This window comes from Brachyhypopomus gauderio, chromosome 1 (assembly GCF_052324685.1).
Source record: "Brachyhypopomus gauderio isolate BG-103 chromosome 1, BGAUD_0.2, whole genome shotgun sequence".
In the NCBI taxonomy this organism is placed as follows: Eukaryota; Metazoa; Chordata; class Actinopteri; order Gymnotiformes; family Hypopomidae; genus Brachyhypopomus; species Brachyhypopomus gauderio.
Window position 1 is genome coordinate 18,471,390 of NC_135211.1, and position 72,089 is coordinate 18,543,478.

Below are 72,089 nucleotides of genomic sequence, written 5' to 3' on the forward strand. Positions count from 1 at the left end.
ATTTGGGACTCAAAATCTTAAATCTGTTCATTTGTGAGATTCCTATTTGACTTTATAAAAGACAGACCTTTATGAAAAATGAACCAATGAGCAAAATGAACTCATCTATAATGGAGTGGTCTCTGAATTATAGTATATAATTATATTCATGGAAACTCCTTTTTATTCCATATACCGTCATCTTTGATTGACAGCTTTAATATACTTCCTATATACATGAATCAAAAACCTGGTCTATTTTAGATTTTTGGAAGAAAATTGAAAAGTCTCAGATTGTGTGTGACTTTCTGTGACTGTTTGTGTGTGTGTGTGTGTGTGTGTGTGTGTGTGTGTGTGTGTGTGTGTGTGTGTGTGTGTGTGTGTGTGTGTGCGTGTGTGTGTGTGCATGTGTGTGTGTTGTGGCCCTGGCAGTGCCAGACTGAAAAGGAAATGAAAAAGGAGTTACAGAGAAAAATGTAACATAGTAATTCACAGATATTTATTGTGTCATACACACATACACATATTTAGTGTAACATACACACATACACATATTTAGTGTGTCATACACACATACACATATTTAGTGTAACATACACACATACACATATTTAGTGTAACATACACACATATTTAGTGTAACATACACACATATTTAGTGTGTCATACACACATACACATATTTAGTGTAACATACACACATATTTAGTGTAACATACACACATATATAGTGTGACATACACACTTATTTATTGTAACATACACACCTATTTAGTGTAACATACACACTTATTTAGTGTGTCATATACACATACACATATTTAGTGTAACATACACACATATTTAGTGTAACATACACACATATATAGTGTGACATACACACTTATTTATTGTAACATACACACCTATTTAGTGTAACATACACACTTATTTAGTGACATACACAGATTTAGTGTCACATATTAGTGATATTTACACATACAGACATATTTAGTGTTCTTCTGGTTGTCTTATTGCAACAAGGAAAACTGTCACGGAACAGCTCCGGACCCCTCCTTTTGGGCGTGTGTCTATGTCGTCTACGTCTAGTCATGTCTGTATATGTATTTCCGTGGGTGTGAGTTGTAAGCGAGTGTGTTCACCTGTGGTTCGTCTCGTCATCACTCTGGGTTTATGTGGTTCGTCTATTTAATGTGTGTTCGCGCAGTGTCCCGTGCTCGTCTTTGTCTGAAGTTCGTGCCCTTTGTGTTAAATGTTAAGAGTGCTGTGCGCTATCCGTGCTGCACTCCACTGCGTGCAATAAAAGTGTGTGTTCACTACTATGTGCCTTCGTCGTGCATGCCTCCCTCTACCGTAACAAAAACAATAAATATTATTTACAACAAATTTTATTTTGCATGTGTTTATACATTTTAGCATGTCACAACAGTCTCAACCTTTTTAGGGTAAGAAACATTGCTAAATGGAATCAGTTCATTTAGCAAGTATCACTGTGTGGCAGGGGCCACTACTGTAGAGTAGGACATTACTGCTCTGGACAGAACACAGCCCAACGCAGACCAAACGTTTACTCATACAGTGAAAACTGTGAAATGAACACAGTCAGGAGAGGTCCCAAATCAGAGATGACGACGTTTCCATGGTATCAGCCTTGGACTCCCCACTGAGAAACCACTGAGCCTAATCACTTTAACCTCCCTCATCAGGTTCCTGGTAAATACATTTCTAATTCATCATTTTCTATATTCCATGGTTCACTCGGCTCGAATATGGGGAAATCATTTGAAATTCTACACATGATGAGCTTCTACTCTGGAGTAATTACTTCAGCACAATGAATGAGACCAGTGCTGTGTTCAGCACAGCCCAGCGCACAGGGAGGAGAGGAGGAGGAGAAGAGAGAAGAAGAGAGGAGAGTGGAGGAGAGGAGAGGAGAGGGGATGGGAGGAGTGGGGAGGAGAGGAGAGGGGTTGATAGGGGAGGAGAGAGGAGGAGGAAGAGGAGAGGAGAGGGGTTGATAGGGGAGGAGAGGGGAGGAGGAAGAGGAGAGGGAATAATATGAGGAAGGACCTGGGTGAAGAAGAGGAGGATGAAGAGTAATCTCTCCTCCCTTCCGTCCTTTGCCTCTGTGAGCCCCCGTGGTCAGATCTGCTCCTTACTGCCTGTGCTGTCCTCCCTCAGTAATGTGGAGAATGGTAAATAAATAAATAAACACAGGCCAGGCAGTGTTTATGTGGGGAACATGCGAGCTATACTTGGATAATTGGCAGTTGTTCTGCTCCCGTGATCCAGAGGCTGATAATTTCTGGAGACTTGTCCTCCAGAGAGCTGATGGGAGTGGGTGGGGGCGAGGTGAGGGGTTGGAGAGGGTGGGGATGTGTCGGAGACTTACGGGGATGATTAAAGACAACAGTGACACGGAAGGCACAGCGGGTGAAAGTTAATCGTGTCAACATCACAGACGAGGACACGTTTATCCAATGTCGTCTGGAAGAAAGACTGGAACAGGGAGAGAGCATGTGTGGGCGTAGAGAGATACACTCAGCATAATTACCACTAACATTCACCACAGTGACAGAGACCAGGTGTTTTAAGGTGAGCAAGGAGAGGTCATTGTGTAGAATGAAGAGCCCTTTCTACTGTGAAGGACAGATGAGTAGGAATCGCTATTACACAACTCTCAGTCCTCAGACCAGTGTAATTAACCTGACACAACTCAGGATGTCGTATAGAAAATAAATGATGTAACATAAAACGTGATACTTTCAATCCAAAAACATTCCTAGCAAGTAAAAAATTATCTTTGCTTTCTACTAATTAGGTGTGATTTGTGGGAGTTTTATTTTTGAAGGTTGCTCAGTAAAATGGTTCACCTCGGTCTCCCTGTTGTTCAGGTGCAGTAAACATCGCACTTATCAAGAGGGTTAAGACACATGAGGAGCTACTTACACGCTGCTCACCGAACTGAGGCATGCTTTGCTCTGACACACAACCAACGTCTTTCAGCTTTCCTGTTCCCAAAACTTCCAACTTACTTTTCATAGTACTTTAGTTCCCAGGGAAGTTCCATTCTCCCTGTTGGAATATCAAACTAGGTCCAGTGTTCCAGCTTGAGTTTTTGCTCCAAACTGCCATGACGCTATGGTCCGGAAGTCTGTTTATTGGGTGCCTCATCGTAAAAGCTGATTTGTGATTTACAGCACCATTACCACTCAGTCCCAAGACACTGGCCCATGGCAGGGGAGGTGTCTCGTAATGTGCCTGTATCAGGCTGCAGTCTGATAGTGGTGGATGGGGTTACAGTTGTCTTTTCCAGCCGAGGAATTAGAGCTAATCACCCACGTCATGCAGTGCCACTCACTTTTTGACAGGTAGGTGACCTAAGTAACCAAAAGCCAAATGCCAGTCTTGCAGTTTAGGTCCGTCCCTATACAGCAGTAACAGATAAACAGTGCACTCATCAATCATGTGTGTTTGGTGCTCAGGGAGTGGCTGCCAGGTTGCTATGGCAGGGCTGGGGGACAGATCTCTAAAGTGCACCATTCTTTTTTAAAGCATCCGTCTCTGCTTCTAAAACTTTCACCTTGCCAAGGCTAGAATGGTTCTCTCTGCATGACTGATCTGTAGTCTCTGTGAATGCCACTTAACTGAAGCTCTAGGGTCCCAGGAGACCCACGCCTGGGCTCTTTGTGGTCTTAGAGGGGCAGAGAGCACGGGGCCACTCGGTGGAGACTGTGTGGGAAGCCCCAGTCAGCGAAACCAAGAGACAAAAGAGCTCCGTCTTCAAACACGCCCGCCGTCAGCTCCTATTTGACCGACGTATTTATTCCTCTCTGCTGGTTTTATTTATTTATTGCAAAATATGTGTCAGGGGGTTGACTCACGAGAAGACACGCCGAGACACACATAAACCCATCAGCGTCAGGATGGTTAACAGTTCAGTAGACAGCACTCTCTCCGCAAAGATGGAGCAATCCAGTGAAGCAGCTCTCTGTCAGAGTCAGCGTGGCGTAGCAGGGCAGGTGTGTGGGAGCGTCCAAGGTAAACCACGGAGGCAGTACAGGTGAGTGAGAGAACATCAAAGATCATCACCACGCCACCCAACAAGGCGTCAGCAAACAACTATTGTTTACTGTTTTAATTACATTTACATTACTGTTTTGATGAAGAAAAAAAAAGAAAGCTTCTCTTTGTCAATAGGAAAGAAGAGGTGTGTTTTGCACAGGTTTTGCAATGTGTAGATATTATAATGTTCCTTCAAACCAAGTGCCTTGACGTCCAACTGGTATAAGGTATGCAAAGAGCGAAGTGGGTAAAAAACAAACAAAAAAAAACAATAAAACAAACAAATAAAACAAAAAAAAACGTATGCCTAAATCCAGAATGCATGCTTTTCTTTTGCAGTCCTGACTAGCGTGGTGGATTCTGGGCATCTGCCCCAGCTGGGGACAGGTAGGCTTTCTGGAACCAGTTTAGGGTAAATTTAGCACCAACCCTGGGGAATGAGGATTCAATTCTCTCTCTGTAATGCAACAGTGATCAGTATAACATTTACAACATAAAATACCCACAGGTACGTGGTGGGGAGTCTCCATTCGTTAAATATGTCAAATTAAATAGATTGAGAATTGATTTTCTTTTTTGGAAACCTAAATTAATTTTGAATGAAAGTGAATTTTTTGAATAAAAGGGAAATAAAAGAGAGAGAGGACTCCCGCATGGGATCCTGACAGAGATTATTACAAACAGAATAATCCTTAGTGTGAGTCAGAGGGACACCTAATCCTGAATGAAAATCTCAGATTAATGTGATGGATGATGACACACAGTGGTCACTCCAGCCTGCTGGTTGTGATCAGTAGATCCATGGGCCAATATTCATTTTGGGTCTGGGATGATTTGACACCCTATATGATAAAGGTTAATCATCTTTTAATCATGATAAAAATCATGAGTTAATCATCTCAGTTCAGCTTTAGACAGAACTGAGACCAAGAGTGTGGCTGCTACCCCACTCCACAGACCTGGGGCAAAACAGTTGTTCCTTCCAATGGAGACCAGGAAATAAGGTGTGCAGGAAATACAAATCTTACAGGATAGCAAATGGATTCTTAATGGACTACCTGCAATATTTGCTGTGTAATAACAACATCCTTTACAGCCTCTACCATATGATTTAAATCATAGCTGTCAAATGATTAAAGTTTAAAATCATGATTAGTTGCAATATTTCTGTAATTAATCATGCATATCAATGATTAATTGCATATCTAATAATGTTAACATTCCATGAAAAATACACACAGTTAGTGACTCCACCTCCACCTTGTTCACTGAGAGTAAGTGATAAAAGTCCTCTATTAAATACTGATATCACAGATACCGTATTAGGCACACATATTCTGTCTTTAATGCTCACATATTTCGCTGTCATTTTTAAACACACACTGGTGTAACACTAGCAGGTCTCATTTGAAGACTCGCCCTGAAAAACGTAACAGAGCACCAGACATGACCATTTATGTGTGCCAGAGTGTGTGTGGGAAGATAATGGAGGTGCTTATTAGTAAAGAACTTAAGAAGCACACACAGTAATGTTAATAGTGTTGACATTAATTAACTCACATTTCAACGCTTCAGGAGTATCACTCGAAGGACTGCCTCACATGTGAAATCTCAAAAAATACTGTAGTTCTGTGATATTTGAATTCAAGATCAGAAAGACTGATCACAAAGACTACATGGTTGTCCTTGGATATGCTTTTGAACCAATCACAAGCACCGCACGGTTTGCTTTTGAACCAATCACAAGCACTGCACGCTTTGCTTTTTAAACCAATCACAAGCACTGCACGGTTTGCTTTTGAACCAATCACAAGCAGTGCACGGTTTGCTTTTGAACCAATCACAAGCACTGCACGGTTTGCTTTTCTTATTCATCATTTACCTTCTGCGGATCACACGTGTGAGATACTGGGTGAGATACACGTGTGAGATACTAGCCTCTCTGGAGTCTTTACAATGGCAACAGTAATGTTGCATGCAGTAGATGCCCAGAATAACATAATTCATGCAAGAAAAAATTTAAGATTTAATAATAATAATAATAATATTAATAATAGTAAATACAAAAATAAAAATAAAAATAAAAAGAGTTTTGCTTTTTACCTCAGTACAGTACATGTTAATTTGAAAAATACATTCTAGTTTTGCAATTAATTGCATGCCCTAATGCGTTAGCTTTGACAGCCCTGATTTAAATGAGTTGAAATGGATGGTGCTGGTGTTGAGATTTAGATCGTGTGTTTGAAGGACGAGCAGTCGCAGCTCCTCCTTTCACACTTCGCTAAAGGCTAAAAGGATCTAAACAGCAGCTGTGGCATCTCTGCAGCCCTGCTCTGCACTGCCGTGACGACCGCAGGGGCTCATCTCATTGGACTGTCACGGAGAGCTGCAGGAGACGCAGGGAACCCTGGGAAATGGAAGGAGGGGTGGGGCTTCTGTGTCGGAGCACACTGTGGCGGTGCAGCTCCTCCAGACCTCCAGCATCATGACTTCCTTCCACCGTCGACCTTCACTGTGTGCGGGCAATGTCAAAGAGCAACGCACGCGGAGTACGGCAGGCTGCCCGCCCCACTCCTGCCCCGCAGAGGGGGGAGAGAGTAGCAGAGTACGGCAGGTCTCGCCCACAGCCCGTTAAACGCGGACGTATGGGACCGTTGTCCGCGTGGACACACACTCCACTGTGTGGGGGCAGGGCTGTGTGGCCCCGGAGCCCCGTAAGAGGTGAAGGAAGTCCCAGGAAGCCGGAGGCATGCTCCGCTCACCCTTTCAAATGGAGTCCTAATGATTTATAGATGTTTGCTTTAAAAAGCCATTGGCATTAATCCCATGGCTCATTAACTGTTTAATTAAAATGAAATTTGGTGGTAGGAGTTAAGCAGATTGCGAGGTTTGCTCTGTGTAGCGGCTGCTGACTGGCCTGCTTTCTCGGAAGCGTTCCTCGGAGGGAGAAGGACGTGTAATAGTGCATGTTTGGGGACTAAACTGACATGTGGAAATAATAGGCCACAGGGAAAGAGCTCTGGAGAGAGGCGGCCATCGCAGTGTGGGCAAATGCTGCAAGGGATTTGTTAGCGACGCAACAACAACAACGATAGCAACAACAACAAACCGTTCAACGAAACAAGCGACAGTGATGCAACAAAATCATGTGTCATGGAATTTTATTTACTGTGTATTGGCGCATTTTACTCAGATTTCATCATGTAAAATGTTTCCTTCACAAGCGTTTGAATTTGCACTCACATGTGCCACAGCTGAAAGCTCAACTCAGGACTGTGTAGGTCTACAGGAAGGCCTGTCAGTGCCGCTGATGTGACAGGTGAGGCAGCCGGGGCCCCTCCCCTCTCTGACATTACAGGTGAGGCAGACATGGCTCCTCCCCTCTCTGACATTACAGGTGAGGCAGACATGGCTCCTCCCCTCTCTGACATTACATGTGAGGCAGACAGGGCTCCTCCCCTCTCTGACATTACATGTGAGGCAGACAGGGCTCCTCCCCTCTCTGACATTACATGTGAGGCAGACAGGGCCCCTCCCCTCTCTGATGTGACTGGTGAGGCAGACAGGGCCCCTCCCCTCTCTGATGTGACTGGTGAGGCAGACAGGGCCCCTCCCCTCTCTGACATTACATGTGAGGCAGACAGGGCCCCTCCCCTCTCTGACATTACAGGTGAGGCAGCCAGGGCTCCTCCCCACTCTGACATTACATGTGAGGCAGACAGGGCCCCTCCCCTCTCTGACATTACATGTGAGGCAGACAGGGCCCCTCCCCTCTCTGACATTACATGTGAGGCAGACAGGGCTCCTCCCCTCTCTGACATTACATGTGAGGCAGACAGGGCCCCTCCCCTCTCTGATGTGACTGGTGAGGCAGACAGGGCCCCTCCCCTCTCTGATGTGACTGGTGAGGCAGACAGGGCCCCTCCCATCTGCTGGAAACATTAGTCTCTCTGAAGGAGATCTTTAAAAGCCCCGAATGCGAGCTAGAGGGCATGAGCAGGGAAACAAAGAACGATGTTTTGGAGCCGTGTCCTGTAACAGTGATCCGGCATAATTAAGAGGCTACACTTCTTCACCAGGAGCAGTGGTTGCGGAGTACCTTAAATTGCTTTCTAAATGGGTCTGTGTTACCCAATATGTGGTTTTTATGTATGTTTCAACAACCTGAGGGAGAGATGGAGAGAGGAGAGAAAATGGCCCTTGATTGATCGTGGAGCTGATAGTGGAAACCTTAGAAGTGCCTTCACCACCAAACGGGTTTTAATAACATTTAAAATAGAAACCCGGTAATGGCAAACATGGACACTTTGCAGGCCAATCTGTGGTCAAACGTACTGGGAAATGACAGAAGGTCAAATGTATGAGTGTTGTGAACCACTCCACCCTGTTATCACTCCGCCCTGTTATCACTCCACCCTGTTATCACTCTGCTTTGTTGTCACTCTGCCTGGCTCTCCCACAGTCTCCCATCTCAGTGTGGCAGCACTACAACGACATGCTTAGTCCAGGAAATACCAGCTGCTCCATCTTGCTGCTGTTGAGATCCTCACTCTCAGCTGACACCAGCTCCTTGTGTTTGGCTGGGTCACTTCTCCCATGCTGACCCTGGCCTGTGGGATAATGAACTCTATTAAACTGTAGTAGGTAGAGAGAGTGAGGATCAGATGGATAAGAGGGAAGGAAACAGAGAGGGGGGCAGGAAACAGAGAGGGGGCAGCAGCCAGAGGGGGGGCAGGAACCAGAGGGGGGGCAGGAACCAGAGGGGGGCAGGAAATAGAGGTTGCATAGAAATGCGTAACTCGTGTGATCTTGCACTGAAGGACAGTGCGTGAGTTGAGAATTGAGAGTTATGTTCAGTGAGAATGTGTTTGTTGGGAATGTGTCCACTGGGAATATGTTGTTTCAGGGCTTATTGTGAAGTTTTGATTTTCAGGTGCTTTATTTTTCCAATTTGAAACACAATTTCAAAGTATGGTCAAGTTAGTTTATAGAGTAGTATGTTTGTATGTATGTATGTATGTATGTATGTATATATTTATGTATGTATATACATATACATATATGGGTATCAGCAGATCACATCAGCCATGCATGTTAAGAATGACAATATGTGCAGACAACAGCAGTGGAAAAGCCACAGTAGCACATTTTTAATGCTCACATTTAAAGGCGAAATTAATCGCTTAAATATTTTAAGTGATGGTGGGTTGGTTCAGTAGGCTTGTTCATCCTCGTTCTGAGCTTCACCCAGATTCAATGTGCAGTAGCACCACAGCTCTCCTGCTTCAGAAGACGTCCAGACACATCAAATGCAAAAAGGTGTTAAGGAAATGCAGACAACAGAGGCGAGCGCAGAGCCGTGGCCCTGCCTGCTGGTGCATGCCTGCATGAGGAACAATCCCAGCGTGACTGGCTGCGTGGTACTGAGGGGCAGACGTCACTCTCTGTTCACAGCCCAGGGTCCCAGCGGCAGACGGAGTCACAACGTGTGAGTGTGAACGTGACACTCTCGTTGGAGGTGTGTGAACAATGCCTCAGTATCTTCGTAGAAGTCACTCTTCAGGGTTCTCCTGCTACTGTGTGTGTAGTGTATTCAGGGTTCTCCTGCTCCTGTGTGTACTGTATTCAGGGTTCTCCTGCTCCTGTGTGTGTAGTGTATTCATGAGTCTGGAGTGGAGTGTATAGTAGCCCCCCTCCCCCTCCCCTCTGTGTATCTGAACCTCCATTTCCATCACCTTTTCTCTCTGATCAGCCTCTCTATCAGAGAAAATTCAGATAAGAAGCAGGTAACATTTTCTAATGTTGCAATTTTCATTGTCATTCACATAATATCATTGCAATGTCTGTGCCATTGTAATATGTAACTAATTGGCTACTACAGCATTAATAATCTGTGCGTTATCTTAAATTCACCTGAAGCTATAAAGCACCTGAGGCACTAGCTATAGTTCTATAGATTTCCAACACTAATTCACTTTGATGTAATCAGTCTCTGCTGTGCCTGTGCACTAGGTGAGATGTAACATTAAGGGAGCCCAGAAACTCTTTAACAGGCTGCTTATGGATATTCTCAGACCTTATTCTCAGACCTTATGCCAGGCTGTGCAATAAATCTTGTTCTTCCCAGCATTACTTGTTATCATGATTTGAAGTCAGATAGATCATTGAGTTTTACACCAATTAAACCTGCATGTATCCCTACAGCCCTGAGTGTGGGTAACAGGGTTAGGAGTCTCTAGCAGCAGAGCCTGTACAGTGGTCAGGAGCTGAGCTGTGTATTAGGAGGATTAATACTGTGTGATTTATTACTGTACGCAAGCATTGTTGTTCACCTGTGGCACTGCCTGGAGCTCTTAGCAGAAGTGGCCTGCAGAATCTTATCAGTGCTCAGAGATGATGATATTCCCCTCCAGCCCAGGACAATGACAGGTGAGGGTAGTTCTTCAGAGAAAGACTTAAAGCTAATTAACCCATCAGCAGCTTTCATTAGCGTGGCAATTAGCAACTATTAGCACTACTGTGTGTCAATGGAGTCACGAATGCCCAGTGCTAACATCAAAGCTAACAAATGCTGTGTCCCTGAGCAACAATGCGGAGTGATGTTGCGGGAGAAGGTGTCACAGTGCTGAATTCAGGACTCACACTAGCCCTGTTTATCGTCTCTGAGTGTTACTGTCCTGCCCTGCCCTCACACGTCCTGTCCACGGTCCAGGACACGCTAACGTCATCACGGTGCAACTCTGTGTGTTGAGGAACAGCGTTCTTGCATAGCACAGTGCAGTTCACGGCTACACTTTGTGACTTACCTGGAGTCATTTGAAGTGTCTGATTTACAGGCAGCATCCCGCACATTCAGATATCAGATCCTCAGCTCTGTCAGCATTTCGCCACAGCCATGAATCTTTGGCGTCTGAGCAGGAAGATCATCACAAATTCTACCTGAGTCTGGGCGTCACAGTGGCTTGGTGGGGAAGATATCTGCGTCCCACTGCTGAAGTCTGGGTTCTTTTCTCTAGCCACCTGTGTCTACATGCATTTTCCCTGCAGTCTTTGGCTTCTTCCCACAGTCCAAAAGCATGGACGTTAGGGCAAACTGACTCTTCTAAATTGCCCTGGTGTGTGTCTGCATGCCCAGTGACAGCTGCCCTAATAAAGCTGTCCTAGTGTGTGTGTGTGTGTGTGTGTGTGTGTGTGTGTGTGAAGGATTGTCCAGTGGTGGGTGGTGCTCTGTCCTGGGTGGTGTCCTCCCTCCCCTCCCTGTGTGTGTATATCCAGTGGTGGGTGGTGCTCTGTCCTGGGTGCTGTCCTCTCTCCCCTCCCTGTGTGTGTATATCCAGTGGTGGGTGGTGCTCTGTCCTGGGTGCTGTCCTCCCTCCCCTCCCTGTGTGTGTATGTCCAGTGGTGGGTGGTGCTCTGTCCTGGGTCCTGTCCCCTCTCTGACTCTGGTTCATTCTCCCAGGGGGCGGATCCTTCCAGTTGAGTACACTGTGTGCCATTGGCTGTTTCTTCTCACTGGTAAGAAGTTGTGTGTGCTAATTGTAAAGTGACCTTTAGTTCCTTGGAATGTGCTATATATATATATATATATATATATATATATATATATATATATATATATATATATATATCGAACTGTGTTAACCTGAAATTAACTTCATTCCATGTGGAATCTGACATATATATATATATATATATATATGTCAGATTCCACATGGAATGAAGTTAATTTCAGGTTAACACAGTTCGAATACTGTTTTATACATTCGGTAATTGAGTTTTATTTAATAAGCCATGAGTCAGCAGTTTTTAAGTGGTCAAAAAACAAAATCTATGAGCAAAGCCCCAGTGAGGGGAGTGCGTGTCTCCTCCAGCTGCTGATAAGAGGATCTGAGACATAAGTCCCTCAGCAGTATGTCTCCTCTAATTTGACACATTCAGTGTTAAACCATGTTAAAGTCTCCTACGCGTCTCCTGCTACACCAGAATTTCAACAATATCATGGGAGCTTAATGAAAGGTCTTATAGAACTCACTCCATGTATCTTGCGAGGCCATGCACATACTTAAAAAATGTGAACATTTCTCAGGTCTCACTTATCTATGTAGTATGAGGCCCTGTGGGACATAGCCATGCCTTATGAGGTATGCAGGCTTGTCATCTAATGCAAAGATCTTGTTTCAAGGTTTTGCATTCAGATGACCAAAAATCACCAGAAATAAAAAGCTGAACATTCTCCAGAGGATGAACAGCCCTGCTGTTACAGTCACACTGAAGATATGCTTTGGTGATCTATTTTGGCGATCTACTATAGTGGTTTGCTTTGGTGATCTATTTTGGTGATCTACTATGGTGGTTTGCTTTGGTGATCTATTTTGGCGATCTACTATAGTGGTTTGCTTTGGTGATCTATTTTGGCGATCTACTATAGTGGTTTGCTTTGGTGATCTATTTTGGCGATCTACTATGGTGGTTTGCTTTGGTGATCTATTTTGGGTGTTCTGAGTGCTACAAAGTCATTATATTAACATTTATTTATTCATATTAATTTAATATTGTTTATGAACATCCTTTTATTTTGTGAGGCAGTCACATTTAAACAGTACACATTTCACAGAATAGATTATAACAAGGCACTGCTGTTATAATCTGTCTTAGCTGTGTATGCAAAGTCACTAAACAAACTAGCCTTATCTGTAAGTTACTACTAATTCAGTGTGAGAGGAGAGCACGTCTCTGTCTGGGTAAGAGTACCTGCGCAATGGTTTTTAATTGGGAAATGCATTAGCAGTGGCAGGCAGCAGGCCAAACAGAGGCTGCTACCCAGCCTGGGCACCAGGGCGTCAGGAGATGGTCAGGTGCTTTGAGCAGCAGCAGCTGGCAAGGGGATCTGGGCTCTTCCTGCTCAGCTGAGAGCTTAAATTAATTTAAATGGTGGGGATTACTTTAAAGAAGGACATTCATTAATTTGAGGCAAGTTTACAGAGAGAGAGAGAGAGAGAGAGAGAGAGAGAGAGATGGAGAGAGAGACAGTGAGGGAGGGAGTGAAAAAGAAATAGGGAGAGAGAGAGAGAGAGAGTGAAGGAAGTGAAGGAGAATGAGGAAGAGAGTAAAAGAGAAAGAGGGAGAGAGTAGAGGAGCATGTTCACTCCTCACACTCTTCTGGCATGGTTGGATATTGTCATTTTGTTTCATTAAACAATAATAACTTGCTGTTATATGTATTTATTTATTTATCAGCCATTTACCCCAGTGGATATAACAAGGATCTTGCACAGGGACCAATTAAAGAAGGATGAACCCACCATTAAATGTATTATACTTTCTATTATGTTTATTTGCTTAAAAAAATAAGTGAGCAAATAAATAAAAAATGTAAGATAACAACATTTATTCTCCAGTTCCTGGTGATACAACAGACAGGGTGCTGTAGAAAAAAAGAGCTATATTTCTTTAGGGGCATTGTATGTTATTCTGATTATTTATTTGTATTTTCTTTATTTGTTCTTTAATTGTGAATCAGGAATTTGAACACACGTCATGTTCTGCAGTCACTTTGTAAGACGTTCTGGTACATGACATTAAAAACTAAACTAGCAGCTAGTGTGTCTGCTCATCAGAGCTTGTTTGTGGCGTTTATTGTGTTTGTGGTATTAGTTGCTCTTGTGGTGTGTGTTGCATTTGAAGAGAGCAGCACATTAGCAGGATATATAAATACACTCAGCAAACTTACTGAAAGTGTTTCAGTGCGGTTGTGGAGTGACTATGACACTCCTTGGATGAGACGAAAATGCAAGCTAACAGCGCTTAGAGAAGGAGCTTCTCGGGGGGGAAGGAAGTGTTCCTGGCCTTCACTTCTTGTCATTTTTACCTTTAACATAATCATGATGTGTGAAGGCCTCAGTATGTCATGTGACATGAAGGGTCTGAGTATTGTGGCAGGGGCCACGTGTTTCACCCTCTCCACTTTATAGCAGGTTTCACTCTCTTTCGGCTTTGCAGTGTTCTTGTGAGTGCCGGCTTCACCCTCTCTTCACCCTCTCCCAGGCTGAATCAGAACTTGGGCTCCTGGACACTATCTTGGCTGTGAAACTCAGGCGTTTTGCAGATTCATCTACCTCTGCCTGGATCTCCTCTGATAGATAGAAAGTAGAGATACGATTTGTCCCTGCTATGCTGAAGGAACCTATCTCATTGGCTTCGGTCTATTTTGTTATTCGTATTTGTGCTATAAACGTAAGCTGTATTTTTCACATTGACTCAGCCATATCAAAATTTATTTTGATTCATCAAGTATCAACTGCACTGACAGGCGATATACAGCGTAAAACACGCGGCTGTAGGTGTTTTACCCTCAGGAATATGATGTCTGACATATAATCATGTCTTGACACTGTCAGAGCAGCACACTTATAAATCCTGTCAGAGACATGTATCGGCTGTGGGTATGAGCTCACACATCACATTTTCATTTTCACCTACTCATTTCTCACACCATCTGAAGCATTATGGGTACTGAATGCATGACATGGATCGGGGCTGAAGTTGGCATAGTGTAGCACCAGCCTGGGGAAGCTCAAAGGTTCTTTTGAGTGGCAGCATTTTGTCTAATACGTGTGTGTCTCCAAACAGATGCACAGTTGTCATTCCAGGTCCCACTGAAGACTTCTATCAAATGCGATATCACTGAAGACTTCTATCAAATGCGATCTCTTCAAAGGCTATTCCCTTGGACCGTGTTTACTGATGCCGCCTTTTCAGGTGTCTGTCAAAATGACGCTGCACGAGGCCATGTGGCAACAGCTTCAAAGATATTATTGTGAATATGGAAAGGATGTGTTGAAAAAAACAACCCTCTTTTCCAGTTATAACTCAACTGGGTGAGATATCAAACTACCTAATTTTAGAGAGATATACAAGTGTGTTACAACTGCATGTCTGCTGGATGTCTGATCATTAACCTGTAGAACACCCGACCTATTTCTGACTTACACTTTTTAACTTTTTTTTTCAGAGATCAACATTCAAGGTTACACATATACATATATCACATTATCTGATATATGCCTGAACACTTCCATCCCTCTCCCCCTCAACACAATTTCATATGATGATTATTATTATTATTATTATTATTATTATTATTATTATTATTATTTTTAGAAAATATCAGGCATCTGTGGTCTGGTAAAATTAGAAATTTCATAATGGGACATTCAATGGTTTCGTGCTAAAGAAACATTTTATGACTACATCACATATATTAGTTTCTGTGATTAGACCAACCACAGATGTTTTTGTGATTGACCAGCCACAGATGCATTTATGACTACACCAACCACAGATGAGTTTGGAACTAGACTGACCACAGATATAAGATTTTGCAGTTTTTTATGTGCACACACGTACTGCAGTCGAAATCAAATTAAATCTTTTACACAGGCTCTGTGGGCTTTACTCCACTGAGGATCTTTAGGCATCCCGAGGACAGTGAGTGCATTTGCAGTATTTTCATATCTAATGTGAAAAAATATGATTGGATTCTGGAATAGTCAGGCTATTATCTAAATAAGCCACAGCAAAACTTGATACTGGAAAAAGAAAATAAGCCATTTATTACTGTAACATTTTAATGATGCTGTTATAGGTTGATATAATTTCATCAGTAGAATTTCATAAGTAGAGCAAACTGGTGAGGTATATTTGTTGCATTTTAGTTTGTTGGTCAAATACCTTTCTTTAGGAATAGCAGGTGTGTTAGAGCAGTCAAAATAATTTAAGAATATTGGGTGTGTTAGAGGAGTCCATATAACTAACTAGAGTCTTGAGGTCCTTTACAAGCAGAGCTGGGAAAAAAGTGTCCTAGAATATGTCCTGTGACACCAGGCCTTTGGGGACGTAGCCCCTCACCCAGACATGAACTCCAGCACCATAGATAGCACCCTTCACCAGGTCAGCACTGCTCTGTGGACAGCGCCCCACTGTGTAAACAAGAGGTTGGACTGTGGAGTCAGCATAGCTGCTGGAATTGGATGAGTCCTGGGGGAATGTCAGAACCACACGCCAAACTCCTGAGACCAATCCTCTGTCTCGCATTTATCTGAAATACTATGGGCAAATCATATACGTTTAAAAAAGATTTCTGTATTTTAAAATGTTTAAAAAATTTATAAATATTTAGGGCAATTGAATATGTTTTGTGTCATAAAGGAAGAAAAGGCTTATCAACACAATTTCCTTGTCTAAAGCTCTGGTAGAATACTGAAACATTGTGAATTATGTTTGTTTGTGGGTAATGGGTAATTTTTTTCATACACACAAATTGTGTGTACACAATATAGGCACTTCTGTTTTGATTCTCTGGGGTGAGCTGCTCTACGTTACTTTTGGATATCGTGTTTGTACTGTTGCCTCTCATCTGCACTACGAACCTGTGCTGTGTTGTGAGACTGACTCATTCATTAAATCACCTTTCAGTCCGCAAGAGTCAGTGTCTGCATCATGTACCCCTCATTACAGGGGTAACAAACATGATATGCTAATACGATAATAATAACAATAACAACAGCAACAACAATAACACTACCACCACCACCACCAACAACAACAACAAGAACAACAACAACAATAATAATATTGCTTGTTACAAGTTAATGTTACAAGTTAAACTGAGTATTCTGATATTATGTTATCAGGTCAAATAAATGCAGATCAGATAAAAAACTAAACTATATAAATTCCTTTGTAATCCATAGCTCATGAATTCCTTCATAATTCACCAAATATAGAAGAACACTCCAACTGGATCATTTGTAGTATTAATAGCAAGAATAATAGTAATAATAGTAATATTAATAGTAATAGTAATAGGAATAGGAATAATAATAGTAATAGTAATGGTTGAATCTACTCAGCTAAGTCATACTTAGAAAGCAAATTTGAAGAAGAAGAAGAAGAAGAAGAAGAAGAAGAGGAAGAATGTATACAGGTTCATTTGGGTGCTGGTGAGATCTTGAGAAGTGTCTGCAAAAATATGATAAAACAAATGAGTGGAAATATGGAAAAAATGGTGTATTATCAAGATATAGTTTTACTAGACTGCACCCATCATAGAGGCATGAAAAATCACTGTTCTGGCGTCTCCGTTCTATTTAAGAAAAGCTCCAGCTCTCTCCATGTGTGATGTCTATGTACTTGACAGCAGCTTGCTACCTTTTCTAAAGTCCCCTCCCCAACCCCCCATCACCAGAAGATTGCAAAAAATCACAGGTACAGTGTCCGTACGTCAGCAGGCCTCAAGAATAATCTTGAGTTTCAGGGCATTTTTCACACTGAATTAGATTTCTGTGACAGGTATCAGAAGGAAAAAAAACAAGGAATCAGCACAGTTCTAAAGGTCAAAAAGAGACAAACTCGCTTCCGACAGCGCTGTGACTGCCAGGGGTTCCGTGAGGGCAATTTGTGGGGCTACAACCCCAAAAGCAGTGGTGGCTTTTGGCAAAGAACGAACTGAAGAGGTCTGAGAAGGCAAATGATGTCAACAGAGCAGTGCAAAATCAATCAGAAGATTTGCCAAAAATGGATTGGAGAAGTAATGAAGGCATCATCTTGCTCTGGGTAAACAGCTCAATAGTGTCTCTAGTGAACTGGGAAAACTTTTCTCTTCAAGGAAAATAAATGATCTGCACTATTTAAACTGGCCCCAATTTTAAGGCAAACCAAAGATTTCAACACGGAGAGGTGGTGCTGCAGAAAAAAACCCTGCCAGTGATTTGAATATATGCATATATTGAGATCAAGGCAGTCCAAAATTAGGAGGCCTTTCTTGCAGCTGAGAGTCTGCAGGCTGGGTGGAGTCTTGAGCTACTGTGACATCATCCCTGCATGCGCTTGTGGCATGTCAGATCAGCAGGTCACGCATCATTGGCACCCCAAGACTCAGCTGCAGGAACGGACCAATCACAGCCTCGCCCAACATTACATCCGCCCCATCGGCAACTTGCAAGGACAAAAGAGATCCGAAAGTGAAATGCCAACACATGCTCCAGTTAAACACACACATGCCCAGTTTGAAAGAGGCAGTTTGGCTTAACGTTAACTGTTCTTTTCACAATCACACACTATTTTCACAACTTGCAAGATTATGTGACTAATTATGAAGTGCCTGCCCAGATGAAAGGAGCTTGTGCCAGATTGCTTCTGGATTACGTTCTTCTTTGTACCGCTGAGCTGCTTCATCTTCCGCTGCTCCTCTCTAGGGCCGTTTCCTCCGGTGAAGCCGTCTCCTGCCGCTGGGACTCTGCCTTGTGTCTTCTCGGAAAGCTCCCACTGAATGACTTCATCCTGATCTCCATGGTGATCCAGTCATTAAGGAAATGTGTTATGCCTTGAACGTTTTTTTTTTTCTTTTTTGTTTTGTTTTGTTTCAGGTCTAACATTGTTATTTAATGATGTGGTTGAGTTGTTCGTAACATAAGTAGAAAGCTGAAACAGAGACATGTTCCTCATTCCCACTCTGTTCAGTGTGCATGGAGTGCAGTTAGCACTTCTGCTAATGTTGCTTACCAAATGTCACAGAGTTTCATGGCTTGAGGCAAAGATATGGTCTCTAATACAAAACCTAAATAAACGTGTGTGTGTATGTGTGTGTGTGTGTGTGTGTGTGTGTGTGTGTGTGCATGTTTGTGCATGTGTGTGTGTGTGTGTGTGTGTGTGTGTGGGAGTGTGGGAGTATGTTATGGAAGGTCACTGTTTTGATCCATGTGAGCTATTTATGAGGTTATTCTTGGTAATGGCTTTAAACTGCAAGAGGAGTTCTGTTTCAGTGTTACACTGTAACACACTGCAGGATGAGTTCTTACAGTGAAATATTCTTGTTGTTACACACTTGATGTTACGGTGTAACAGTGTACACAGTGTACACAAAACACACTGTTTTGTGTACACTATGTACACTGTACACCCTATTGTTGCAATCTTACTTTTCCTAAAACTCTCTCACACTCTATATAGTAAACAGAAAAAACAGTAAACATATGCTTTACCACACACACACACACACACACACACACACACACACACACACACACACAAACATAAACACGTGTTTTATGCATCCTTAGACCACCCTGCAAATGTGCAGTACTACATACCTTGCAGTGTAGGTCATACTTAACCAACCTGCTTTCATGATTAATTCATCAGACACGAGTGAATTAGATTTCACATAAATGAAGTCATAGGAACAGTGAACCTGCACCTGGACTTTCATTTTCCGCTGGGTTGGCTCATGTGAATTGTTCAGTCTCTCTGGTCAGTTGGCTGCAGGACTGTAGGTGTGAGTGTGACCTGTGGGACAGTTCACCGGTGCCCCCCATTTGGGGAAGACCAGTTGGCTTTCACTGAAATTGATTTCAAGCAGTGAGTGGATTCAGTTGAGAAAACCTATTGTACGCTGGTTCTGAGGTGAGAATGTGGTGCATTCTCCAGTACAACTCAGCCCTTCAAGCTACAGCGAACTAGCACACAGTTTCACCAGCCAATATCTCAGCTTACTCCATATAGCCACACAAATACTGACAGAATAATCTAAATCACACTGAAAAATGTAGCGGCACACACACACACACACACACACACACACACACACATACACACACACACACACACACACACACACACACACACACACACACACACACACACACACACACACACACACACACAAATGCCCTTCAACCTTATATTCTCCCTAGATGAATTAGCTCATCTCTGTTATCTTTTGCCTCCTGTCCCTTCTCTCCCGTCTCAGAGAGAGGACGTCCTGACACTTTATTACCCTCCCACTCTCCTCTGTGTAACCTCCGAACGTCTCTGCCCCGGTGCGTGTGTGGCCCCTGCTCTGGCGCAGGATGGCAGGGGTGGGACAGTGCGGACGAGACGCCGTCAGAACGGGGCTGGCGTGTGTGCCAGGCCATTGTTCCACACACTGAGATGAAAGCCAGGCCAGCTAATGAACATCTGTCCAGCGCACTCAGGTAGTGCAGCGTCACTGCCATCTTCAGCTGGACCATCAACCACAGCAGCTGTTCCTCTACCAAAGTCCTTGTGGACTGATGTAAAGGTGTAATTAAGGAGCATTCCAGGAGGTAGAGAGAGAGAGAGAGAGAGAGAGAGAGAGAGAGAGAGAGAGAAGGAGAGAGAGAGAGAGAGAGAGTCAGTCACATCCTACTATCCTTAAAAATCACATATGACCCAAAAATGACACTAGGGACCAACATGAGTGAACTGTTCTCACATGCATCCCATCTTCAGAAGAGAAATATAGTACTGACTCATATGCTGGACATTCTTATTAATGATGGAAATAATTGAAAACAAATGAGTCTCAGAATGAGACAAACACAAACTACAAAGTACAAATAGAAAAATCTGAAGTAGAAATCTCTCGGATTTAAGGCTGTTAAACCTGCTGTCACACAAACAGAAAACTACCAGTAATGAAGCTATTGGAAAAGGAAGACAGGAATAATGAAAGATGTATAAAGAAACAACATCAGTGTACAAAAAAAAATATGAAGGTGTCTGAAACAGGATAGTTATGAGAAGCACTGATACAGGGTATGTATAAGCAGTACTGAAAGAGACGTACTGAAAACAGGGAATTTAAGGGAAATACTGAAGCAGGGTAGTTATGAACAGTACTAAAACATGGTACTTATGAGAAGTACTCAAACAGGATTTTTATAAGAAATTCTGAAACAAGGTAGTTACGGGAAATACTGAAACAGGATACTTATGCGAGGGCTGAAATAGGGTACATATAGGAAATAAAAACATTGCCTTAAAAAGAGCACTAGTTTAACAGCCAATGCCAGAACTGCCCTTGCTCTGCAAAGTCTGCAACGTGGAGCAATCGGTATGGAGGCAAAAATGATATCCCTGTTCACTGTGCTGGAGTTGACTGGGAGGTCCGTCCAGAGGTTTGAAGCTCCTGGTGGACGTTCTGGGAATGGCAGGAACATATGTGCTCTTGTTCCAGACTGCCGAATGCAGTGGTGTGTGTCTTTGTGTTCTTACAGCTGAGGTCAAAGTGGGATCAACAAAGATGCCAGATCTGAAGATTCACCTCTGAAATTGTTGATAAGAAACCAACAGGACTCCAGGTCTCAATTCCCCCTGAATCAAGAGGTGGTTTATCGAGGTGTGTGGTGGGCGGTGCCCACAGGCCTGTCTCGGCTGTGCCAGCGTGCTGATTGGTCATCCTACCAACAGCAGTGTCATGTGGGTCTGTATCAAAGGTATATCAAACAATTTAGCAGGATTTCACATTTCATTCAGGCTGGTCTATAATGCCTTTTCAGATTCAATTCAGAAAAAAAAGTAATTGATTACAGTTACAGCACAACATCATAACCCTATATCATTACCTAATATTACAATGCAATATTACAACACAAACAATATATGACATGTTACAGGATGTTATGAATGAATGCTTTAGTGTTGTTAAAGAAATGGTATTTTTCCAAAAGTGTTTTTCACCACTGAATACTCTGAATCTGTTCATGTACCAGTCTGTACCAGCCAGTATCCAGCCTGGTCATACACCGTCTGGTAGCGGATGTTCGTGAAGAGCCATGCTCACACAGTCTGGGAAGGGATGTTCCTGAAGTGGAATCCTGTGCAGGACAAATGTTTTATTTTTAATGGCATTGGGATGTCTGTGCGTCTCCATGGAAACAACGTAGAAACTTTCCGATGCTCTTCCTTAATCTGCACGGTGTGAGAATCCCTTTACCTCCAGGAATGTCAAACCGTTGCTCCCACACGTGGAATGTAGCTGACATAAACAAACAAGTCTTGTAAAGTCATAACAACACTAAACAGAAGCCAGCACACAGAGAGCAGGCCTCTGGTGAAAGGTGGGAAAACCTTCAGCATGCTTTGATCACATTATGGAATAACACTGAAGCACGTCGCATGAGTGTGTGTCGGTCGTGCCAGATCAGACACTCCTCTAAATCAGAAACTCCTTTAGATCAGACACGCCTCTAAATCAGACACTCCTTTAGATCAGACACTTCTCTAAATCAGACACTCCTTTAGATCAGACACTCCTTTAAATCAAACACTCATCTAAATCACACTTCTTCGGATCAGATGCTCCTCTAAATTAAACACTCCTCTAAATCAGACACTCCTTTAGATCACACTCCTCTAGATCACACACCCCTCTAGATCAGACATTCCATTAGATCACACACTCCTCTAGATCAAGCACGCCTCTAGATCACACACCCCTCTAGATCAGACATTCCTCTAGATCTGTGTCCTCCATCCAGTTCCTCATCACGCCTGCAGCACGTTTCCAGGAAACTGAAGCTAAAGGAGGACACACAGCCCGGCTGCTGCCTGTGGTACTGCATTAGCAGAGTGGCGGGATTAGATGGACTATTTTTGATGTAAACATCAGCGACGAGAACCTGGCAAAGACTGAAACTCACTCAGCTCTCCCTGTCAGTATAATGGCGGCTTTTTATCTGTCAGTCCTTGATAAAAATAAGAGTTTTTCATTCCTTTGGAGTGTCTAATGCTGTTTACTGGGCATGGGAGTAACCAGAGGCTCTGCTCTTTTGTCTGCTCTGAATGCAGACAGGATCTGTTATTTCTGCTCCTCTCTGAGTGATTTAAAAACCCCTCCAGACAGTCTAACTTACATAAACACACAGCTCCTGTTCTGCGTGCTGCAGTGTCCTGGCTGTGTCTGAAGCCTTGACCCCCAGCGCGGGGAGCCTTGGAGGCGTCGTCTGGAGCACAGACGTCGTCCGGGGCGCAGACGTCGTCCGGGGCGCAGACGGGCGTTGGACCAGTGCTGCACTTCAGAAGCACATGTAAACAGAAGCTTAGCCTGGGTGGTGGGCGGCGACTCTGAGTTAATTGTTCTCAAGTTCTCTCCATGCGAGAGGGCGGGGTCAGGCCAGGGGATTAGAGGATGGTGGGACAGTTCAGGGGTCAATGCCTGAAGTGGGTGGATGGCAGGCGTAATAGGTGTTAGCGGTGAGGGAACTGGTGTTCAGATGGAGGGGTTATCACCTGAGACCACTGCAGTAATCTCTCCCATCGCCCACAGATGCCTCTACTACCACAGAGCATTAGGAGAGAGATGCAGCTCTGTGGACAGACACAGGACGGGGTCGGCACTCATGGCTCTGACACTGCTCACAGCTCAAACACACTCACACACTATGGCTTTCAGACACAGCAAACTCAGCTCATAGCAGAAATATGTGTGCAGTCTATGGTTAATGAAAGGCAATAAACTTCTTACTGGAGTTCAATTACAACAAAACATCCATAAAGCCTTAGACATTTTCATAGTTTTATTGAAGTTCATATTTATGACTTGCAGCAGGCTATATGTCCATGACTCTGACACCAGGAATACATATGTGTTGTTCTATTTTTATGACTGCATGATGACAGTTTGAGGTAATAGTGATATTCTCATGCAATTTTACACATAAAACATTAAAGGGTACACACTCTGTGTACCAAACAGATGTGTGCATGTTTGCCTGTTTGTGTGTGAATGTATATTTGTGTGCATGTGTGTGTGTATGTTTGCATGCTTGTTGTCTGTGTTTGTCTGTGTCTGTGTGTGTGGTTTGCATGCTCTGAAGAGCTCCCAGCAGGACTCTTTCTTGCATGACTGATACTCTGAGCCCAGCAGCAGGAAGGGGAGGAGCGGTCTGGCCATCCCCAGTGTGAGACTCTCTGCTCCAGGCCAGGAAGGCCTTCACCAGCCCCGGCCCCCCAGCACCACCACGCGTACAGCAGCCGGCCACTCTCACCAGCACACACAGTGCTCTGCTTTTGCCGCTGCCAACCTTTGGCCTAGTTTTACACCACTTTTGCTATTTGACAAAAGATACGATCGGATCCATATGTGGGTCAGGTTTGAAATCTTTTATTCCGTGTCTGTGTGCTGCGAGCGGAGGTGAAAGTTGGCAGTAACAGAGGGTATTTATTCTTTCAGCGGGACGCAGGCAGCCCACAGCATGGCACTCACCAGGCTCCCTCCTCCCAGATCTGGGGCCCTCTCACCTGCTCTGATCACCAGTGGGAAGATCATTCATCATTTATCCAACCCTGTTACCGCTACATATGGGAAGCTAAGACCCAATCCTGGGAGCATAATGGATGTTCGAACAATACAGTGACAGACCTTCATCTGTGCGCGCGCGTGTGTGTGTGTGAGTGTGTGTGTGTGTGTGTGTGTGTGTGTGTGTGAAATGAAGCAAAGAATCACAGCTTTATTTTAAATGTGATCTCAATCCGGCATAAATGTCCTCAGTGGTCTCAGAGGGTGCTGTGCTGCAGCCCGATGTCCCATGTGTGAGCGCTGAGCATCTATCCACGTCCAGAGCGGAGGGAGTGGTGTAGTGCAGCCGTGGAGCCCCCAGTGGAGCCCTTATCCTGCAGCCCCCACTCACACACATTCCCTGTGAATGTGGAATGTAGCTGAGCAAAAACGCTCCTGTTTTTACGGGGAAATTCGGTGGTGAGAATCTCCACACCTTCACGTTCCACATTGTTTTTTCACTCTGGAGCTCTTCAGTGTCTTCAGTAATTTGCCAGCAAACATGAGAAGTACATGAGTATAACATGTACATACATGGTAACATATAACATGTTAAGCCAGGATGTCAGTACAAATGAGTCAGTACCAGTCACATATATTATTTTGTCTTACACACCCACTGAGCTGTTCTTTAACATTGCAGAGTGCTAAACGTCAACCGCACAACACATTATACACTCTTACACTTTGAGATGGCAGGAAGTCAAGGCTGAGGTTGTCGAGGTCCCATGATCTTTAGGTCTGTTACTTTGGGCATGAAAACAACCATTTCACTGCTCTGTTCATCTGACCCTTATTCGCTTTTAAGGTAAAGACACATAACACTGAACATGAAGCTATGGTGCAAACACACACACACACACACACACACACACACACACACACACACACACACACACACACACACACACACACACACACACACACACACACACACACAGATACAGAGCAGGTTTGGGTGTGTTTGGGTGCACTAGCCTTTGAGCCCACCTGCTGTACGGAGCAGTGTACCGGGGCCGTGTACCACATCCATGGCTCTCCAGTGCAGAGAACCCCCGTCTGTGACAGGCCACTGGGCAGGTCATGACATGGAGGATGGCCCTGAAGAAAGAAGTCCCCGGAGCAGCTACGGCCACCTGGGAGAGAGTCCTCTAATCCCCCCCTACCCCCCACACTCCACTCCGCGCCCCCCCACACCCCACCCCCGCCTCCCCAGGGACGGCCCAGCCAATGGCTGTTTCTCTTGTATTTCAGTAAGTGCTGCAGCTCCCTTGAGTCACACTCGACTGAGCCTGGGGACTCTCCAGCTAACCCCCAACACTGTGTTTCTGCTGCTTTCTGACATGGGGACTATTTGGGTCTGTTATTCACTGGCTTTACACAGAAGGGCACTGGAGTGAGTCTGGGTGGGAATAATCAGGAAGGTGTGCCTCCCCCAACCCCCATCCAACCCATTTACCCATCTGTGTTTTTTGAGAAAATTCATCATGAGCAGTTCTGGCTTTGTGTTGCCATTCTGAAGAACATTTGGTGTCCCATCACATCCAGAACCTCTTGAGCTACATGCAGCAGTTCTTTTTAAGCTACTGTCTATAGCTCTGTTTTTTTTTTTTTTTTTGGGGGTGGGGGTCTGTTTGCATTGCGCTGTCCGTGGTGCTGAAACAATTTTTTCCTTCCTTGGAGAGATTGAAGAGCATCTTGGGAACTGTACAATGCAGGTGTGTTGCACCTGCATACCTAATGTCCTCTGTATCAGCTTGTGTCAGCATTCTTGCTCACTATATAGACATCTCAAACACATATAGATATCTCAGAGGCATCACACACTGCAATTCACTGAACAGAACTACAATGTTTTAGTTGAACATTAGAAGGACAAAGCATTGGACAGAATCTGCACTCTTGCCAAAGTACCGATCCTTCAACGTTCAAAGTACCGATCCTTCAACATTCAAAGTACCGATCCTTCAACGTTCAGCTGACTTATATTGCAGTTACCAATGTGACCAGTCCAGCGCTTCACTGCCTATTGGATATTTCAAGCTGTGCTGTTGCCTTACAGAAATGAGAACCCTTAACTAAGGGCTGGAGATTGTATTGTACTACTGTTTACATCTGCTGGAGGGGACAATCTAGTAAAATATTTGGTTGGAGAGGATGTAGACTACAACTCAATTTAAATAACGTAGAGGGGAAAAAAGACCTCAGCCCTCCACTAGCAGAAGAGCGTTGATAAGGCACTGCAGGCCGGCGCTCGGCGCTCAGAGGCAGCGCTCAGAACAGAAACATAACACGCAGCAGCAATTTGATTTGGTGGCATATCAGATGGAATGTCATTAGGGATTAATAACTTATATTACCTCGGCGACAATAACAGTTATAGCAGAGACGTCCTGGGGAGCTGAAATGACACAGCCACAATCTCTTCCTGCCAAGCGCGCTCACAGAAATAAACATGTGGGAAGCAATGTAGGCTCCATGGCCCTGTCTGTGGGGAGGCGAAGGTAATATCTTTATGATAAGCATGCAAAACTAAACAATTGTAAACGAAACTATTACAGTTGTATTGAGCAATGCAGCCATGGTGAGAAAAGATCAAAACACCAACACCAAAAACAGAAACCCACCTTCAGACCAGCTGCTTGTGAACTTCCTGCCCATCGTGAAGGAGTCATGTGAAGTGCTGGGTGTCCAGGGCTGGTGTGGTGATACCCTGCCTTGCTTCATCAGGGGCTCTGGATGGTGGTGTGGAGGAACCAGCAGAGATTGTACAGCAGGCAGATGAACAGGAAATGGGCAAGTCGGAGATGAAGGATGGATCTGTAATGCACCCTCGAGGAGCATCAGCCTCACGCGCTCCAGGATTATTTAAGGTCCTGGCATGAATACAATGACTGAAACGTAAGGAAAAAAGACACAAAATGAAAAAGCAAGAAGGCATATGAGTGTCCCATTGACCAAACGCTGCAAAATTATATCATTGCATCACATTATGTATCAGATTATTTTTTGTGGAGACGTGTTTATTCACTGCCTCATCACTGACGGGCCCAGCGGTCCCAGGAGAGCAGCCCTGAGAATTGATTTCTGACAATTCATGATTCACCTCCCCCAGTCCCAGCTACTCCAGCACTGCAGCAAATCAGCTGAAAGACCCTGTCTGACAGCTCCTCACAGCGCACTCCTTATAAACAGCCATTATTCCTTCAGAAGACTCTTTTTGTCTTGCTGTGGGTTCAAAAGGAACACGTCTCTCCACAGATGAGCCATAGTTTAGACTTTCAGAGGAACTTTGAAGGAGGGAGTAGATGGAAGAAATGGTGGGCGTGGCTGTGTGGAGTGTTGAGGGGGGAGAGATGGAGGGGGCGGGGCTGTGTGGAGTGGGGAGGGGGAGAGATGTAGGGGGTGTGGCTGTGTGGAGGTTTGAGGGGGAGAGATGGAGGGGGCGGGGCTGTGTGGAGTGGGGAGGGGGAGAGATGTAGGGGGTGTGGCTGTGTTGAGGTTTGAGGGAGAGAGATGGAGGGGGCGGGGCTGTGTGGAGTGGGGAGGGGGAGAGATGAAGGGGTGTGGCTGTGTTGAGGTTTGAGGGAGAGAGATGGAGGGGGCGGGGCCGTGTGGAGTGGGGAGGGGGAGAGATGGAGGGGGTGTGGCTTTGTGGAGGTTTGAGGGGGAGAGATGGAGGGGCGGGGCTGTGTAGAGTGGGGAGGGAGTGTGGCTATTTTTATATGGCAGTTTTGACATGTTATCATTTACATGATATTTTGTAATTATTCTCATATTTGTCTTTTGTCAATATGTATCTGTGATTTTTGCTTTTTCCTTCATTTCTCAAGCATTTCAGCAGTTCTAAACTTACCACTCTAAAGTAATCAACACTGCCTGCAACCCCCCCTCCAAATAAATAAATAAATAAATAAGTATATATATAAATAAGTATATATATATATATATATATATATATATATATATATATATATATATATATATATATATATATATATATATATATATACAGTGATGGCTAAGTTACCTTGAGAAAGTAATCCGATTACTGATTACTCCTTTTAAAAGTAACTTAGTTACGTTACATATTACTTGATTTTAAAAGTAACTACGTTAGATTACAAGTTACTTTACTAGTTACATTCAGCAGCAAAATAAATTTTTCCAATACTCACTTTATTGGCAGTGCATTTTTAACAGTAACAATGTATTGAAGCAGGTTCGGTAACCGAGGCAGAAACTGCTTAATCCAAAAATCCCGAGGAGGGAAACTTTATTGATAACGCAACACTGGCGCGCGCAGGCTCCGCCCCCCAGTGTCACTTAAAGGGCAAGACTCGCCGTGAGGAGTAGGAGTCGCTACAGTATCTCCTGACATTACGTCTGTGTAGCTGCGCGGTATTATTTGTAAATTTATTTGTAAACGTAATACAAGCGAACTGGGGTGGGTTTCCCGAAACGTTCGTAGCGCCAAGTACTTCGTAACCTCGTATGAAGCTACGAACGTTTCGGGAAACCCACCCCAGTTCAGTCAGACAGCTTGTGAAACGAAATACCATTACAATTTCAAGCATTTTAAAGTAGGCGACGTTAGTCAAAATTCCAGCACTTTTCTAACGTGGAACACAAAGCAACATTAAAATTGGTCAGGTAAATGTTCCTTCCCCTGTTTTTGAGGGGTGTTTCTTTACACTACCACATATCGTTACGGGAGGACACTGCTCGCGCTCTCACAGGGTCGCGCGCAGCGTGCGGAGTCGAGCGCTACGGTCAGACGCAAAAGTAGAACTGAGCCAAGAAGAAAGCAAAAATATATATTTTACTAGGGAAAATATAAATAGTAACGCACAGTTACTTGGATAAGTAACTTTAATCTGATTACTGGACTGTAAATAGTAGCGCGTTATATTACTCGTTACCGAAAAAAGTGGTAAGATTAGAGTAACGCGTTACTAAGTAACGCGTTACTGACATCACTGTATATATATATATATATATATATAAGTATAATATATAATATTCTTATTATAAATATATATATATAATTATATATAAGAATATAAATAAAATATAACAACTGTCACGGTGAGGCGGCCCCCTACCGGTCGCCTCCGTCCACAGCGGAGTTGTTGTTGTTGTTTTGTGACGTGGTGTGCGTCCCTCAGGTGGGCGGAGCCCGTGATCCGTCTCACCTGAGGGTCGTTTGTTTGCCTATATATGTCTTGTCTTTGTACCAGTTGACCGCTGGTCATTATATCCTTAATTCGGATCTATCCACGGGTTTTTGGTTTGCGCACTTCTTCATTAAACCATCCTTTTTTCCTGAGACTTGGCGTGATCGCTTCCATTTTGTTCGCACTCCCTGCCCGTCACAACAACAATGTTACACACACAGACACTTCCAATATGTATTGAAAACTTGAAACGTAACTGCTCAGAGGCACTAATGGTAGCACAGGAAGACACTCTCAACACAAGATCAGTACAGGCTGGACCTACCACACCCAGAAGGACCCCAGACACAGGCTGTGCACAGATGCCCCTGAGACACTTCAGCACATAGCAGTGGGATGCAAGAGACTAGCAGGCAGAACATTCATAGAACCCCCTAACCAAGTGGCAGGTGTAGTATACAGGAACATCCGTGCTGAGAATGGGCTGGAAGTGCAGAGGGCCACATCTGTGAAGGTGGGGGAGAATGACAGAGCTAAGATCCTGTGGGACTTCCTGATACAGACTGACAAAATGGTAATGATGACCAACCAGACATAGTAATGATGGACAAACAGCAGAAGAGGGCCAATGTGATAGATGTAGCAATAACAAGTGATAGAAACATCATGAAAAATGAAAAAGAAAACAAATGCACAAGCCCAGAACATCCGTCTAGACAGACTGTGCGGTCCAGTCAGGAACATCTCAGGACCTGAAACTGAGGTAGACAGAGTCGAGGACATGAACTCAGGACATTGTATTGTATTTTCAAGAGACATGATATATATTCTATAAATTTGGATAATACAGATTTTGCAGTATATCACAGAAGGGTTGCACTAATGTGACCTCAGTGAAGTGTTTGTGGGGTGTCTGTAGTCTCCCTCTCTTCTCCAAGTTTGCACATGCTGGCGTGTTTGTTTATTGCTCTCTCCACCACCATCCATTGCATGTGTACTGCTGTCCAGGGCTAATCCTGTAGATTTAAGCAGGCTTAAGAAGCCATGAGTGTTTACATGCACCTGAAATGTTGTCAGTCTCATGGGGATGGGAGAGATGCCTCCTCACTCATCACTGCTGCAGCTGCCACTGTCTTCTAGGCCAAGTCCTTCTAAGGCAAACAGGGACAGCAACAACAGGTCTGAGCTATGTGTGTGTGTGTGTGTGTGTGTGTGTGTGTGTGTGTGTGTGTGTGTGTGTGTGTGTGTGTGTGTGTGTGTGTGAATGTGTGCGCGCTTGTGTGTGTGTGTGTGTGTGTGTGTGTGTGTGTGTGTGTGTGTGTGTGTGTGTGTGTGTGTGTTTGTTTGTGCCTGGAAAATGCATTCATGAATGAGAATCTATTCAGAATATTTCCCAAAAATGTATGCAGTGCCCTGGTTAGTGAGCAGTGGTCCTGTACACCCTCAGCCACTGGCTTATGCTACTGTGTGATGCAGAAAGCAGAATTCTATTCTAAAATGTCAGAAATGGTTAAGGCTTAGTATTATGGAACACCCACAACCAAATGAATACCATGAATCCAGCCCAGTTTTAGAAAATGTATTCAGATATAGTGTTCCTCAAGAGGTCTCCCCAAAAATGGTGCTGTTCTTCCTGTAGTTTTAAGGAGCTGTGCTGGGCTTCAGCGTGGCACTACATAAGCACAGCTGAACTGATCAGGAGAACATAATGCAATGGGTGAGCAGAACACATTCAGTTTGTCCATAATGTATTGACATGGAGCCAGTAGTAAGAGCATGTAGAAATCCATACTTACTAATGGAGCATATCAGCGTGTGAGCAGTGACTGTCAGCCCCCTAGCATTGCTTCTGTTGGACTTGTTTATGGGTATGTATTTGTGTGTGTGTGTGTGTGTGTGTGTGTGTGTGTGTGTGTTTTGAACCCACCTCTCTGCTGAGTCTCCTGATCCTGCACCTCAGGGCTTTTGACCAACATACAGTGTGTGTGTGTGTGTGTGTGTGTGTGTGTGTGTGTGTGTGTGTGTGTGTGTGTGTGTGTGTGTGTGTGTGTAAGCCTTCTGTGAGTCCAGTGGAGGCAAAGTTCAAGCCAGAAGAGCCATATGGCAGTGCTGTAGTATTGGGCTGGGACACCTGCTATCTGCCACTGTGCCCACTCTTCTGATCACTGAGATCAACATAAGCTAAAGACCGAACACACAAAACCAACTCACTCATACCCTGAAACACAGCTCTGAAACACAGCTCTGAAACAGCTCTGAAACACAGCTCTTAATGCACAACTCTGAAACACAGCTCTGAAACACAGCTCTGAAACACAGCTCTTAAAGCACAGCTCCGAAACGCAGCTCTGAAACAGCTCTGTAACAGCTCTGAAACACAGCTCTGAAACACAGCTCTAAAACATAGCTCTTAAAGCACAACTCTGAAACACAGCTCTGAAACACAGCTCTTAAAGCACAGCTTTAAGAAACTCAACTCTATTGAGACAGTAACATATTGATGTGGGCATCACCATTGGGAATTCACCATAAGACCCAGTAAACAGGCACAAAATCACAACAGTGGAATTATAGTCATTTGTTGTTGCAAAACAGAAAACAAGATAATTTAATGGTGGCACAGATTTCAAATCATTCTCCCACTGTGTACACTGCCAGTGCTAGTGAGTGAATGCCTCATGCACTCATCAGTAACTATTGACAACACACACTATAATCAGTCAGACATAATATTCATACAGTGGATGCTCTGGGTCAACTGTATTTATAAAGGATTTATATTATTATTATTATTTAGTGACTCCAGTAGTGTTTCCAAATGTGTTAATAGCTCCATCACTTCCTATAAACCTGTCACACGAAACTGGTGCTTAGAACCCAGATGTCAGCCCTGCAGCTACAGGGTGATGGTTTAATTTAAAACGTTAAAAGCTGCTCAGTCCACATTAGTTCACGATCAGCTTAGCTCTGCTGCCAAGCTCATACTGCCCAGTAACGCCCTGCTGTCTGTGTCAGGTGCTCTGCTGGGGTCCTCAGCATATGTTAGGATGCTCTTATGGGCAGTGAACCCAGGGCTTCACCCACATCTGTTCCAGCACTCAGAGCTCTCGCCTGGTCGGCACAGGACCACCAGCCCCAAAGGTGTCCGATGCCCAAGTGCATGATCATGATGAGCTTGAACATTTTTTAATTGGTTTTCTGTCACTATGGTAAAGTGTCAGCCTCCCATCAACATGTAGCTTCTTCACCAGTGTCTGTTGTTACTGCAGAGAGATCCTCTGTGTGCTGCTTAACGCCTGGTGTTAGGACAGTGCTGTACTCTTAGGTTTACATGAAAATGGTTCAGAAACTCGCTTTCAGCAGTGAAAGTCTGTTCCTTGATCAGTATAATGAAAAATGTGAAACAGATCTGGGGTCAGTTGCATGTGCATTACATTAAGTAATAGATCTGTCATCAGTTGCATGTGCATTACATTAAGTAACCGATCTGTCATCAGTTGCAGGTTATTTCCTTTTCAGTTCAAATAATGAGATTAAGTTTAATTGACCTTATGTACTTGCAGAGATGTATAGTAAGGAAGTAGAACTACTTCACTACTGTACTGTACTTAAGTACTAAAATGCTGTATCTGTACTTTACTGGAGTATTTTTTTTTCTCCTACTTCCACTTTTCCATTAGTTTAATACTTTTACTCCGATAATTGTTTAACATGCTCTATAGTTACTCGTTACAATTATAAACATGTTAGCTGGCACTGTCACCTGGTCAGACGATCAGGCTGTCTTATGAGAATACTGTGCATGCTCCGGTTGCCCCGCTTCTACTACATACTGGATACTGCAAACCACACTCAGTATATACTGGATACTGCATACTGGTCCTCGTAGTAGTATGCAGTACAGTTTCCAGTATGCAACAAAAGCAAAGCATACTACGGGGTCACGTGAACGTAGCGTTGCATGATGGGATGCAGTACACCACGAAGATAGCTCTGTTCGCGTACTGGAATATTTTGCGGAAGTAGTAGGTCATCCGGGTATGTTTCGCGTACTGGAAATTTTAATTTTGGTCACATACTGCATACGGCATACTGATTTGGGGCTTGATCAGTATGCCAGTAGTATGTAGTAGACTATGAGGGGGCCGGGTCGCCACAGGAGGGCACGCATCCCGGCCAGCAGCCGATCCCAGCACACACCCCCGAGCACGCAACCACTCCCACAGTCACAATCACCAGAGTATTGAAACACCTGTTCCATATTACTTTGCTCTTTTTAAGCCCACAGGTCGTCCGGTCCAGTGCTGCACATTGCCGCTACGGGCGTCTCTGGATCCGGCGAGCTTTCTCTCTTCCCGTGTTTGAGCTACGAGCATTACTGAAGCTTCTCTGTTAGTGAACACGCTATGAGCATTACTAAAGCATCGCTGTGTGTGTGAACGCGCTACGAGCATTACTAAGGCTTCGCTGTCATTAATGCACTACGAGTATTACTGGTTTGAGTCATGGAGAATAAACACCCTTCTGTTCCACCCACATTTCCGGCTGCCTCTGTCCCGACGCCTTCAGCGTCACAGACTGATTATTAACTAGTGGTTGTTTAGTGCATTTTCTTATTTTAAAACAGTGAGCAGTATAAAATGTATCATCTAGCAGATTTTTATGAAAAATATACATACATTTATGCTCGCACTCTCGCTCCGCATCGTCCGCCATGTTTTTTTTTTTACGGACGATATGAAACTGGCCGCGTTGCATGATGGGATGCAGTACACCATGAAGATAGCTCTGTTCGCGTACTGGAATATTTTGCGAAATATGTTTTGCTTACTGGAAAAATTATTTTTATTCGCAAACTGCATACTGGATACTGATCTGGGGCCCAAGCAGTACGCCAGTACGTAGTAGGCTATTTCGAACACAACCTTGATCTTTGTAATCTAGGTTCACAAGATTACTGGCGCAAGGGTCCGTGCGGCAAAAATGACGCAATCGCGGTGGCTCGCGGTCGCATCGCGAGGTTGTGCACCTCTCAATTTTTGTGCTTGCGAAGTTACAAGATGGAATTCAAGCACTTGTACGTCACTTTCAAGGTCCATTTTCAATATTTTACAGCACCTGGAAGAGGTGGTATAGTGTTTGGTAACAGCAGAAGAATTTAAATAAGCTTGTTGGCATATTAATGTACATATATTGGCACCTTCCACACCTTCAACATCGAGTGATCGTGGCGGTGAGGGTGAGGAAGGAGACCACCCTGGCCCTACCTAGAGACAGTGCTTGCGTTTGCTGGAGTGAAAGTAAATTCCTATAGGACGAAGTGCCTACTCCTAAAGAGTGTGAACTATTGGCCTTCAAAAATTCACCTTTGAACTTCAAGAAACACATCAATGTAAGTTATAAATATATCGCACAGAAGACACGCCAGCTTTAGCTGTCAGTAAGCGCTAGTTAGGTTAGATATCTTAGCTAACTAACCTAATTATGTTCATGACGTGCTGCAGTATTCACTTAACATTAGCTGGGAATCATAAAGGCGATGTCACGCTGAGTTGTGTTTTTAGCAACAGTAAGCAGTGTCTCTTTACATGCTGACTAATCATGTGCCCATTTTTATAGTGCAGTGTTTTTATAGGGTAAGGGCATTTATTGAGGGTAAACGCAGGGCAGTAGGCTCACCCTTAGAACCCTATGGATGGATTTTACGTCCAAAATACTCCTTGTTTTCTCAGCTAAATTAAGGATAACGTACTGTACTTCTGCATCAAACCTACGACATAGCGGGACATAGGTTATCTGTTTTTTGCGTAAGAAGTGTTAAGCCCAGTTTTTTAAAGTAGCTACTTGTTTTTACACACAGAACACTTGTATTTGTGGTCTTTGACAGCTTTGATTTGTAAGTGATATCTAAAAAAATTGATAATGAAACTTTGACTGCTTTTTAAAATGAATTAAAAACACAATACTTGCAATACTTAAGTACAACAAATGCTGAATACTTCTGTACTTCTACTTAAGTAAAGCTTTTAAAGAACACTTCAACTTGTACTCAAGTCACTTTTTTGATAGAGTACTACTTTTACTCAAGTATGGGTCTGTAATACTTTATACATGTCTGTGTACTTATCATCTGAATTCACCTGATTATTACAAATTCATTTCAAATACAGCAATATTTTCCTAATTCAAAGGTAAAATCTGAGAGTTTTTGTCCAGAGTTCTGCTCCCTCACACTTCTCTGTGTTTGCAAGAGGAGGAGTAATGCCCTATGAAGATGAGTAATACCCTACGTAGAGGAGTAATGCCCTATGAACAGGAGTAGTGCCGTATGAAGATGAGTAATTCCCTATGTAGGGGAGTAATGCCCTATGTAGAGGAGTAATGCCCTATGTAGAGGAGTAATGTCCTATGAACAGGAGTAATGGTGTATGTAGATGAGCAATGCACTATGAAGATGAGTAATGCCCTATGTAGAGGAGTAATGCCCTATGTAGAGGAGTAATGTCCTATGAACAGGAGCAATGGTGTATGTAGATGAGCAATGCACTATGAAGATGAGTAATGCCCTATGTAGAGGAGTAATACCCTATGAACAGGCGTAATGCCCTATGTAGATGAGTAATGGCCTATGTAGAGGAGCAATGCCCTATGCCAGGGGTGGCCAACCCGTCAGAGACCAAGAGCCACTTTTTTTTACTGTGTTACGGCAAAGAGCCACATCATACAGGGACATGTAAATTGACGGGGGGGGTGTAATGGACAAAAAATAAGTATTATATCGCGATCGATCGATCGCCAGTAGTTGGCGAATTAGTAACTCGTGTGAGCATGTGAAGACCGTCAAATGCATGTTTTCCACTACGCCGGTTTTAAAAGTATCAGCGGCTCGCTAGACTTGTAAACAAACCGCGCCACACGAAGATGTAGCAGTGTGTCACCCTCAGAGCTGATGAGGTAACTGGGCCACAGCACAAACCGTTAGTGTAGGTGAGAGTACGGACTGGCTGGGGAGCCGCATGAAACCAGGCAAAGAGCCGTAGTTTGGCCACTCCTGCCCTATGCAAATGAGTAATGTCCTATGTAGATGAGTAATGTCCTATATAGAGGAGCAATGTCCTATGTAGAAGAGTAATGCCCTATGTAAATGAGTAATGTCCTATGTAGAGGAGCAATGCCCTATGTAGAAGAGCAATGCCCTATGTAGATGAGTAATAATCTATGTAGAAGAGTAATGTCCTATGTAGAAGAGTAATGTCCTATGTAGATGAGTAATGTTCTATGTAGAAGAGTAATGTCCTATGTGTGACGGGCAGGGGTGAGCAACGAAAAGGAAGCGATCACGCCAAGTCTCAGGGAAAAATGATGGTTTAATAGAAAGTGTGCAAACCTAAAACCCGTGCACTATCTCCAAATTAAGGATATAATGACCAGCGGTCAACTGGTACAAAGACAAGACATATATAGGCAAACAAACGACCCTCAGGTGAGACGGATCACGGGCTCCGCCCACCTGAGGGACGCACATGACGTCATCAAACAACAACAACAGCCGCTGTGGACGGAGGCGGCCGGTAGGGGGCCGCCTCACCGTGACAGACCCCCCCACCAAGCCGCACTCCCCTCCACTGGGTGTGTGGCACACAGCGGCTGCACACAAAACACGAAGGGGCAGGAAGGCAGGGACAGGCATGGACACCTCCTGAGTCCGGGAGCTGAAACACAAAAACACACATTACTCAGCTCGCCTCCCCGGGCGGGACCCTGGACCGACCGGGCCGTTAACAACACAAAACCACGCCCCGGTCGGTCACAGGGCCCTCACGCCCTAACCGGCGTTTAGCCAGAGAGCCCCAAGGGTGTGCGGACGAGGAGCTACGACTCCTTTGTCGTCCTTAGTGTGAGTGTGTGGGTGCAGGTTACCTCCCCGAGGCGTGGCTACTTCTCCTCCTGGACCTACCTCCTCCCAGAGCTGACCCCGGCCCTTGGCTAGGGGTCACCCCAGCCTCCTGGGGAGCCAACCCCTTCCGGGGCCCCTCATCGCACGGTGGACTCCTCCACCCAACCCAGGAGCGCCAGAGACCGAGGCCCAGAGCACCCCCGACGCGGGCTAGGGAGCAGCCCCAAGGGCCTCCTGGTCACCCCGGGCCAGAGGGAGGATCTCCATCTCCAGCAGGAGCTTCTCAGACCGGAGCCCCATGGTCCCCAAACATCCGGGGGCCCCAGCCCTCTAGGGAGGGGCTCTTCATGACCGGGCTCCGGTCACCCCACAACACAAGGGGGCTCCTGCCAGGTGGAGACCCCCACAAGTTCCAGGAACACCACAACACCACCAAGGGGAAGCACCTGCACAGAAACACACACACACACACACATACACACACACACCCCCAAACACACACCAACATAAAACACAAACGCGCCTCAGACGCCCTCCGTGCCATACCCAGTGGCACGGGACCACAGCCAGTCCCCTCCCAAACACACATTTAAGAGGAGGAGCATGCGTGGAATTACATGTAACAGTTGACAACACGCTAGGACAAAACACACACGCAAATACTAGACAAAAAAAAAACGGTGTACAAACAGTAAACGAACGGGTTCAAAACGTGCGTGCTCTACATAAACACAATAGTGACGCGCCGCTCAGAGTCGCAGTCGCTCCCCACATTAAACACAAAACACACGGGGAGCGAGGCGACCGTGACGAGCGGCGACACACACATTAAACATTAAACACATAACGACGCGCACGCACACTGATCCTCCGGTCCGCTACCCGTACACACTTATCACACACACACACACGAGAGTTTTCCCAGGCAAACACCCTGGTCCTCACCCGCCACACACAAACAAACACACGGCGGAACTCTCTCAACACACAACGGACACGAAGGGCTTTCCCAGGGCAGACTGCCCTGGTCCTCGCCGTGCTACACACATACACACACACACACACAAAACACAAAAGCACGGCGGAGCTCTTCAAACAAAACACCACGTAGACAAACACTTACCACGAGACATGACCACGAACGAAGGAGAAAGAAAAAGAGACTCGGCGGCTTCCGAAGGGTGGCTGGTCATTCTGTGACGGGCAGGGGTGAGCAACGAAAAGGAAGCGATCACGCCAAGTCTCAGGGAAAAATGATGGTTTAATAGAAAGTGTGCAAACCTAAAACCCGTGCACTATCTCCAAATTAAGGATATAATGACCAGCGGTCAACTGGTACAAAGACAAGACATATATAGGCAAACAAACGACCCTCAGGTGAGACGGATCACGGGCTCCGCCCACCTGAGGGACGCACATGACGTCATCAAACAACAACAACAACAGCCGCTGTGGACAGAGGCGGCCGGTAGGGGGCCTCCTCACCGTGACACTATGTAGAAGAGTAATGCCCTATGTAAATGATTAATGTCCTATGTAAATGATTAATGTCCTATGTAGATGAGTAGTGTATCCAATTTTTTTTTATCTACTTACAGCTTGACAATCGACATCTAAACAATTACAAAATTGTTACAAAAAAGCAAATAAATTACAAAAAAGCAAATAAATTATTCAACCATGTCTATTCAATCTGTGTTGGAAGGTGAGGGGTTAAGTGGAAGCCTGTGATGCCCGCTGTTCGTTTACAGAGGGCCTGGCAGTTATAATTCAATGCAATACCAGTTTCAAATGACAGTAAAATTGATCAATCATATCTTCCCTCTTAGTGGGCGGGCTTAACTGTATAATCTTTTCCGCCCACTGTGGTGACGCTAGCTGTCGTTAGCATACCACCGCTAGCTAGTTTCAATTCAGTCCTTTGATGTCCTTGTGCACGTTGTTTACATATTCCGCTCCTGAGGAACATGGAGCTGTGGAACCTTATTTTGTTGGACCCTTATTTTGCTTAAGAAGTTATCTAGTACATATGTTATTGTTTATTATACCACAGTTAGTTCCGACCCTACAATGTGATTGGCTGAGAGGCGATCTAGGAGTGCCAATATTACATGTTATAATACTGTAACCGAAGCTCTCTGTGTATTACTCCGCTACATACAGGTAACCTAGCAACGAAGCAGCGTTTACAATCCAAACGCGCAACTACAAACAAGCATCAACATTATCAAAATGAATTACAAGGAGTTTGTTAAATCTATTGGCTTTGAAAGCATTTGTTTCGATCTGAAACTGGAGGATGAAGCTATAAATGACCAGCTTGATTCCTCCAATGAGCCAAGGTTTGTCACGTTTACAAACAATTATTTGGATGAGCTGGAAATGCAGAGAAACTAAGTTAATACCGTAAAACAAATGTCCTGGGCTCTTAATGTATTTACATCCTGGTTAAAGAGCAATGACATTGCAGTCGATTTTAGTATTATCAACAAAAATGAAATGAATCAGCTTTTATGATGTTTTTATGGATCCGTCAGAAACGTGAAGGGAGAGTTATATGGCATCAGCAGCTTCGTTGTGTAACGTAGCTCGCGCTACGGAGCGAGGAGACGGACACAAACGCTGAGGAGAGCGAGATTTATTCAAGGAAATTCCATAGACAGAGTCGAGATAGCAGGCAGGGGTCATAACGAGCAGGCAATCCGGGCATGAAATACGCACAGACATGACTTAAACAAAACCAGTAGGACTCACGGACAAGGCAGGAACACACAAAAGTCACGGGGAGAACAACGAGGCTTGTGGCAGGAATACGAGGAACATGAAAACAGCGAACAGCAAGCACAAACCAACAGCATGAACAAAACAACCGATAACTAGACCTGGGAGACACAGGGACTAATATACACAGAACTAACTGGGAACAGGTGAGAACAATGATGACAGGGGCGTGGCAGACAATAGGGAATTATCAAAATAAACGAGCAGGGCGGGACAAACGGGCAAGGAACACAGACACGAGGGAACCCGGAGTGACAGCTACGAGAGGGGGCGTTGCCCTACGTGACACGTTGGTTTAAGAGCTGGACTGAACAGATACCTGAACGAACCTCCAATCAGCCGTGGATGGTCAATAATTGTTGTACTTTATTTTTAATAAATACAACTTTATCAACAGTTGTTTTTGTGTATATTTACCGCTATAATATTTATTGGGTAAGGCTGTTCCAGTGTTGTGTAAGTTTAGCAGTGAGCCATTGAATGGAACTATTTTAACTGGCGGAGTATTTTTAACCCAACAGGTCACATTTTCTCGTCCTCTTTAACTCAAAATCTTTCAATAAACAGTGATAATTAAACTGGTGTATAATCGCAATAATACATTCGAGGTTCGTGCTATAACGTAATATTGGCACTGCTGTGCTGATCTACGGCACTCGGCCTGCGGCCTCGTGCCTACGACCGCAGCTCAGCAGTGCCAATATTACACGTTATAGCACTCCCTCTCGTGTATTATTGCTTCATTGCGTTTCTAAAGCTGTACTGTCGTCTCAGTTTTTTTTTATTTTTTTTATTGCAGTTAATTAGGAAAAGAAACAATTTTATTTCGGGGGGCGGGCCCAGGTTTAATGGTCACGGTTCGCTACTGGTGTAAGGAAATGCAGGCCTACCTGACTACTGCTCACAGAGACATGGCATACTGCAGTCAAGAGTGAATTCTGCTTCCCAATCTTACTGCCATGGTATTCTTATCAAAAGTCCATCTGAGCTATGATGAGATAAGATAACATAATCCTTTATTAGTCCCACACTCTGGAAATCCACATTTGACTTTTCAGACATGTATCTTTGTTAAGTGGCCCCATTCAAAGTTTATAAACCCAGATCACTAAAAAAATGTGATAGTCAACACACAATAAAACCTAATGATAGTCAACATGCAACACAGCATCAGTTTTCAGATGTATTTTTTCCCTTATTAAAGCAGATATCTAGGTAACAAGTGATATTTTAATTCCATTGCCACTGTTAAAGTGTGACTACACATGTAATTACAGTATGATTATATTGAGTAACATTGTGTAATAAAGTTTCAATGCCAGGTATCTTCCTAGTACACACTGTTTGAAAACTGTATTGTGGCAATAAGAATGCCCCCTGCCCTCCGCCTCCGCCAGCAGTGACAGTATGTCATGTTGTACTGTTGTTGGGGCGTTATGTTCATCCCTCAGGTGGGCAGGGTCTATTAGGGAACCTGGCACCTGATGGTCGGTTGTCTGTCAATATATGTTTTGTCTGTGTACTACTTGATTGCTGGTTATTGTATCCTTTATTTACATTATGTCACAGGTTTTGCGTTGGTGCACTTTATCCATTAAATCCTCCATTTTCCCTGAGACTGGCCTAATTGCTTTATTCATTTATATATTTATATATATATTTGCTCTCCCTCACCCGTCACATGTATGTGACATTATTTACCTACAGATTTAACAGTCTTCTCAGTGTAGAAGACTATAATCAAGAAGTCTGTTACACTATACAAATGGTAGTGGAATATACAGTGTAACCTCTGTATCTCATAAGTTTCACCACATAGTAAAAAAAAAAACCAAACAATATTTACATGCGACGGATTTCAGTAAATTTATGGTCACTTCATCCTAGAAACATCTTGTAGTTTAGTGAAAAATGCTTGCTTTCACCAATTCAGTTTTCTCATTCTCAACACTGACATTTTCCAATCCAGCAATATAAGTGGAAATATTACAAAATAATGTGTTTCAGTCCTAAATAGTTACAAATATTTAGTGGTAACAGGTTTCGTCATCTGTCAGGCGATGATGTAAACACCAAGTTGACCTTCAGACTGAACATAACGATTTAGAACCATTACCATGAGAACCTTCACTAACGTCTAATTGTCCAGACTGTCTCCAGCAGACAGGGAACCTCAGGCAGTGTATTAGAGGACTGAAGTTATACCTGTCGTCTCCTAGAGCTCTCTGTCTGGACAGCTGTGGGTTTAAAAAGTTTTACCAAGAAGCGTGACCATATTTACAGCAAATAGAGCAGCATCCCTCCAGACGAGGCCTCCCCCTCCTGACTGTGGTTTGGGAAAAAACCTCACACTCATCACCATATGACCAGTATCCACAGTGATTGTTGCTGTCATGGTCAATATTGTTATTGTCCTTAATAGCAGTACCAGCCAAATGGTATTGGTGTTGGTGCATTGATTTCAGTGACCTATGAGTTAGAAATAGACACAGCATGTTCAACGTCTTGGCTTTGTAATTTCATTTCCTGGGACATCTGCAGGATATAGAACACATGTACCCTTGATTCCTCTGGAGAAACAATGTACGTGGTCTCTGGTATGTGTGCAGAACTACAAAGCAACAAACTTGGGGTCAATTTCATTTTCCTTAATTAATTTAATTTCAATTCAGTCAATTAGCCAAAATTCAACTAACTCAGTGATGTTTTTAAGAACCAGCACTGGGGCAACCCGAAATACATCGTAATGAAGACCGACGTTTGCATTTGAAACCTGTGACACATTTAACCGCATTTATTTAATAACTTTAGTTACCTGCTTTATTGGAATTGCACATTATGCATGCATCAGTTGAAATGTAAAGGTATGAATGCACTGTATCATGACCAGCCACTCAAAACTTGACTTGCTGTTTATGAGGAATATTCATCAGGTTGGCGATCTGGACTATTTACCTCCCAGTAAGCACCAGATCAAGCTCTGATGCAAATCAAATGTTCATAAAACACCACTTCAACACCATGTCTAATGAAGCGTAATTAGGTCTGCATGGTCAAATGTATCCACTTACCTATATGGCATTGTAATTGGCCAAACATTAGAGCATAATGTTGCTCAAAGAGGCTGGCATGAATCTAGCAAATTGTGCGATATAAACATGAGTGACTAATACAAACGCCTAAAGCACCAGTGGAAATTATGATCACAGATGCACGAGCTACAGACTGTGCATACACATCTAAGAGGAGGTACTGCGATAACAGCATCATAGGTGATTGAATCATTGAATTTTGACTTTGATATTTAAAATCAAATTATATGTATATGTTTGGTACACGTAAAATCCAATCTAGGAGGAGGGGCTTTGTGTTAAAGGATTACTAAACACCTAAAGATGTTTGTGTTAAAGGACAACTTAACAACACCAAAATATGTTTGTGTTAAAGGGTTACTTAACAACACTTAAAGACGTTTGTGTTAAAGGATTACCCACTAACACCTAAAGATGATTGTGTTAAAGATTACTTAACAACACCTAAAATGTTTTTGTTAAAGGGTTACTTAACAACACTTAAAGACATTTGTGTTAAAGGATTGCTCACCAACAAAGACGTTTGTGTTAAATGATTGAGAAACACCCAAAGACATTTGTGTTAAAGCATTACTAAACACCTAATGGGATTTGTGTTAATGGATTACTTACCAACACCTAAAGACATTAGTTTCTTTGTTTTTTTTTGTCTTTTGTGTGTGTGTATTTTTGTGTGTGTTTGCATGCATCTGTATATGTGTGTATAGGCTTGTGCCTGTGTGTGTATTTGTTGGTGTGCATCTGTGTGTGTGCACGTGTGTGCTCTGTTTGTGTGTATATGTATGTTTGACCACATTTCAGTGTGTGTGTGTGTGTGTGTGTGTGTGTGTGTGTACTGGCAGATGCCATTCTGAATCCAGAGGCGGTTAGTAATGGTATGTGAAGGTTGGGATTCCAGCTGGTCATGTGACTCTCAGGTACGGGCGATTGCTTCAACCATGTGCCCCAGGCACCACTGATCAGATGCTGAATGGCCAGGCAGGATGATTGGAAAATGTGGCGCGTCTCTGCTTTAGCATTCAGTGTCTGCTGCAACTGCTCAGAAATCCATCTCCCAGCACAAATATCAGGGCCCTTTCATTTCCAGCCAAACAGGCTTCCCTCCTCTGACGAGAGCTGCCGGAGAGGGAACGGAGCGGAGCACATCCGCTCTAGATCAGCCCAGAAAATAGACTCTCACAAGCCTCTCTCTCTCTCTCTCTCTCTCTCTCTCTCTCTCTCTCTTTCTCTCCCCCCTCTCTCTCTCTCCCTCCTCCTCCTCTCTCTCTCTATCTCTCTCTATATCTCCCCTCTCTCTCCCCCTCTCTATCTCTTTTCCTCTCCCTCTTTCTCTCTCTATCTCTCCCTCTCTCTCTATCTCTCCCTCTCCCTCTCTGTCACATCGCTCTCTTCTATTTGATTAAGGAATTGCCTGCGCTCTCTCTCTGGGGGACAGGAATTAAACATTCATTAAGTTTGTCCAGTGAATCATCCTCAGAAGGCTCTTTAAACAAGCACAGCACCAAACTCTGGGGTTTCTGTGAGGCATCACCCAAAAAAAGCTAAGCAGGATGAAAAGGTGCAGAGTGGGCCCTCGCTAGGCAGAGGAGCAGTGCATTATGGGAGGATGGTGGTAATGGAGTGTCTGGATGACAAGAGTAAACAGATGTACATGCTGACTCTACGCCTACCAGGCATATGGGTAAGTCACAGGGTAACATTAATAATTCCTCCATGCTGCAATGCCCGACGTATCCTACCTGCTCCAGTTGTCCAAACCTTCTGCTTATAGCTGCAAAGCATGGGAAGTGGTGGGAGACAGACACAGAGAGAGAGAGAGAGAGAGAGAGAGAGAGAGAGAGAGATACAGTCAGAGAGAAAGAGAAAGGCGGTGTTGGAGAGGGAGAGAGGAAAAGAAAGGGAGGGAAAGTGAGAGAGGGAGGGAGAGTCAGAGGAAGACAGTAATAAAGAGAAAAAGAAAAGGAGAAATGGTTGAAAGTAGAGAGGGATAGTGAGAAAGATGGAGAGGAAAAACGGCAGAAGGAGAGGGGGAGGAAAAAAGGACAAATGGAGAAAAGGAGATAGTGTGAGGGATGAGAGAGAGAGAGAGGGAGATGAAGAGAGAGAGGGAGGGAGAAGGGGAGAGCGAGAGATGAGAGAGAGGGAGGGAGTGACAAAGGGAGGGAGAGGGAAGGAGCGATTGATTTAAAGATGCCATGACATTTCCAGCAGGGTCACCCTTGTCCGATTCTAATTGTATCAAGGCCACCTGCAGGAGCCCAAACTGCATGTGTGTGGACAAGGCGACCTTGATCCCACACACACAGAAGGTGTATTACTCCTCCCAATAGCTGCAGCTCCACTACCATACACCTGCTCTTCCTGAAGAAAGACTGGCGAACGCTGAGTGTGCATTAGCCATGTGGGAGTGACGGGAGAGGCTGTGGTCTTTAAGGGCTTTTCTCTACTGGATCGCCTCATTACTATATTCTGTATTTTGCATTAAACTGTTAGCCTAAGTAATGGTTGACCTGCTTCATCTGCTAATGCAGTGTAAAGCTATTTTTTTTAAAGCAGGATAAAATGTTGGTGGGTGAATGGAGGTATATTTACCCTCTCCTGCTTTACGGGGTATGCCAGCTCGATTATGCAAGGCCTTATTACAAAAGTATTAAATAGTTAAGGTGAACTTATTTAAACTTTCACAAACTAATCCTCATGAAAAGAAAGCACTGCAGTGACTGATGGAGCATACTTCTTTCACTAAGTGTGCTTTCTTGGAGTGTATTCAACTGGATCTTGATTAACAATTGTAATCAATCCTCTCCTCCCACACCCCCTCCACACACACACACACACACACACACACACACACACACACACACACACACATAAACACACACACACACACACACACACACACACACGTGCACGCGTACTCTGCCTAACCTCCTACATGAGGCAGTGTGATTTTGTGTGGTTGTAAATGTCTGTATAAACATCACGGTGAAGTAGTAAGGGGGGCAGCTCTACTGTAATTCTCCTGTGCTGCTGTTGTGGTTAAATGAGCCACTTTGAGCACTCCTGCTGAAGATTTCACACGCCCTGTTCCTGCACAACAGAGTGGAACTGCGTGGATGTGAAATCCTTCCTTAAAGTGCTGCACACTCATTGTGGTTCTGAACTTACACTCTGAGATTTTAAAGAGTATTCCTTTGTGTTAGCCTCCTGTTTGCAAAGATATTCTCACATCCTTCCTTTGTGCTTTGTTCAGGGAGGGGATCCGATCCCAAAGACAAACACCACGCTGCTTTCACCTCTCCTGCTGGAGTTCCTTCTGCCTCTGACTTTGCATGAGCAAATATTTGAGAAATGGTGGGGTCTGTTTGGTCTGTTTGGTGTCTACCTATTGATTCGCATTGCGAACAAATTCCCTCCGCCTGTGTGGAAGATTCCACCTAATCCATATTAAAAGAAGAGTTGGAAGGCACAAGAGTATCCAATCAAATTTCTCACCAGGACCGTGAGAGAATTATGCACATTTGCTGTTATCGGATATTCCTCCTCTATCATGTTCTGGACCACGGTCAGCAGCTGCCGTGTCCCGCAGGTGTGAGGTGAGGACTTCTCTGGACCATACTCTTCGTCCTGAGCTCATCATAATGAAGCTGAGGTCACACACACTGCTACAGTGACCAGAAGTCATTACTTCTGCACACCTTTAACTTCCTGACTTGTCCATCACTGTCAGTGTTCATAGCACCTTGTCACTTATATTTAGAGAGGACAGCCTGAAAATTGGAATTTTGCAGTGAATGTGGAACAGGGGTAATAGAACCCATCAGTAGGTCCCTGTCAACGGCCCAAATTAAGTACCTTGTCTGATGTGCTCTGTCAAAGAACACAGGAAATTTGGCATTTCATTATTACCAAGATGCCAAGATGATATTTTAGGTGATTACTGCACAAATACATTGAATACTTGATGTACAGGTGCATTTAAAATTGAAATATCTGTCATGTATATAGCATTGCTGCAAATTTTGTGTGTATATTTTAAATAGATACACGATGTTGTTAATGTCATCCTTGTGCATATATATGCTAATGCATCTCATAAATGAGGTTATTGTATTCATACACTTCCCTTGTCTAAGAGCCATCAGTGTGACTGTCACTAGGTTCTTAATCAAGATGTGCATACATGATGGGCTAAAAGCTCTGGCATGGCTCTGCTCAGTAGATTACATCTCTGATTTCATCCACAATATTGGCTTCTGCTCTGAAATCTTATACACACCTGGCAAAACCCCTCAGTTTCTGTATTAACCTTCAAGATCTCCTCGAATTAGCATTTTCATTTTGGTCTGTTTATGATTTATCACAATTTTAGCAAGGTCCGAGTGTTTTTTTTTTCCCCCACTGGTAGCGAATTTGGAGCATTGTGGGTAAATTTGCAGTCAAGGCCCAGCTGAATGGTCCGGGGAGTGTCTTGCATACCAAGCGTGTCCTGAGAGTGGAGACGGAGTCACCCACAGCCACTGCTAGCTGCTCTTAAGATTTCACTCACATTTCCCTGGGCCTCGTGCAAAGATAAAGGGTGAAAATAGAGTCAGTAATTGCAGCAGGGGAGAACAAAAGGGGAGAGTTTATATTTATTCATTTACTTTATTGGCGAATAAGAACAGGCTTCAAGGACGTCCAGAGGGCCTCGCGAGGGCGGAGAGAACTCACTCGTCTTTAATGCCCTTGATAGTAAGATCCTGATATCATGGAGTGACTTTGGAGATTGGACTTGTTAGCCAGCATATGAAATGGGGCCAATGACATTGGTAAGTAAGCTCCGAACTATGACCAGCACCAACACTTTTCATTAAGAGTTGCTTGATTGTGAAATCCTCCTCTTTTTTTTGTGTGTTTTTTGCAGTTTCTTTGTTTTTCTTGGATTACCACACACCTGCTTCAAATTCCACAGAAAACTGAGAAATAGCACTAGTGAGTGGACAAGTAAAGTATGAAGTTTTAATTTTATTAAAGTTTTTGGTTTATTTAACTTATTCACTGTTAGAAAATGGGCCTAGGGCACAAATGGGTTCTTATTTATATCTTCCTTTTCCAGAAGCCATTTAGAGCTACTTTTTAAATAATTTGCATACCTACACATTATATGGCCACAGGTATGTAGACACCTGACTCCTACAGGTATATGAGCTTGTGGCATTCCAATCATTCTTGATCAGGGCACGTTCTTCCCAGCATTGGCACACAAACCACACACCTGAACTCATATAATTGTCTAAAATGTCTTGCCTTTCTTTCCAATGGTATTAAGGGGCCTGGAGAACAGCCCCAGACCACTATCCTTCCTGTGCCAGACTGTACTGGTGATATTGGGAGCACTGGTAGGTACAGCAGTCTTTGCTTTCTGCCACATCAACCAGCACTTGACACTGCACATGGTGGTCTTGGCCTGGGGTGCAGCTGCGTGGCCATGGAAACCCATTTCATTAAGCTCTTGACAGTTCTCTGGACAAACTACATTGTTGCTTTCAGAGGCAGTTATAAGCAATATAAGTAATATTCATGATGTAACCACATCAGCATACTATGACCCTGTGTGTGTGCGTGTGTGGTCCACTGCTTCATGGCTGAGCTGTTGTTGCCCCCCACACACTTCCATGTCACAATAACAGCACTTCCAGTTGGCGGAGCTGATCAAGCGTGGCAGAAATCTCCCAGAGATCAACTGAATTGTTGCGAAGGTGACGTTGGAACACAGTGGCATGTTTAAAGGCACAGAGGTCTTCAGCAGCAGCCATTATACTGCCAGAGACTGCTCACGCACACTTAATGTGCTTTATTTACTACACTAGTTAACAGTGGCTGTGCCTGAAATGACTTAAAGAATAGAAGCAGGGTCCATATACGTTTGGCCATACAGTATTGTGAAGACCAAGAAAGCGAGTGACCTCACTGTCATATTTCTCGGACCAAGCTTTGATTATACAACGCTTGTAGCATAGTGCCATGTCCTTCTGCCATAGGATAAATATCCACCTTGAGGGCTCGAACATGATTGGCCACAATCGCTCTTGGCTCTCTGTTTCCTTTAGAAACAATGCCACTTGAACCGCCTGTCTGCTGTTAAAGCACATCTGTGTTTGGGAGCTACGGGCTCCAGAGTTGTGTTGCTCTGCAGCTTGTTTGAGTGTGCACAGCCGCTTGTGCACATCCTTCCATTAACCCTTTAGGATGTTTACGCTTGATCACAGTACACTCTCACGCTATTGAATGAAAACCCCACAAGGTTGGCAGGGTGTGTGAATGCTGGCCCTGGGGGGGGGGGGGGGGGGGGGCGTGACCGATGACCATGGCTGGTATAAAGTGACTCAAATCGCTCAGTTTTTCCATTATCGTCTGTGAAATGTCACACTGTCGATTCATACTGATCCATGGAAACTGATCCATGGAAAACTTGCTCACTTCATTTTATGCTGCAGTCTGGGGTCACGTGTCAAATTTCCAGAGATGCTCCAGAGGTGAAAGGGCAGGTGTCTACAATAAAGTGTCAGTAATAAAGTGCAATGCCAAGTAGACAACTCCCTTCTCCCTTTAATGAACTTTAGTGTGGGCGATAAACACCACATGCGTGACTGTTTCAGAGAACTGGATGATGCAGGTTTCTAGTGTTTAAATGAGGACTCATGTGTTATGAGGGTTTATCAGTGAAGAACTGTGCAGTCATGCTGCACACAGTTAGTACTTCATACAGACCAACCAGACACTGTCTCATACGTACCAACCAGACACTGTCTCATGTGTACCAACCAGACACTGTCTCATGTGTACCAACCAGACACTGTGTCATATGTACCAACCAGACACTGTCTCATACGTACCAACCAGACACTGTCTCATGTGTACCAACCAGACACTGTCTCATACGTACCAACCAGACACTGTCTCATACGTACCAACCAGACACTGTCTCATTCGTACCAACCAGACACTGTCTCATATGTACCAACCAGACACTGTCTCATACGTACCAACCAGACACTGTCTCATGTGTACCAACCAGACACTGTCTCATATGTACCAACCAGACACTGTCTCATATGTACCAACCAGACACTGTCTCATACGTACCAACCAGACACTGTCTCATACGTACCAACCAGACACTGTCTCATACGTACCAACCAGACACTGTCTCATGTGTACCGACCAGACACTGTCTCATACGTACCAACCAGACACTGTCTCATACGTACCAACCAGACACTGTCTCATACATACCAACCAGACGCTGTCTGATATGTACCAACCAGACACTGTCTCATGTGTACCAACCAGACACTGTCTCATACGTACCAACCAGACAATGTCTCATGTACCAACCAGACACTGTCTCATACGTACCAATCAGACACTTTCTCATACGTACTAACCAGACACTGTCTCATATGTATCAACCAGACGCTGTCTCATATGTACTAACCAGACACTGTCTCATATGTACTAACCAGACACTGTCTCATATGTACTAACCAGACACTGTCTCATACGTACCAACCAGACACTGTCTCATACGTACCAACCAGACACTGTCTCATACGTACCAATCAGACACTGTCTCATATGTACCAACCAGACACTGTCTCATATGTACTAACCAGACACTGTCTCATATGTACCAACCAGGCACTGTCTCATATGTTTCAAGTCAGAAATTGTGGAAATTTCAATCTCAGACCCATAAGGACTGTCCTTGGCTTTGGTAATGGAACTTCAATGGCTAGCCAGTCACTGGGAAACACTGATCAGAAGGTTCACATTAGGTCTGCACCAGAAAATCTCTTCTGAAATACAGTTTAATTCAAGATGTTTTGCATTTTACCAGTCTGAGTCTGTGTTTGGTCTGCTTCACTCTAGCTGCTGATAAGGTATAATGACGACCCAGTCTGAACTTTTAGACGTTCATTGTGGCTTTAATAATGTCGTGTTATGTAAGTGTTTAAATGGCTTTAAAACGCATGCACTCACAGTCCATTTATGAAAGACACACTTCCTTCTAAAGGGAGATGATTATAAGTCCCAACGCAGATGTTCACAAAGGGTTTTAAATGGTATAGAAATGCACCTCTGATTTTTGCTCTGTAGGAACAGGAGATGGTCTTCAATTAAAGAGACAATGAGGAGGTGAGGGGCTCGTTACAGCGAGAAGCTGCTCCTTGGATTACGATTAGCATAAAAGGAGGGACAATGCAAATGCCTTTCTACAGAGGTATTCATCTTTTCTTTTCAAGATTCTTTTGAGTACATGTTGCGGCATCAATTGCCTGCTTAGAGATCTTAACTTCAGAATGAGCAAATGAAACCAGAGGTGAGTCTTTTATAAACACTAATAACACAATTTCCATGACAGAAATATTCTTTAACTGTGTCCTTTCAACATGTAGCTGCTTCTACGACTCCTGTTTATATGAAAGGCAGTGAAACCCAACAAGAAAGCAAAACTTTATTTTTGAGTAGAACTGTATACTCTAGTTACTATAGAGTATACTCTTTGATGAATCTTCACATTAAGCAGGTGTTAATATGAAGAAATAATCAGACAATGCAACTACACAATAATAAATTATTATATACAAATAATAAATATATATTCAATCTGAAAAGTTTTTTATTGGCATCTTCACTTTTTTGTAAGGTCTTCACGTTTTTGTGCAATAAGTCTGCATTAGGAAGGATAAAAATGATGTTACCATCCGAGGGATCAGGTGTGACAGAGCAGCGTAATCTAGACAATGTAATTGCAGAAAGGCTCCAAATGAGGCTTACAGGTCTGTAAATGAATTTCCACTCTTTAAGCTTCTGGCAAGAAGCATCCAACACACTGTGGCCTCTTCTGCAAGCTTCTAAAAATGAGCTGAATTCCAAACTGCTCATGGATTTCAAACCTTCATGATTTGACTCAATTGCAACATGGCGCTACATGAAATCTATTTCATATACTCGGAGGCAGTAAAGACTATTCACGTCATTGAGGTGTAAAAGCATGAACGATGAACACAAGGGACTGTTCATAATTGTTTATGATGGAAACAGAAGGAGGATGAAGCTGCTTTGCTGGTGTTGAGGGTCTTTGCACCCTGATCACACTGAATTTTGGTTCGTTCGTTTTGGGTGTTTTTTTTTTTTTTGCAGCTAGTCCCTCCTCTGTGCTTGTGACATTTCTTCCTGGCCTCTGTTGGTCTTAGCTGAAGTTCAGCAGTTTGATGTCTACACAGACAGCAATCAATGCAGCCTGCAGCTGAGAGAGGGACAGGGGAATGCAGAATGTGATTGTACAATAGCTCTTTATAAAACATCAACATGGGGCAAGCATTTTCACCTGACACACAAAAACGCCTGTGTTTCCTTCACAAATCTTCCTCTAAAGTTCACTGCTATCAGACATTAATCAATCCATTAATTATGAGCTGAAAGCCTAGGGCATGTCTCGGGGCAGGACTGACGAAGGAACTGGGGCAGAGCGTGCTAACGCAGGGCTGTGATCCTCAAAGACTTCCTCAGGAATAATGTGTTCTGTTCCCAACGCCTGTCCCCAAGCACAAGACACAGATAATTTAAACACATAAGCAGCTTCTTAGCACGCCTTCATCAACAGCGGTGCTGCATTTTAGCTGAGGGAGGAAGAGGAAGTCAAGAGATAACACCGGGGGAACTGTGCTGTTCACTGAACGCTGCACTGCAGTCCTCAGGGTGATGAGCTACAAAACTCCTGACATGAAGTTTTCCTGGAGGTTTTTCTCACCCTCTCTCTCTCTCTTTCACATTCACCTGCACACACACTACACACACACACACACACACACACACACACACACACACACGAATGTCTCAGGTAATGAGCGCATCTATTATTTATTCGTCAGAGATGAACTACCAGTAAAATAAATTTAAACTATAAATATAAATAAATACAAACTATAAATAAAAATATGATATTATGAATGGTTTCCATAGATCAAACAATAATTTCTGAACAGAAATCAGAAGTAAAAAAAATACATATATAGTATAAAATATACATTATACATAGGCTACAGTGTATGTATATATATTTATATCAGGTGTAGACATGAGGATGTGAAGACAGGAGGTCTTGAGTTGTAAGATGTTCTGGCCAGTGTGTAAACCAGGCTGATTAATGGGTTTGTGGTGGCATGATGAGATTGAAAGCTGGTATGGCAGGATCCTGTTACGCTGTGTATCAATGTTTTCAGTGGGAGAGCCAGCAGTGAAGACTGATAGATGGCACACGGCCCCACAAGTGAGTGAAACAGATGACTATGAACAATTAAGACAGCAAGCTTAACATGGGTGATTTTTTTCCCATCCTATGTCTATAGATAATGTTTACCATAAAACTCCCTGTGACCAGGCATGGGTCCCCCATCAAGCTGATATATGAAACCATTTCCCCAAACCAAACATACTTCAAAACATTATTAGCGCCATTTCTGCAACGTATTAAGGTGTGGAGTGCTGAAGACAGAATGCTGAGGGCCTTTCTGTGTGATGAAGTGCTTTGCTACACACACCCCTCACATGCACAAGAAATGGGAGAAATTTATCAGTTCGTTCCCCACATCTCTCTCTCTCTCTCTCTCTCTCTCTCTCTCTCTCTCTTGCTCTCTGTCCCTCAGAAAGTTAGTGAGAGCAAGTCTCAGTGATGCCTTACCACATTCTGTATGTTGTGAATGTCAAATGACTGTTTCATAAGCATGTAAATCTGGAGTTTGAATGGCAAAGTAAAGAGGTGTGCAGTTGAGAATAGTATTATGCAGCATTATGTTGGCTCTATTGAGCAGAGGATTTAGGCATTGTGACACGAGCCATCAGTCACGGTGATCGCAACGGGCTTTTATTACAGCCTCCTACCACACATGTCTGTGGCTGCTGGAAAGCGCGGAGATTTATCCAAATCAGCCCAGCTCTCTGATCATGTGGCAGCTATAGCCACGCTGCTGATGAAGTCAGAGAGGAGAAGTCTTCTAGCGCTAATGATGAAGGACCCTGCTCCCTGTTACACAGGCAAAAGTGCAATCGCAGTGTTTCCCTTCAGTGTGCTGGTCGCTTTAGGGCTGGAGCTCCCCAGGTCACGCCTCCATCTCTCTCTCCCTCGCTCCCTCTCTCCCCTCTGTCTCTACCTCTCTCCCTCTATCCCCCCATATCTCCCTCTCTCCCCCTCTCTCCCTTTCATTCTCTCTCCCTCGCTCCCTCTCTCCCCCTCTCTCTCTTCCTCTCTCCATCTCTCCCTCTCCCTCCCTCTCCCCCTCTCTCTCTCCCTCTTTCTCTCTCTCTCTCTCTCTCTCTCTCTCCCTCTCTCAGGGCAGTCCTAACCTCAACACTGCAGCTCCCAAACTCATTGCTTTCTCAGAATCATTATGAAGTTGAAATATTTCACTACAGTGTAGCAGCAGTGAAAAACAGGCGGGTGGGAGGGTTGGTTGCTGTAAAAACAACAACAAACTGTTTAGAATGCACAGGCACAAAAATTTGCATAAAGCCTTTTAGGGAAGCAGTTTTCCGGAATTCTAGCTGAGGTTTTAGCATAGTCATTTCTTTGTATGGCTTTCGGCCGCAAAGCCTTGAATCTGCTAGTAGTCTGCCCTGTCCCTCGGCCTCTAATACATCTTTAATATTAAATCAGTCTGTGCTGGCAGGCTTGCTCTCGTCTGGTGACCTCTGTGGTTTCTCCTTTCCTAGAGTCTAGTGAAGGAGCGGCCGTGATTTTACTGATCACAGGCTGGTGGGAAGCTCCGGCCCGTGGCGCTGTCGTTACCAAACGCAGACGTTTCTCTGCAGCGGGTCAGGAACCGGGCCTAGCAGATGCTGGCGAGAATCTCGGATGCATGTTTTCTTGTCTCATTATCACAGCTCCCTCGCCAAACTGCTCTCAGAAGCAGCACTTTGATCACCCTGCTGTCGGAGATAACGCCAATTCCCGGGAGGAGGGGATTTAACCGGCGGCTGCTCGACAGGCGTGCGGCTGTGCTGTTGGAGCTAGCGCAGAACTAGCACGCGCTTGGTGCGCACGGTAAGTCCGTGATTGGGGCTTTGCGGCGCGGGGGCCGTGCGGAGGCTGAGCTGCAGCGGGGGGAGCTAAGCCTGGACACACCTCATTTATTCCTCCATGGTGCTTGGAGGATGAGGGCTCTTGCGCAGATACACCTGCACGCGAGAACTGCATCCCTCCCGGTGTCACTCACACCCGGCCAGACTCACTCTTATTGGGGATTTTTTCCTCCCCAGGAGAGGATTTAGTTGGTGGCTGGGAAGAGACAGACCCAGAGTGTTGGGGAAGGAGGTAGCTCTCACTGACATTGAGCACGGACAGCAAGAACATGGATATTTCAACACTACCAGCAAAGCCACCATAACCACTACGATCTACGCCACCATTACCAATACCACCACACCCACCGTCACTACCTCCAACACCAACATATTCACTAGCACCAAAACAAGCATCATCACTACCTCCAACACCACCATCATCACTACAACCAACACCACCATCATCACTACCACCAACACCACCATCATCACTACCACCAACACCACCATCATCATTACCACCAACACCACCATCATCAATACCACCAACACCACCATTATCACTACCACCAACACCACCATCATCACTACCTCCAACACCACCATCATCACTACTACCAACACCACCATCATCACTACCTCCAACACCACCATCATCACTACCACCAACACCACCATCATCACTACCTCCAACACCATCATCATCATTACCACCAACACCACCATCATCACTACCACCAACACCACCATCATCACTACCACCAACACCACCATCATCATTACCACTAACACCACCATTATCACTACCACCAACACCACCATCATCACTACCACCAACACCACCATCATCATTACCACTAACACCACCATTATCACTACCACCAACACCACCATCATCACTACCTCCAACACCACCATCATCATTACCACCAACACCACCATCATCACTACCACCAACACCACCATCATCATTACCACCAACACCACCATCATCACTACCACCAACACCACCATCATCACTACCTCCAACACCACCATCATCATTACCACCAACACCACCATCATCACTACCTCCAACACCACCATCATCATTACCACCAACACCACCATTATCACTACCACCAACACCACCATCATCACTACCTCCAACACCACCATCATCATTACCACCAACACCATCATCATCATTACCACCAACACCACCATCATCACTACCACCAACACCACCATCATCACTACCACCAACACCACCATCATCATTACCACCAACACCACCATTATCACTACCACCAACACCACCATCATCACTACCTCCAACACCACCATCATCATTACCACCAACACCACCATCATCATTACCACCAACACCACCATCATCATTACCACCAACACCACCATCATCACTACCACCAACACCACCATCATCACTACCACCAACACCACCATCATCACTACCTCCAACACCACCATCATCACTACCACCAACACCACCATCATCATTACCACCAACACCACCATCATCACTACCTCCAACACCACCATCATCATTACCACCAACACCACCATCATCACTACCACCAACACCACCATCATCACTACCACCAACACCATCATCACTACCTCCAACACCACCATCATCACTGCCACCAATACCACCATCATCACTACTTCCAACACCACCATCATCACTACCACCAACACCACCATCATCACTACTTCCAACACCACCATCATCACTACCACCAACACCACCATCATCACTACCTCCAACACCACCATCATCACTACCTCCAACACCACCATCATCATTACCACCAACACCACCATCATCACTACCACCAACACCACCATCATCACTGCCACCAATACCACCATCATCACTACTTCCAACACCACCATCATCACTGCCACCAATACCACCATCATCACTACTTCCAATACCACCATCATCACTACCACCAACACCACCATCATCACTACCTCCAACACCACCATCATCACTACCACCAACACCACCATCATCACTACCACCAACACCACCATCATCACTCTGAAGCATTTATTCTCATCTTTCACCACACTTGCCCACCAATCATTTCCCTATAATTACTACATTGTTAATCTTATGTCATTTATCTGTGAGGGAGGAAGACTTTGATTTTGGCTGGTAGTGCAGTTACTGGCATTAGCAGAAGCTGCTATAGCTCTGAGAGGGAAACCTCCATGCTTAATTGTGTCCTAATGAAGTGCTATAATCTCATGCATGAGCTCTGCTTATGTGCAGACGATGGCTCTGCGGTTCATCCAATCATAGTTATCAATCTGACTGCACTGCACCATTATCATTGTGACTGCACTGCACCGTTCAGTGTGACTGCACTGCACTGTTATCAGTGTGACTGCACTGCACCGTTCTCAGTGTGACTGCACTGCACCATTATCATTGTGACTGCACTGCACCGTTCTCAGTGTGACTGCACTGCACCGTTCTCAGTGTGACTGCACTGCACCGTCATCAGTGTAACTGCACTGCACCATTATCATTGTGACTGCACTGCACCATTATCAGTGTGACTGCACTGCACCATTCTCATTGTGACTGCACTGCACTGTCATCAGTGTGACTGCACTGCACTGTTCTCAGTGTGACTGCACTGCACCATTATCAGTGTGACGGTACTGCACCGTTATCATTATGACTGCACTGCACCGTTATCAGTGTGACTGCACTGCACCATTCTCATTGTGACTGCACTGCACTGTCATCAGTGTGATGGTACTGCACTGTTCTCAGTGTGACTGCACTGCACCGTTATCAGTGTGACTGCACTGTCACTGGCAGAGAACTGGATTTTGTTGTTGTTGTTGTTGTTGTTTCTAAACCTGTGATAATTACACAATTAATTAATCAGTCACTATGCTCAATTTATCAAAAGACACAGGGAGCAATCAGTGTGTGGATACTGCTATGGCGGAGCAGATATGTCTTAATGATAAATGTATGCGTGGGGGCTGAGCTGGTCACAGGCTACACCCTTCCACTGAGCACAGACAACAGATTATTAAATGCCCTCACCTTTCTTTGCTTTTTTGTGGTGGGCATATTTCCTTTGGGACTTCCTATATGTTGTTCACTGCTAATGTTAAAAATGGTGAATTCCATCACAGCATTTTATCTGTCATACGGTAAGCCGTATGTGACATTTTGCCGATAGAAAATGCCACACAGATGATCATTAGGTTTACACTGATAGTGGTCAGGAGCTACAGATTCTGCTGTACAAAGGTTACGAAACCAAGAGACTTGTTTAATATCAAATATAAATTGCTCCTTTGAACCACAGGTCCCCATGTCTTCAGTGCACTGGTGTGTTTATCTCTGTCTATATATCTCTGTGTCTTGGAGTCTCTCTGTTAAATATGCTTAAACCAGGGAATACTTCACAAAATCTTCACAAAAAAGACAAACACACACTCACACAGTAAGCCATTTTTATTTTGACAAGCAGGAATTTTGTGGTTAATGCAGATGATAAAGGTTGATGTGGGTGGATATAGATGAGTGTGTGGATAAAGGTGGGCGTGGGTGGATAAAAGTGGGTGTGGGTTGATAAAAGTGGGTGTGGATTGATATAGGTGGATGTAGCTGGGTATAGGTGGGTGTGGATGGGTATAATACTTCTATGAAACAAAACTTTGAAGGAAAGGATATTTCAATAATGTTTATGAAGTGGGTGGGTGAGGGTAGATATTAGTAGGTGTGGGTGGATGTACCTGATGTAGTAGTAAACATTGCCAGCTGTATTGATGTCATTTATATTCCTGTACACACTTCATAAACATTATAGAAATATCTTTTCCTTAAAAGTTTTGTTTCATAGGAGCTGTGAAAAGTATTATTTTTTCTTCTTCAGACAGATTAATCATGAGAAGAATCTGTCTGTCCCTCGAATGAGAGACAAGTGGAAAAATGATCTTTCACCATCAACAAAGTCCCACAAATATAAACTGCAAAAATGCTATTTTGAAATCCTAGAGGGTTTTGAAGAACAAAAATGTTCAGATTTTCACTTGGGGCACATCTCCAAAAGCCAGAGCAGCATGAAATCAGCTACTCTATGTGTAAATGAATCCTCAGGCATATGGGTTGACTGGACAGAAAGGTGTAGTAGAGTGTGCCCCACACTGGTACGCTGCCTGCACCGTGATGTCTTCATAGGCCTCTGTATTATGGTCTGGCTCTTTTCTTATGGGTAACTTCACTGAGATCTGACCAGATCTGACAAGCATTTGAAATATGCATCACCCAGTTTACCTTTAAGATGTGCGTAACCATGGATAACCTGTGCTAGGCTAGAGCTCCTGGCCGACAGCACCAGTAGGAAGACGACCATGTCAACACCACTGCCATGAATCCCAGACCTGCTCACTACCCCAACATCATCATGATCATGTCAACACCACCGCCATGACTCCCAGACCTGCTCACTACCCCAACACCATCACGACCATGTCAACACCACCGCCATGAATCCCAGACCTGCTCACTACCCCAACACCATCACGACCATGTCAACACCACCGCCACCCACACCAGCCCCACCCACTACCACACACACCATCATACGCAACTGAAAGAAATTTATGTTAGAAAGTTGAGATGCAAATCATACAAGCTCACAAATCATACACCAAAGAAAAAAGCACAACTCCTTTTTTTTTCAATGTTCTGTGGTTTCTGGGAACTTTGCCAGTACATTTTAATTACCAATTCATTTCAATTAGGTCACATGTGTACATTTATACATATATGTGCTTAAACAAGCAGATCGAGTCTTTGGGTGGAATTCTGATGGAAGAAAGGCAGCAGGAGTGTAGATGTTTTACCTGACATGCTGGGTGTTCTGCTGACATGCTGGGTGTTCTGCTGACATGCTGGGTGTTCTGCTGACATGCTGGGTGTTCTGCAGACATGCTGGGTGTTCTGCTGATATGCCGGGTGTTCTGCTGATATGCCGGGTGTTCTGCTGACATGCTGGGTGTTCTGCTGACATGCTGGGTGTTCTGCAGACATGCTGGGTGTTCTCTGCAGACATGCTGGGTGTTCTGCTGACATGCTGGGTGTTCTGCTGATATGCCGGGTGTTCTGCTGATATGCCGGGTGTTCTGCAGACATGCTGGGTGTTCTGCAGACATGCTGGGTGTTCTCTGCAGACATGCTGGGTGTTCTGCTGACATGCTGGGTGTTCTGCTGATATGCCGGGTGTTCTGCTGACATGCTGGGTGTTCTGCTGACATGCTGGGTGTTCTGCTGACATGCTGGGTGTTCTGCTGACATGATGGGTGTTCTGTTGACATGCTGGGTGTTCTGCTGACATGCTGGGTGTTCTGCTGACATGATGGGTGTTCTGCTGACATGCTGGGTGTTCTGCAGACATGCTGGGTGTTCTGCAGACATGCTGGGTGTTCTGCTCACATGTTGGGTGTTCTGCTGACATGCTGGGTGTTCTGTTGACATGTTGGGTGTTCTGCTGATATGCCGGGTGTTCTGCTGACATGCTGGGTGTTCTGCTGACATGCTGGGTGTTCTGCTGACATGCTGGGTGTTCTGTTGACATGCTGGGTGTTCTGCTGACATGCTGGGTGTTCTGCTCACATGCTGGGTGTTCTGCTGAAACTGAGTCAAACTGGGATGAGGTCATTGGTGACCCATGAATACATATAATAGAGTATAATAGAGTAGAAGAATCTAAGTTTCATTTCTGTGTAGAATAATTGTTTTCTTGCTAATCGTCACAGCTGTGGGTAGGTGAGGTGTTCATATATATGAGGTCTTTCAAGAACCAGAATGCTGCATCCCAAAATCAAACATAATTTTGAGGTGACTTTGTCCCAGAAGTTTGATTAACTGGTGTCTGTATTGCATGAAAGAAGATATCAGCAGCATTGAGTGTACGCTGTGTACATGTGTCTGTGCTAGACAGACCCAGAGCTGTAAGTGTCAGCCCCATGCAGACTGCAAACCAAGCTGGAAGTACAGTTTGCATCAGCCTGTGTCCTCTGTTCCTGACCCAGTGCTGCTTCCAAGGACAGAAGTCATGGGCAGCACATGCTGGTGTACAGTGCCTGATGCTTCTAAGCTCGTGCAGTTTGCTTCACCATGCGGTTTCCCAAACCATCGGCTGACGCAACTGTGACTCAAAGGCTTGAGCCAAGTGGCCAGCATGGAGGATCCACTTCCTAATGACCATACCAGAGCCGATGTGAATCTAGAATCCTACCCGAGCTGTGGCCCCACCGTTTGGCTGGGAGTGAGGAGGGGTGGAACTGTACACACCCTGTACCCCTGAACTGTACCACACCCTTTTTAGTATACATTACATTCAGACTCCAGGCTGATTGCCTGAATGCTGAATGTTAAGAGCCACGGCACCTGAACACACTGCACAAGGGTCCTTTTCAACAAGTGCCACAATTTCAGCATGGCGTTTCAGTGTGGAGTTTCCATTTGGCATTTCAGACATTTTCCATGCTGTTTCAGTCACACTCAAATTATGCTTTCAGTAATTTTGAATTTGTTGCATCGTGCGTATTCCACCATGGCGTCTGGGTCTCCATCAGGATGAGAAAGCCTCTGAGCAGATTGCTGTGTCTCACCGAGCACCCAACATATCAGGCAGCAAATTACATCATGAATGACGCTAATTCAAAAACTTTTGAAATGCTAGGACTTCATTTGCATGTTATGTAGTCTGTTTGTGACACTGAGGTAATACATTTGGAGGGAGTTACACGGATCTGCTGGGGTTACATACCCAGCAGAGCAGGGGCAGCTGATCAACCTCTGGCCTACACACACTGATTCTGAAATACGTCCCTGTCGAGAATTGTTCTTTCTCTCTGCTATAATACATTGCAAAGGACAACACGGCAGGCCCAAACCTATTAACCAGAGAAAACATGATCAGAGCGACTGAAGGGAGGTTCATCTGTGTTACTGCTTGATCAGTACGCCCAGGTGCCGTTACTGAAGTTACTGACAATGAATATTCATGAATGTTAGAATAGCTGGAAAAGCCTTTGCACCAGTGTTGAGTCAAACTTTTTTCCTTTAAAAACATTTCTAATGTTAAGGGTGAGAAAGTGCACATTGCTCTGATGCGTAATGCAGCAAACTTGAATCTAGCTGCATGTTGAGTGTTTTCTTGATATTGACTACACAATCAATACAGCCACCTATAGCACAGAGGAGTAATATTGCTCGATTTTTCACAGTTAAGGTGTATTAGTTCCATAAGAGCGTCCGTATTGATCCTGCCTAACCAAGCTCTCCAAAGCTATTTCCCTGTTAAAGGCATGTTTTGTGTGGTCAGTGTAATGCAATGTCTTGGTCAAATTAACTCTTTCCATTACGCCACATGTTTACTATAGTTGACATATTGTTAAATAATTATGCAATGATTCTGTACTACTGAGACAGACAATGGCAGTCCATGATATAATGACATACTTAAGGCACCATTTACTGCCTTAAGAACATTTTTAATTTCAGTATTTTGTAGTTTAGCTGCCCGAAGCACCTGTAATAAAGAAATATGCAGATATTGACCACATTAACAGAAAAAAAAACAAACAAAATAGGACTGAAGCAGCTGTAAATATGAAGACTGCAAACATATCTAGTGTTTATTCATTAATATACTTGTTTCCTGTTAACAATTTTATTGAAACAGAAGATTGCAATCTCAGGACATATTACAGTTTACAATGATAATGAGCTTGATAATGAGACTGCTTGTCTCCCGTGTCTCATGAAACAGGGACTGTTTTATGTCAACACACCTTCCACAGTTGTTATTTGGCCAATAATAAACCAAACAGGAAATTCACGTTTGACTCATTGTATTATTTCCAGACAATAGTATTATATTATCATCATGAAAAAGGGACCAAAGAATCTAATTTCTTTCAAATAACAACTCTTTATTGCTAATAATAAGAAGTCTTTAAATGTGGTGCTTTAATATGTTTCGTACATAACTGAACACTTTGTATGTGTTTGATTCACTTAGCTCTGTGTTTTGTTGCTTAATTAGTGTTCTGAAGTGTCCTGCCATCCTAGTGAAAGATATGTCATCTGGTCACGCCATCCTAGTGAAGGATATGTCATATGGTCACGCCATCCTAGTGATGGATATGTCATATGGTCACGCTATCTTAGTGAAGGATATGTCATCTGGTCACACCATCCTAGTGAAGGATATGTCATCTGGTCACACCATCCTAGTGAAGGATATGTCATCTGGTCATGCTCCATGTCCCTGCTTGCTTCCAATTTTCTACTTGGTGTTGTGTGTGAGGCTTTTTTTTCTAAATATTTGCAAAGAGGTGCATGGAATTATGGGAGTCTTTGCCAGCCTCACAATCACTGCCCTTTGTGTGTACCCCCCCCAACCCCAGTAATAAAATTAATAAAAATTTCTGCAGTTACCACAATAACCAGTTTTTTCCAACTGAAACTTGATAGTCATCAATTGTTTGACAATTGATCATCAAAATTTTTTTCTATCTAGGAAAAATAAAGGTACTTCATGTTATTATTAGCTACCATTTTAAGAATCCAAGTTTCTTGTCAGTCCATCACATTAATCATGCATGTCACATTCAGTTAATCATAAAACAAAGAAAACAAACTCAAAACCATGCGCGTGACTGGCAGTGCACTTTGTAATATTTGATAAAGAGTCAGATTTGACAAACGAGAGCAATAAAGATTTTTATGAGTATTTTGCCTGTAGTTGGGTTTTAGCAGGCTCGGTAATCTCCCTCCCGCTGAGATGATGCGTGTATGATGTGTGCCATGTGACATCCCAGGCACTGCTACTGCAACACCTTCCTGTCTCATGGTACCTGCCTTCCCATTAGCGGTGTGCAAAGCACTTCCGTTATGTCCCAAAGGCAATGGGAGGATATTGCTTTTGGAAGATTATATGGTCATGTGATATCTGGCAGGTGAAATGGCTCTTCAAGCATTAGGATTAAATCAATTGCACATACACGCGTCAGTGTGTGCTTTCAGATGTATGATCTCGTCGTATGATCTGTTCATGTTTGAGTCGATGTCATTCCGTTGGTTCTCTAACTAGGCTTGTCTTTCATGGTCTTGCATTTTGCCTGGACAAGATCTGGATTAATGTCACTTTTGCAATGGAGTATCTATGTCTCTTACTCTGAGTGATGCTGGGGGATAATTCAGCAAGAAACTCCATGTCAGGAGACCTGCCTTGTTTATCATATATCCCACCGTGGTAAAAGCGATCAAATGCGAATTTTTCTCAACTGAGCTCTGAACATTATGTGTGTGGGATTTTTGGAAGTGAAATCAAGCCTAAATCCCATTTACTGAGTTTACCAACAGATCTTTTGCCAGGGAGGTTTAGTGCACGCACGTGCTCTGGAGATTAGTGATGAGAGAGAGACTGTGGATGCAAAGAGACGGTACTTTCAAAACAGGTGCACTCATCCCCAACCGAGGCGCAGCACAAAGGGGAGCGTCTTCCGGGGGGCAACCACCTGCCTCTCAAGCGTACTGTCATCTGGTACCTCCAAAGCTTCTGCCTTAGAGGAGAATGAATGATTTCAGATGAAGTCATATTTCAGTTGTGCATGCACCTGCAAATATTCAGCATCCACTGTTTGGGAAACCGTGTCCTCATTTCTCAATCATGCACGTGAGACTCCAAACAGCAAGTAGTCCATCTGTGCTCCACACAAGGCATGTCCTGTGTAGGTACTGAGTTCATGTTCAAGTTTTTACTAAAGGTATTTGATGAATGAGTTTCGTCTGGGGAACGTGCTACGATCACTCAGCTCTCGTGTCTTCCGTGACATCTTTGCCCTGGTCTGTATGGGGGATGTTGAGAACTTGCTTCTGGAAGCTGTGTCTAATGGGTGTATCTGTCCTCATCTTGTCTCCCACGTGTACTGTGCTGTGACATTAGCCTCCACGGAGACACCGCGGTATTTTGACTGGGCTTCCTCCACGTGCTGCCTGGTGCAGACGGCTGGGCCCTGTGACGGGCGTCCGGGCCAGTCCACGGCATCACTGGCAGCATGGCATTTCCTGTTCGGCTTGTTCGGTAAAAGATAAACCTGCAAAGCAGACATTTCCACCTTCTGTATATGTCCTGCATGGGGACATTCGTTGCTCTGACATTATTCATGTTACAGATTGTCAGTGATTGTAGGGGTGTTCGAACACCAAATCCTACATCCCTCCCAAACACGACATCCTGTCACCCTGACACCGTCATAGAAGACATTTGAATGTGAATCTTAGCTGTATCTAACTGAATCAGTGGGAAGTTAAGGTACATTCTAGAAACGTCCCACCTCTAGTTCTGCACACATTTATTTATTCATTATTAAATGTGCAAATATCAGTGCTTGTGAACACAAATACATACACACACACACACACACACACACACACACACACACACACACACACACACATACACACACACACACACACACACACATGCACACACATCTGCAGATGTGCACACATGTCTACACACACTCACCCACTGACACACACACACACACACACACACACACACACACACACACACACACACACACACACACACACACACACAGATCAGTAGAGGGGAAGAAAAAGGCAGGAAGAGAGCGGTTAGTTCATTATCCATATCTCTCCTTCCATAAATGTCACAAGCATCCCAAGTTTACTTAGCATTTGCATAATAAACACAAATGTTCAGAGGTTAATCAGCGTGACAAGATTCCTAATCCACTTTGTAAAATAACCTAACGTAATGAGACCCTGACTGCTCAGTCAGGCCAGCCCTGGGTCCCACATCACCAGTCCACACGTCTACCATTCCTTCAACATCTTCATCACCACTGGGCTTCATGAGGCTGGAGGCGTTCACACGTGTTCTTCTGAGAAACGCTGCGGTCAGCTCTAGCACATCCATGTTCTCCTGGCTTGTTTTTGGTGGTTCCATCGCATTTAAGTGAATGGTCTCACGTGTCAGGCGTCCAGTGTAATGGAGCAGATAGTGCCGCCGGAGATGGAGCCTGCTTTTAACTGTGGAGGAGAGGCTGGTGAGGGTTATGAATATTCATGAGAGCACCGTAGCTTTCCCAAGCCTGGGAGAATATTTACTGAGGAGTTCCACAAAGTGCAAGACAACATCTATCAGACCACTTTAAGATGCTTTTTTGCATGGTGCACTGGCAATCTGGTTTTGTTGTGCACTAGTAATTCTACACAACTGTTGTGTTTAATAGAAATGTTCACTATAGTGCACTTACTACAAAAATAGTGCACCAAACAACAAAATTACAACAAGCACCTGGGATCTGGTATGGTCTCTTATGAGGGCCTGTTTGATCAGATGGACCTGCTGTCTCACTCAGCTCCCTGAATAGGGACAAACTCCCACTCCGTGGAGACCGCTTACGACATATTGATGTCATCACATGCTTGGCGGATCAGACAGACTTAGTTCACTCAAGCAAATCCACACATCTGCCACAGACAGAATTATGCACAATATTGGCTGCTTTTGTTTCTCATAATGAACGGGTTAATTACACTCACACGACAGTTTTGGCCTTGTTCTGACTGCTAGGGCACAGCTGTAGATCTGATAGTTAAACCGTGTGGTAAACATGTCAACTAGCATTAGTTGTTCTAGAGGACTACTGATGGAACTTTGGCCACTGACAGATTGACTGGACAGAGATGGGACTGACCAATGAGATGTGAATATTGCTAGTTAAGTGTGTACTGTGTGTTATTGAGCTGTGATCCCCAGTAAAGAGTTCATTACCCGTGAAGCAAAAGGTGTGGTATCACCAACCACTTAACATGTCTACACTTTCTAACTGTAACATGTGTACACTTTCATAACGTTTCTACAATTTCTTAACATTCTACACATCCTACCCCAAAATCCTGGCTCTATTCATTTTTACTGTAATACAATTATTTCAGACCTCCATCCATCCATCCATCCATCCATTCATCCATCCATCCACCCTTCCATTCGTCCATCCCTCCATTTATCCATTCATCCCTTCATCCATCCATCCTCCCCTCCCTCTGTCCATCCATCCATCCATCCATCCATCCATCCATCCATCCATCCATCCACCCTTCCATTCGTCCATCCCTCCATTTATCCATTCATCCATTCATCCCTTCATCCATCCATCCTCCCCTCCCTCTGTCCATCCATCCATCCATCCATCCGTCCATATATCTATGTGTGTCTAGCTGTCTGTGTGCCTCCATGGCAGGACTACTTTAAGCCTGGCTGTGATGGGACTGCAGAGCTGGAGCATGTGTGCTTCTACACCTCCTCTATTCTCAGCTCCACACTGCCATGTGACTTCTCTTTAGCATTTACCCCAGAGGATTACACACTTGCATAATTTATTCTGTCTAAACTTAATTAGTCGTAATACCACTTCCTTATTTTCCATTCACGTCGACATGAAGAACTTTTACTGAGAGACTGGAGAGATTAAGCCCATTTTTCAGTTCAATTACTGTTCAAAGCTCTAGAGGAGAAGGACCAAACATGCCCTGGGATTTTCTTTTTCTTTTTTTTCTTCTTTAATTTTCGTTATCTTACGTACATGTGAATTGTCAAGAGGCCAGCATGGACACAAACTGCTTGTTGGTGACATGCTAATCAGCAGTAAAGGGGCTTCTAGGTATAACCTACTTCACTACCAACTGAATAGGGTAACCTACTTCCACCATAATATTTAACTGTGATGTTCCCAGCCAAAGCATGGAACAAGCAGCAAGTCTTTATTCTTTATTCTTTTAATTCAGGGGTTACAGAGCAAGCGTGAGCTCACAGTCCAGCCTGACGTGGTTCATTACCCAACTCCCCCATGCTTCACATAGCCCACATACTTCTGATATTACCATTTTGAATTTTGGCTGGCCTAGTGTATAAGAACACACATGGATGTGCAAGTACACACACACACACACAACACACACACACACACACACACACACACACACACACACACACACACACACACACACACAACCAGAAAAAAATAGAATGAGATACAAGAGGAAATTGAGCAAAAGGGAATGTGTGTGTGTGTGTGTGTGTGTGTGTGTGTGTGTGTGTGTGTGTGTGTGTGTGTGTGAAAGAGAGAGAGAGACAGAGACAGAAGGAGAAAAAGAGAGAGAGAGAGAGAGAAGGAGAAAAAGAGAGAGAGAGAGAGAGAGAGAGAGAGAGCAGGGAGTGAGAGTTGGTGTGAAAGTGGGGGTGTTCTGTTCAAACACTACAAATGTGCCAAATTTATTCTTGCCCGTTGGCCTGTGCCATATGGCTGTGAGACAGTAGGAGCTACCTAATGTACTGTATCTCCAAAAATGAGCAGCACAGCCTTGGATATTTTGAATAATACTTGATAATTGAACTATTAAAAAGGAAATAAATAAAGAAGTAATGGCTCATTAAAACTCATGTCTTCACATATCTCTCTTTGATGTTTCTTACTATATGCACAATACAACATTTTGCTTTGCTTAAGCACTTCCAAACTGCCCAAACTATCACTTTGTGTGGCTAACAAACACTTTGTCCTTGACATTCTGTTGAATAACAATGGGAGGCTCATTCTATGAGCTCCAGCACTGCTCATGAAGAAGAACCTTCTTACTATTATCACTCCTCATGAAGAAGACCTCTCTGATAACACTCCCCATGAAGAAGACCTTCTCACTGATAGCACTCCTCATGAAGTAGACCTTCTTACTGATGTCACTCCTTGCAACCCCCCCCCCCCCCCCCACCCATCCCCTCATGGATAGGCAGCGCCTGAGAGGCTGAAGATCTATACTGCGCTGAGGTTCATTGATCTTTCTCACCACCTAGAAATGTCCCTCAAAGACCTTACTCAGTTCAAACTTGTGGCCCACATCCACACATGAGCACTCGTTCTGGTGTTCTGGACCTTCCTGGTCCTACGTCTGCCATGGTCAGGTGCCTCCGCTCTCTGAAGTCAAGGTTTCCATGTCCGACCAGATTGTGATGGCCGGTGGATGGGACTGTCTGACACTATCAGTTTAGCAGGGCGGCAGCACCCCGGGGCTCCAGGTTCTGGATGATTGTATCGCCTCAGGCTTGCTAGCAGGAGCACTAGGGTAACCATTTCACAGGTGCTTCTGACATTAATTACACTCTCATTGGAGTCATAAAATAAGAATGTTTGTATTGAGAATTGTTGTATATTATTCTGTGTATCCATGATGGAACTATTGACATGCACTTAACTCAAAGATTTTGCTTTTTTACATTCTAAATCGTATGCAAGTGCACACCACAAAGAAATAGTGCAGTGTTCTGATTCTTATCCTGAGAAGTTGGATTCTTTACTAATTCACACAGTTGTGTAAAGTCCAGAAACGAGTGTGCCTGTGTAGCATAATAGTGAGGTCTTCTACAGAACTACTACAGAAAATCCCTGGGCCTGTGTAAAAAGTGCTATTAGTACTGTGTTTTTTGTGTGGACAGGAGGGCTGGGTTTGACTGCTATAACAGTCACAAAGACCTTTTAGTGCATGAGAAGAAATGGGTAGTAATTTAGTCACTCTACCCTTACAGAATAGGAGAAAGATAAAATAGAGAGAGAAGGCTGCTAAACCCATAAATGTATGCACTGTAGAAACATGTAACATGAAACATGTTTTCATGCGAAAAGCAGTTACTTTCAGGTCATTACATTTTTTTTTTTTTATTTACTGAACGGTGACTATTTTATCTGTATGGAAGATCTAGCAGCTCACTGATTTGACTTGGGAATACAAAGTATTTGTGAAGTTATGAATATGATTTGCTGAAACCCAATCTAAATAGTTGTGTTTGTACTCGATGTAAATAGTTGTGTTTGGTTGATTGAGTTCTTGAATGCTGCTGGATTCTGTCTCACCTGTATTCCCCTGTGGTGTGCACATCTATCTCACCAAGCCAGCTCTCTCAAATGGGGAGCAACTACAAACAGGAAGTACTCAAGTGAGAACCAGCAGGGAGATTTGGTCCTTCCACTTCAGTGGCTTCTGAAGAGACAAGATTGACTATATCAGCACACTGTCTCCTCTGTGAAGACAGCTGTTTCAAATGCATCAGGTCGATATGGTGACTGTTTGTGCCCAGTGGTCCATTCTCAGTTTAATGTGTACAGGTCGGTTAGGAAAGAGGAAAAAAAAAATCATAGTAATCCAATGGAAGACTGTCCAAAGTCATTCTGAATTGGATTGGCTGGCTGGCACCCCAACAAAGTTGCTTTGTACTATGCAGAAACGAGAGATGGCTTCTCAGTGGGAATTCCATCAATTGGTAGACACTGGTCACTCAAGCGTGCCGTTTGCATCAGTGTGCTGGTAGGAAGCTTGAAGGATTTTCATTACGCTACCAGGACAGCACACAGACGCAGATGGCACACACAGAAGACAAACGGGATCGGGTACTAACAACAAGCACTTGGATCTCTGCAAGGCTTCCTGGGAGAATCCGGAGCTGTTTTGCATCACACATGTTCTTTGTGGTGTTAAAGGTACAGCAAGTTCTCCCCATTTTCAGGTCCATTGTTACAAAATTGTTATTGATTGCCCCACATTAGAAAGTAAGTGAATTCATGCAGCATTTTTCAGTACATTTAAGAAATATAATAGCTTTCATTTTACTGAAATTTCAGGCACAGGGCCATTTCCTCTATCAGTTAAAAGGAAGAGTGAATATCAAGTGAATATCACTTTGAACATTATCCCTTACACTTAAAATCATATTAACAAAAGAGTACCTTTGGGAAACTGGACCAGTATTCATGTATGGCTTCAAAAAAGACAGCTACATCTTATGACTTTTTAATCCAGTTGCCTTATATCACCATATTTATTGAATTTAATTCCTTTTAAAATTCTGTGGAACCTTACAGTAGTGTTATGAACAAATACAATGAAGTCACTGGATTCTCATGTTTTGTGTTTGTGCTTTAAAAGGTAATAATATACATCCCTCTGTCTTGAGCTTTCTAACACATAATAATGAGAGTGGATACTTTATAACACATAGTAATAACATTGGTTACTTCATAATATCATAATAAGTGTAGTTATTTTATAACAATAATAATGAGAGTGGTTACTTTATAACACATAATAATAAGAGTGCTTACTTTATAACTCATAATAATAAGAGTGCTTACTTTATAACTCATAATAATAAGAGTGGTTACTTTATAACTCATAATAATAAGGGCCACTGCTTTGCACTTGTCACACATAGTCAGCAGACTTTGTCAGTCTAAGCCGCAGTAACACTGATTAACACTGATTAAGATATCATCGGGCATTAACCAGTTCTGGATAACCAGAACCAGTCTTGGGGTACTAACTAGTCCTGGGGCATTAGTCAGTCCTGTGGTATTCACCAGTCCTGGGATATATGGAAGCAGGTGAAGTAGTAGGATTGTGGATGCTCATTGTGGACACTGGGGTACCTCCAGGGTATGTTTGTATCACACTACACACAAACGGCTCTTACCCATTTACATTCCTGCTCATCTCCTTGGGGCTTATCACACGCAATGATGATCTGGTACAGAAGGAAGAGGGAGATGGTGCACAGTCTAATTAGCTTATAACTAAACCTCGACTAAACAAACAGATAAACAAACAAACACAAGCAATTCCCCTGCTGGAATTTAAAAGAGGAGAGTAACACACACACACACACACACACACACACACACACACACACACACACACACACACACACACGCAC

General features: G+C 44.0%; 2 long non-coding RNA genes across 2 annotated transcripts; one reads left to right on the forward strand and one right to left on the reverse strand.

Annotated features, from left to right (window-relative positions):
- Positions 1-13,951: 13,951 nt before the first annotated feature.
- On the forward strand, positions 13,952-18,375 carry LOC143526871 (uncharacterized). The gene is made up of 3 exons (XR_013133971.1): positions 13,952-14,921; positions 15,484-15,531; positions 18,300-18,375. It is a non-coding gene; the product is annotated as an uncharacterized LOC143526871 (long non-coding RNA).
- Positions 18,376-26,010: 7,635 nt separating this feature from the next.
- On the reverse strand, positions 26,011-29,319 carry LOC143526876 (uncharacterized). Its single transcript, XR_013133974.1, has 3 exons — positions 29,290-29,319; positions 26,812-27,078; positions 26,011-26,672 (listed from the first exon to the last, which is right to left on the reverse strand). It is a non-coding gene; the product is annotated as an uncharacterized LOC143526876 (long non-coding RNA).
- Between the last annotated feature and the right edge of the window lie 42,770 nt (positions 29,320-72,089).